The sequence below is a fragment of the Onychostruthus taczanowskii genome, unplaced genomic scaffold (assembly GCF_017590055.1).
Source record: "Onychostruthus taczanowskii isolate IOZ18803 unplaced genomic scaffold, ASM1759005v1 scaffold83, whole genome shotgun sequence".
Taxonomy (NCBI): domain Eukaryota; kingdom Metazoa; phylum Chordata; class Aves; order Passeriformes; family Passeridae; genus Onychostruthus; species Onychostruthus taczanowskii.
The window spans coordinates 2,200,982-2,273,070 of NW_024506221.1; the positions used below are offsets into that span (position 1 = coordinate 2,200,982).

The 72,089-nt window shown below is 38.8% G+C and overlaps 1 protein-coding gene across 1 annotated transcript; it reads left to right on the forward strand.

Moving 5' to 3' along the window:
* Window positions 1-1,464: 1,464 nt before the first annotated feature.
* Window positions 1,465-24,019, forward strand: EMB (embigin). Its single transcript, XM_041424619.1, has 10 exons — window positions 1,465-1,689; window positions 6,511-6,591; window positions 9,622-9,696; window positions 11,823-11,982; window positions 13,146-13,234; window positions 17,042-17,166; window positions 18,094-18,370; window positions 19,045-19,078; window positions 20,727-20,794; window positions 23,344-24,019. Exons 1-9 carry the CDS (start codon window positions 1,605-1,607, stop codon window positions 20,761-20,763), a joined length of 963 nt encoding a protein of 320 aa, XP_041280553.1. The 5' UTR covers window positions 1,465-1,604; the 3' UTR covers window positions 20,764-20,794; window positions 23,344-24,019.
* The last annotated feature ends 48,070 nt before the right edge of the window (window positions 24,020-72,089 follow it).

The following is a 72,089-nucleotide window of genomic DNA, read 5'->3' on the forward strand; positions in this document are numbered from 1 at the left end:
GTCTTCCCTTCACCTATTCCAGAGAGAGTTAACTAGAACTATAAACCAGTCTTTTCATATCTTTAGGCAGTTGACTCTCCTCTCTCCTCTGCCTCTCCCTCTCTTTTCCTCCCCTTCTCTCTCCTCTCCTTTCCCTCTGCCTCCCCCAGTACAAAGAGATACGTCTCTTCAGTCCTAACTGGTTGAGATAAAACAGCTTTTGAGTGCCAGCCAGTTTTTTTCCTATTAAAAGCTGAAGATCATCTACCATTCCTAAACAGCTTTATCTGAACTGGATTCTCTCTCTGAATCCCATAATTCTGTGCATTTTAGCAGGCTGGCAGATTAATAAGCATGGGGCAGGGGGAGGAGGTTTCAGTCTTTCCTCATAGCACATCGCATTGTGAGTTCTCCTCACAGCAAAGAGCCTAATGAAACAGTCCTATTCCCAGTCTTTTGTAATTAGTAGCATTTACTTGCGGTTTCTATGAAAGAAAATTTTATTCTGAAGGCCACCGTACTAATATTGGAAAATATGGATGGAAGCATGAACATGCCTAGTGCTGGAAAACCAACACACAGAGAATTTACATAAACTCTTACAGCTATACCACCATGGTGAGTTAAGATGATGGAAAGGCTTTTTTGCAGTGACCTTTTTGTATTGATACAAACCTCTTACACAACTCAACCACTGCATTAGCTGAAGCTGACAGGAAGGAAGGAAGTTGTTTCAGAGAATGCCACCTTGCTGGAGTTCATTTCGCACTATTCAGAATTCAGTTATTTACAAAGCAAGAAACAGAAATGCATATAATGTACATATATAAATATATATACACACATATGAGTGGGCTTACTAGGTAAGCACACACGTATACAGAAAGAAAGTGTAAACAATTTCACTCAGCCATAATCAAAAACTTGAGGAGCTTTTGCTAGAAATTGTGCTCCCTAGTCACTGCTGTACAAGCAGCGGGAGACTTAGGGATGCAAAAGAGTCGCAGCTCCCATACAGTATAACCCAGCTGTCCTGGAGGCAGTGACCCTCGAAGCTGGGCTCTCCAGAAGATAACCAGCCGAAGGGCAGGGCCAGGCAGGCTCTGCCCGAGGCCATCTTCCCCGGGCAAGCCCTGCCGGACCCGTTTGCCACCGCCCGTCGCTCCTGCCCAGGTGGTCCCGCAGCCACCGCCCCTCTGGGCCAAAAACAAGTCCCGACCCTGTGCCTCACCTGTCCCGCCAGCCTCCCACCGCCCCGGGGGTCTCCTGGGCGGCCCGGGCGTCAGGGCCTCGGTCCAATTACCCACCGGTGCGCGCCCCCGCCCTTCCTCCGCCACTTAAAGCCCGGCGGGCCCGCTGCTGACCACATCCTCGCGCACAGGGGAGCGGCTGCGGCGCCAGCGCCTTCCCGGTGGTTTTTTTTTTTTTTTGGGTTTTTTTTTTTTTCGTCCCAGTGAATGTGGAGTAGCTGTGCTTTGCATGTGACCTCCATCGTTGCTGGAGTAGCCAGCTCGCCCGTAAAGCCGCTCTAACCCGCTTGAGGCTTCCTCAGGTGGTGTAGTCCGCGGGGTGCGGATCCGGGCCGAGCCAGGGGAGCACGGCGGAGTGAGCGCGGTGGGGGCACCATGCCCGCCACCTCCGGCCGCTGCCTGGTGCGCCTGCTGCTGCTGCTGCTGCTCTGTACCAGCCTCTCAGGCGGGAGCCTTGCAGGTAAATGGAAACTCTCCCCGGGCCGGGCTCCCTCCGCTGTCCGTGCCGGGAGGGCCGGAGCGAGGTGGACCAGAGCCCTGCCTGGGAGCAAAGGTCCTCCTTGCTCTGCAGCTTCCCCCCGGCTCTCGGGGGACGTAGCGCTGCCCCGGCACGGTGGCTGCCTTTCGACCTTGCCTGTGGGAGCAGCTGAGGCGTTTTCTCTTAGCGGCCCCTACCCTTCCTGGCGCCTCTGTCTCCCTCAGGAGATCGAGGTTCTCGTGGCACAGCGGGGATCCGCTCTCGCTCTCCCCCAGCAGCGACGTGGTGGACGGCCGCAGATAGGCAGAGCCACGTCGGCGATCAGCCGTCCCGTAGCCTCTGCACCTTCTCCCTTAGTAACGAAGGGTTTGTTACCTCAGAAGTGCAGGATTGGGAAGGTGTGGTGTTGTGTCTTGTTTCTGTCCTGTTCTTACTGTCTAAAACATTTAAATGAGAAAAACCCACAAAACAACCAGCCCACCCGCTCCCCGTCCAGATCGATAGATTACATTATTAAGGTATCAATGTGCCTAATGAATTATGAGGGGTGCTCCTTGGGATTTGTGTTTGCGTTTTTAAATGTAGCATTTAAAATCCATTAAGAAAGAGTGATGTGAGCTTTCTGGGCCCTGTTCCTCCTCTAGAGGCTTTCAGCAGTTCAGGAGCAGGCCAGTTCTTTCTCAGGAAATTTGATCTTATTTCTAAAACTAGTGGGGTTCTGGGTTTTTTTGCTTTTTTTTTAGGCATTGCAGATTAGTAGAAAATGGTTATAGCAGGAATTACCAGATTACTGGTGTTTGTTGTGCAGGGTGAGATTCTTGGTCTTGGCAGGGCCAAGAGTTTTGTCCCGTCTATGTGAGCATATACCTACTTGTAGGTGGACATCAATACTGTGACTTGAATTCATTGTGGTTTAGCTGCATTTTCAGTGTGTGAAATACAAGCAGTTATGTTTTCTTCTGCCCTCTGGTGCACTTCCTAGTACTGAGAAGACCAGTAGTGCTCCCTAGGTGATGGTACCTTCTGTAAAGCTTCTAGTAGTTTCACATAATGTGAAAGGAAACATACTTTGCGCTTCTCAAGTCTTGTTTGAAATGCATATTTAAGTGTGTACGCAGACAAAAATCTATTTTGTAGTTCTTAAGTCTTCTTTAAAATACTTGTGTATTTATGTACACACAGAACTTGAAATCCTTTCTAGCAGTTTACTTAATTGAGGAGTTTTTTGAGTGCAAATAGCCTGATGTTTGTAGGAATGTGTGAGTCAGCATGTGGCTAATTGCCATAAGATAGTAATTTTTGATAGCTGTTAATGGCAAAACCCATACCTGATGGTGGCCGAAGCAGTTTTAAGTTTATATAAAGCCATTGGTGAAATGATAGCCTCTCACAGGAAGAACGAATCAAACAGCAAAACCTTCTTTGTGTTTCCAAAAACTGTGCAAGTCTACCATCTTCTTAAAGTGGAAGGGTATTGTGGTTTACAGCGGATGTCAGAAATAAGCCACTAGCTTTAGTACTTTTCATCTGTATAGAGTAAAGGTGTTGTTTTCCAGACTTCTATTAAATGTTTTTTGCAGCTGTGTGAACTAGATAGGGAGGCATCATACTGTGACTTTGTGATGATTTAAATGAAAAAATGGTGGTTTACAGCTTTCGTGGATTATTAACTGTGTGTGAAGCTGGTTGAGCACAGGAACGCTCTACACAGCTGCAGCAAAAGGAAGTTCATGTCACCTGAAGGGAGAAAAACTTCAAAATGTTTTCCAGTGGAGTCCAGAAACTGTGTTTGTTTTGGAGATGTGAGGGTGCTTCATCCAAAAGAAATGCTTGCAGTAAAAGTAAGCAGAGGGAGCACTTGCACACAGGAACTGAATTGCAGAAAGGTGAATTGCATGATCTGCAGGCTGGTCAGGCAGATGCCACAAAAGCCCTATTAGATTTTTATTTTGAGATAATATCTCAAAGAAGATCTTTGTTGTTCTTATCTTAGTCATGTAACTGTTCAGTTAGTTGTTTTGGAAAAATCTAAACTGTTGCTTTTATTTTGCAATGAGTTAAGGGTAACTTCTAACCAAGTGTCAGAACACTGTTGTTTGGAGTTTGCTGCTTTGTTTAGGTTACCTTTGTGGTTGTCTGAATTTAGTTGCAGCAAGTACTGCCACATTGATTTAGGACAAACAGTCCCATTACATCTGATCTCTCACTTTCTGCTCCTGAAGAATTCAAGGAGCTATGAGTATAGAACACACCTCATTCCTTACAGACTGCTTTCAAGTTGGGTTTTTCTGGTTTGACCTGAGGGAGCAGCTTTTATCAGGGTATTTGGGAGTCCTTCATGTTGATTCTCTGATGTCTCTGGGACATGAGGAGGTTCTGTGCCTGGTTTTGGATGCTACTTGAATGCATGTGAACTTAAAAAGTATGTAATTTATATTAAGTTAAACAGTAAAATAAAGATGTTAAACTAAACCAAATTGTATTTCAGCCATTTCTTACTCAGCTGCTTTTCTGGCTGAAAGAGAGTGAGTAGATGAAGCCTGAAATTACCCTGGTAATAGTCAGCATGGTATATCCATAGTTCCTTGCCCCAAAATACTGACTGCCATGTGAAGCAGAAGTAATGTAGAAAACTAAATGCTTTATATCATATTCTTGCCTATTCCTTTTCTGCATGAAAATCAAGGAACTGAGACCTGTACAAGTGCCCATGCTATTGATTAAATGTAGTGCAGACCTACTCTAGGCTAAGGCATGCAGCCGTGACTCAGTTGTTCAAGAAGTTACTCCATGCGACTTCCTTACATCATTGCCTGGCTGGATGACACTGATGGTGCAGTGCTGGCCCATCTTGATCTCCAGTGCTATTCAGCAAGTACATATGAGAGGAACAGAGTGGTGCAATGTTATCTCTGTTTTGTGTAGTTTGACATGTGGACAGGTAAGGTGAAAGATATATAAGCAGGAGTGACAAAAGTAAGACTGCTTGACTTCTTTCACTTGATACATGAATTAAAGAAGAAAGCCAAGATGAGAACCCTGTTAGTATGCAAACCACATTGCAGGTTATCTGCCTTCATTGCAGCGAGATAACAGAGCTGCTGTGCAGCTTTGCACTGGCACCTTCTAAATTTATCGTCTTTGGGGATTTTAATTAATGTGCAGGTGATCCATGACATACTTAGAATGCCTCAAGATGCTGCAGATACAAAAATTCATGGACATCTTTCTTCAGTTGTGCTATGAATATCAGAAAAATAATAGCTCTCCCTGCTCAGTACTTCTGTGAGGCAGAGAATAAGACTCAGTCTTTTTACTGTTTGGTTCATAAGCCAGCACATTCTCAGAGCAGATCTTTTAAGTTCTTTTTTAAACTGAAGGGCTGGGAGGGAACAGGTAGCTATGGTACCAGTGGACTGATAAAAGAATGGGCTGCTCTTAAGAACCACTATTCTTAATTCTTTTAGTATCTTCTGACTACTGTGTTTTACTCTTGGTCCAAACTGGTTGAAGTATGATGGGCAGATTGAGAGTAGGTGGTGTAAGCCAGGCATGGCTGTGATGGAATAACTGTGTGCTGGAGGTGCCAGTGGAGAATCTATACGTTGTCTATGCCTATTGGTGCTGAAACAGGGTAAAAGTGTTAGTTGTAGGAAATGGCACAGTGCTGACTTCACCTTCTGCAGAAGGCATGTGATTCTCAAGTCTGAATGCACCTAAAATGTGATGGAGCTTTTCATTGTTCTCTTAAGAGTTCAACTGGATCCATATGGGTCCCTTCCAATTCAGGTTATTCTGTGATTCTTGTGATCTGTGCATGTTTGTTGCTTTCTTGGATGTACAGAAGAGTTCATGGTCCCAATTCCACCTCCCTGCCAACACTTTAATTACAAATGCAAAATACATGTCATTTCCTTGTGTGGCTGAATCACTTCCTCTGAGTGCTATGGCACTAGAATATGTCTTGGAATACCTTTGTATTGTGCAGATAGGTAGTACAAAATAAACACAAGCTCTGTCACTCAAAGGTGGAAATAAAGGAACGAGGACATGCTTCCATTCTTCTAAAACATCTAGATATCTTGATTTTCTTAAAAGAATGACACAGCTACTAACCAGGTCCTTTGCCTAGTCCATTGTTGGTTTTTTTTCCAGTCAAGAACACAAATCAGACTAGAGTCTTAAATGGTTCTTGTAAAAACTGTATCATAGGAGGAGGATCAGATTTGCAGTGGTACTGAGGAAAATTGGAAATAATTGTTAGTATTAGATGCTGAAGTTACTGTTTGATGCAGATGTATTTTCTCTTGTTTACTGTGGTGCTAGTGGAGCCAAAGGCGGTATGTTCATTGCTTGTTCATCACGCTAGATTTGTAAAGTTGTAATGAAGTTTGTACTCTATTGGAAAATCTGCTAATCTGTATTAAAAGTAATTGACCGATGTCAGTGGCATAAGTGGTGTTTTAAGCCAGTGGACAAAAAGGATGTGAGTACAGTTTAAAAAGTTGCTGGAACATTCTGAGGAGTGGCTTTGCCTGCCTGTAAGCTAACTGCAAGAAAATAACACTACACAGAAATTAGAGATCAAATAAATATTGCCTCAATTCTTTAATCTTCTCTTGCCTAAAGTGAGCTAAACAACTAACAAAAACCAATTATTGTGCATTTTTTAGTGTGTATGCTCAGAACTTGGGGAGAAAGGCTGAGGTGAGGACATTCTGCTGGGATTATTTTCATGAAGTAGCTTTTTCTAACTCAAAGTTTATTTAAACTTTCTCTGGTGTTTTGTTTGGTTTCTTTTAGATTCAGCTATGACAACGCAAGATTCCAATCAGACTTGGGTGAATTCTGTGACGAAGATGCAAGCTGGACATGAATCATCTGGTAAATCTTTTAGTTCAGTACACTTAAAACTATATAGTCCTTTTTCTTATTGATAATTCGTTTATTGTATAGAGTCAACATTTTCACACTTAAGTCTCTTGAAATAAGATAGTGACTTTTTGGAAGAAACAGAAGTAGATACAGCACCTAGGTCTTTTAAAGCCACTGCAAGAGCTTGAGTGTTGTAAGTATCTCCAGAACTGGAAAAAGCTATGCAGGTGCCAGTTTCATGATCTGTTGCCCTTAGGCATATACGCCTTAAAAGCAGGCAGTGACCCTGGAGGTTGGTCAGTGCCCAGCTAGTTCCCCTGCAGGGACATTGTGTTCTAGCTTTAAGCCATGATAATTTTTAATATGGGAGCTCCTTATGGCTGTGTGTTAGTGAAAGGTATAAAAAATGCCCTTGCATCGCTTCTGCTAGCACATTCTGCTAGCTTCATCTTTCTTAATTATGGCTGTGTCAGAACGGTCTGTTGTACCTTATACCTTAATTGCATTTTTAACAGGGAGCTGAGAATAAGTTCCAGGCAGGACAGGAAACCAATGCATGTTGGTTCTACTTCTCCTTTTTCCATAAAGATCAGAAAATCAGAATTTCAGCACTGTCCCAAAGCTCATGTTGATTAGTGCAAGTCAAACATGAGCTAAGTTATATTTCTATGTGAACTCAATTTCTGGCAAGTTATTTCACCTACAGGTTGGGGTTTTTAATGAGATAATGGTATTTATCTGGTGTTCATCTTTGGAGCCTTTTCGCACAATGTGAGAACTAGGAGTGCAGTAGCTAATAGATTGAATAACTCTACGTACATAAACACACATGGACATACAGGAAATATAGAAAATGTTTCATACAGTATGACCTCATCTGAATATTTTCCTTTGATATGTAAATTGAGCAAGAAAGTCAAAATGTGAAAATTCTGTTCGTTGCAAGACACTTTAAAGGCTGTCTAGTTTCTTATGGCTGGATCTACCATATGAACTAGCACTGGTGCCTTCTGAATGTCTCGTTGCAAGGGATTTCGGTGAAAAAGCAGGTGATGTGTGTACTGGACTGACATAAACTCAGCTGATCTGTGACAACCCTGGCATGCTGACTGAGTGTTTGTGTACACAGGCAGCCTAAGATCTGCCAGAACTTTTCACCATTGATATTATTTCCTGGGTAAACACTTGGACTAGTTTACTTCTCCACGGGGCAGAGACCAAGGCTTGTTGTGTTCTTGTCTAGAGCCAACAGGACTATTGTCTAGTGCTAAAGACAGCTTTGATTTCTCTGCTTAAAAGGCCATTTTGTACTATCAGTTAAGATTGACAACAATCTACTGTCAACAACAGGAAATGAAATAGCCTGAAGTTCTGTGCTTCCATACCAAACACCTTAATATACAGGTTTATTTTTCCTTAAACTGATTGAAGCTTGAGGGAAAGTATGAAAATGCAGATGTAATGAGCCAGGAGATGCTGTGAGCTTGAGAGGATGTTTTCTGAAACTGGCCAACAACTTGTAAAAGGCAGTGTACCTCTGCTTATACCTTTAGATGCAAACCACTAGCAGGGGCCTCCTTCAGCACAGCCACATCCTCTCAGCTGTAGCTCAGAGGCATTCATTTAAGATCTTTACCTGAGAGTTCAGTACTTTATGCAAGGGAAGAAAAGGAGTAGTTCTGATGAGATGTTGGCTTTCCGAGATGCTATTTCTACTTCACAGTGGTCAATTTGGTTACCCAGTGCATCTGTCAGTGGGAAGGTTAAAGGTGTAGCCCAGTTCCTCTATCTTCTCAATTGTGATTGGGAATCTTTACAATCCATAAACAGCAGATATAATCAAGCCCCTTTCTGTCTACGAAAACCAGAATAATTCTCTTACAATGCTGTGTGACTAGGCAGAATCAGTCTCTAACTACTGTTCGTATATTTTTGCAATGCATTATGAAATATTTGACAATGAAATTACTTTCCAAGCATGTGAAAGCATGTATAGTGTAAACATTTAGTGTATCTTTTGGGGTAGTGGTGAAATCTACCTCTTCCCTTTCATAACCTTATTTAAAAGAAGATTACTGTAGCTGGGCTACATCTGTAAGAGCTGCAGCTTATTAATTTGCTTTCTTTTTCCGTTCTTGAAACGCATGAGAACAAGTGATGGGAACAGACTGTGCTTAGAGTTGCTTTATCAAGCTTTGTAGAACTTTATAAAAGATCTCATACTCTCTGAAGGGTATGTGATCCACAGCCTCACCAAAAAGGAAGTTTGGTGACCATACACCTTGTAAATGTAAGTTTTCCTAACAAAAGGAGAAGAATATTTTTAGGTCAGCCATATGATGGTTAATGTTAGTATCCATTCTTTGTGGAAGGGCATTGCCTGCTCTGTATCAGAAGTTTTGAGAATCAGTGACGGTTTTTGACCATTTTGTAGTTGACCACATGGTGTTCTTGCCTCTGAATTCATTAAAGCAATGCTTAGATTAGATTGTTTACCTCTGAGTTCCTGGCTGTGTTGTTAGACTGTAGTAGCTTTGAGAATGGCAGCATTCTGTTGTTCTGGGTTTTTTTTGTTGGGTGAGTTTTGTTGGTTGGTTGGCTCGGGTTTTTAAATTTTTTCTTAAAGTTTTTTCTTACAGTTTTTCTAAAGCTTATTACTTTTTAAAGAACTATTTAAACATAGATGTAGTCCTGTATGTAAGCTATAGGTGATGTTTTCAGTCAAGCTGTAAAACCACGATGATGTTTTAGATACTGACCGTCGCAATTGCAGCATCACGATAAAGCTAGAAGCTGTTACCTAACAGTGTAATTTGTTATAACAGCAACCCCACAACACTGCTGCTTTAAGGTTACAGCTGCTAACACAGGTTTATAAAAGGATTGCCACTTGTCAGCACTTGGCAAGGTCCGTTTTCTCCTTTCAAGATTGTTGTAACTAATAATTGCCAAACCATATTGTGTGATTTTGTAATTATTTATATATTATTTATATAGGACAACCTAACTTTGTTTTCACCCAAACCTTGTTACATCCAGGTGCTGCCACACAAGAGCTCAAGCCTGGAAGCAAGCAGAGCACTGATGTCACAGAGTATGAGATAGTCCTACCTGGTGAGTATGTTACTTTTTGTCTTCCAGTTATTTTCTATTGAATGTGAGTACACACAAACTTTCATATGAGTTGTAGAAGCATCTAGAATGGCAAGTTCTTGATAAAGTAAGATGTTCACAGTGAGCATGAGATGAGCACAGTGAAAGGTAAGTACATTTTTGTTATTGTTAACTTCTCGGTTCTGGTAATAACTATTTCGCAGTGGAGAATTAGATTCCTATTTTTATTTTTATTAAAACTAAAAGAAAAACTAATTCATAATTCTTCCTCCAAATAAATTGAAACAATAGTTTTTTTGCACTAGTGAATCCACTTGGAGAGACCACATAAACTAGAGTACTTGCTGAACAGCAGGTGTTAGCTTAGCAACATTGCAGGAGTTGAAGTGTGGAGAACAGCAAAAATAAACCTGTTCCTAAAGTACCTATGAAACTCCCAGTTGCCAAACAATAGTCTAGAATTAATTCCTTGGATAGCTGAAGAAACTGATCTAAATGAACTATCTCTGGAAGATTTACAAAATACTGGTGTGATATTTTCAGGATGTAATTTTGCAGTATTTATGCTGCATTTTCTTTGAGCAGGAAACTTAAAGTACTGTCTGTTTCCTGTTCAGGTATCTGCACTCTTAGTACAGGGATGCCCCAGACATCAGTCTTGCTATTGGTTAATCTTCAACATCATCTGTTTTTGTTTCATTCATTAACATTTTAAAATCATTTCATAAGGGACAGGTACTGTTTTCAGCTTCTGTAATTAGTCTGACTGTGAAACTTCTGCTGCTGTGGAACCAATTCTAGTTATAAAATTACTTTGATCATAAACTACCCCAACAAGCTGAGTTACGCTTGGCTCATTTATTCAGCCTAATTGCCCTAATAAATGATTTTCAGCGACTAATGTTGCTCTGCAGTGGAAGACTGGGGTGTTGCACTTCTAAGTTTGTCTCCAGTTTGACAGATTAGAATTATTGTGGCTGGGACTCACAGTTCTGGATATGCTGTTCTTCAGATTGTACATGTCTCTGCCAGACCCAGTAAAGTTCACTTACTCTGGATCTTGTGCTATCAGTCCAGTGAGGCTTTGCTGCTGCATAGGTATGACTTACATTATGAAGTCATTGAGCTGTACCTTAAAGCTTCATTTTCTCTTGGAAGGAATGTGAGCTGTGCAATACACCTATAGTTTTTTGACCACCAAATACTACAGGGTGCATCTAGAATTGAATTGAGGCATGCATAAATTTTCTTAGAGTATTTAGATGACTAACCACACTGCTATCCAGAAGGCATGAATGAAAAGGCCAGTTATGAAACAAAATGTCAGTACTAATGGGTAAAACATCCAAAGTGTTTTCTAATAGAAGGCTGTTTCTATGGATCAGAATAGATATTTGCTGTTGATATCCACTTTTTGGATGTTCTTATTTTATGCTCATGAACCTATACTCATAAAAAGCAAAAAACTGACAGGTTTTTCTACTATACTGTAATATTTTCCCACTGTGATTCTACTGACTTGCCAGGAAGGCAAAGGTGGCCCTAAATGGGTTTGAAGAGGATTTGGTGTCAGTTTGGGTAACTGTAGGTATGAAAGGCCTGATACAGCTATGTTAAGGTTGCAGATTTTATCAACAGCTTACCTAGCAATAGGATATGCCTGTGATCTCACAGTATCCTAAAAATCTGCAATTGGCTAAGATCCGAATAGTTACAGATACTTATGTCTTAACTTTTCTTGACATTAATAAAATTTTCTATGTACATATTAAGTACTTAATATTTTTGGTTTGGATTAAATCACGTAAAAACTTAAGTCTGTCTCCTAAGTCTGTTTTGCTCTCAGTGATATGAGTATTTATGCTTCTATATTAGAGCCCTCTAGGAAATTTATCTACAAATTGGGAGCGTGTTATTTTTATAAAGGGGATATGTATTTTAACTCAGTTATTACTTAAGAAAATTGCTGTGAAACTCTGATTTTGCAGGGGCTTTTTTGGCCTGGAGAGTATAAAGAGCACCTGAGTCCACTTGTAATCCTGTATATGTAAATGCAGTCTCTGAAGTTCCTTCACTCAGAATAAGAAAACAGGTTTTTTCATTAAATGTTTTTAAACTTCTTATAGGTGTGTCTGAAAAAAATATCTCTTTGGCTAATCCAGCTAAAGTTGAACTTACATGCAGATTAGATGAGAAGTCAAATTTGAAAAATCCTCAAGTGACTTGGAAAAGAGGAAGTGAAACAATCAGTCACACCAGTAAAACTCAGAACAGCTGGACCATCCAGTAAGTAACATTCTTTACATTGTGATTTGCAGATTCTGATGAGTTACAATGTTATATACAGTTCCCTATACTAGTAATGTGTATACTGGAAAAGGGAGAAATGCAGAGATTAACATACTGAAGCTGTCAGAAAGGAGAAAGACTGCAGGTACCTCAAGCCTAAGAGGATGAGCTCGTGTTTTTCTTTAGTGCACATAAAACAAGGGGTTTTTTTAAAAAAAAAGAATATAGAATAACAAAACAGTTCCTTAAAGTCTGTTCAGTAAGTGAAATAGTAATCAGTCTGAGATTAGAATATTTTAGCAATTTCTCTTTTCACTCCCTCATTTTCCACATCCTCCTTTCCACCTCATTGCTGCTTTGCAAGAGTCTGGAAGGCATCAATGGTCATTTTCTTTCCTTCATAGGTAATAAACAGTATAAGTGAGATTTTCAGTAAAGATATTTTGAAAGTTTTCTTAAGTCATTCAGACCTCTGCAGAAACTCAAAAAGTGTTGTAAAAACCTTTCTGTAATCAATACAATTTTTGTTGTTCTTTAGAATTAGGCCAATTACACTGATTGGTCTCCATTTCATTTCTGTATAGCTTTAAGAGCAGCACTACTTAGATAAAATTTCTATTGTAGAAAATATGATAAGACTATAACTGTCACTTTCTTGATAATCCATATACACAGACACTTAAATCTTTTTCAAAGTGACAGTAAAATGTACAGTGTGCCAGTGGAGAAGATGCTGGACTTCATTAGATGAAAGCTCTTTAAAACTATTTATTTATTTAATTTAGTGTTGAAAAGATTACTTAAGTCATTTGTTCTTCCTAAAACCCTACATAGGATATGCTTCTTATTTCACATGGTGAACCCATGTCTAACTCAGTAATCTGTAGATAATGCTGCTTAAAGGTGTCCTGTCAGCATGCAGGGTAAAAATGTTGTTTATGATCCAAAGTGTGCTTGTGCTCTTCTGATTTCTTAAAAACATTATGCCATTTCTCCATTGCACTAAACCTGAATTGTAGTGTTTCAGTGGTGGTATCTTCTCTGCTCCATTACTAATTCTTACTGTTTTCTTTAGAATGTTAATTAGCAGTCACTTGTAGTGGTACAAAAACAAAATAGGAAAAAACCCCCACATCTGTGATTTTTTTTTTTCTTTTAAGACTGACCATCTCAGGGAGCAGCGAGCTGGGAAGTTACATTTGTATTCTGAAGGCTGAAAAAGAAGTCAGTGCTACGTTTCACTTGCATGGTAATTTAATTGATTTGTATTTATTTAAAATTTTTGTTTCAGCTGACCACTGCAAAGCTGTATTAATATTCTTTCTGGAGAGTATGGAAATTGCAATGTAATTTGATAAGTAATGGCTAATACAGTCAGGCTAAGTGAGAATAATTATAGCAGTAATTTCTGTAGCATGGATTGTAGAATTTTAAAAGACAAAAAGCCTTTAAAAAAATTCTAATAACCAAAACAGCATACAAGTCTGGTTTTTACCCTTGTTGACTAACTCATTTCCCCTTCCCTCTCCAGATATAAATACAGTTCACTTTCTGGGGAATGAGATTAAAGGATGGTGTCTCAGATAAATTTCCTCAAAAAGCAGAGCCAATAATTTGCAATTTGAGTCTGAGGTTAGATGTTAAAAGTGAAGTAGAGATTGGCAAAATGGAGGCAGGATTTTTAAAATTTTTTGTATTTCTGAAACACTACATTTTTGCTTTAGTGATTCTTATATCTGTAACACTATAAGAATAGTACTTAGATGAGCAATTAGTGTACTTCATTGAGCAGTATGAGTGGCCTTTCTTCTGTTTTGTTCTCTTCTCCAATAATGTTACCCTGGAAGTAGTAGGTGAAATTCACATGCATGGAAGATATGTGGAAATGATAATACAAGCTGCTGAGCTGATGAATATCTCTAGTGGGAGTTACTTCTTTCTCTATTCCTACTGTCCAAATTTTGCAAAGAGCAAGGCAAGCATCTTAAAGGCAGATATGGAGCCATTTTCCCTATATACAGGCTCTGAGAAAACCTAACTATTCAAATCATTACCTAAACTTAGCTAAGTTAAGCAGTGGGGCACCCTAATTCTTAAGCTGGAAGCTGCCTTTTTTCAGTGGGATATCCAGTAATAGCACTTGAGGAAACTCAAATGGGTTCAAATATCAACCACTGATACCGGCTTTCAGACCTTCAGCCAGGAGAGACTAGATTGCAGTGTTGAATAAAGACAAAGCTGTAGTTTATTCAGGCCTTTTAATCTCAAAAAAATAATTATGTATTTTTCTTGTCAGCACGTGCATAAGGTTTAGTCAAATAGCTGTCCAAGTTGGTGTAGATGGAAAAATGTCCAAGGAGAATTTTTTACAGAATTTTTTTTTGTAAGTATGCCATAACTATTACAGTAAGGGCAGCAATGACTCAATAGGAAAGTCATCTTTTCCAGAACAGTGCATAGGACTGGTTGATTTATTATAAGAAGATCAGAGAATTGCTGCCTGATAGTTGAATGCTGCCACTTCTGATGCCATAAAAAGTACTGGCTTTGATGCTTTTTAAGTTTAAGGCAAGAGTGAAGAAAATGGGAAAGAGAAGTTCTTGAATCTTCCAGTCAGTAATGCAGGGAGAACAATTTTCAAACTGAAGGATGAGTAATGTGTAATGTATAGACTCACTGGCTTAAGTCATCACTGCTGTAACTAACTGCAGTATCTTTTCCACAAGGCAGTTTGGGATTATTGCATGTGTTACCTCTCCTCTTCTTCCCCCCTGATTCCTGGCCTGGCATAACCCCTCAGATTTTGAGGAGTTATGTTTTTATGCAGGTTTGCAGAAAACAATGAGATATTTACAGGAAGTTCAAGTTAATACGCACAGAGGACATTAATGGGTGTTATAAAATATTGTGAAGTGCTGCTAGCTTCTAAAAGGGTAGTATAGATTAATTTCTTTGCCCCTTGTTTGGGATCCTTAAGCAGCGGTTGTGGTATGGGCACCATGAAATAGCTCTGATTTTTAACACTGTGTAGAAATCTGACTGATATGCAGTCTACATGCTGGTGCTGACACCTGTATGTTTGTTTCTTCAAAATTTGGCTTTCTGTGTGCAGCAGAATTTTGTCACCAAATTTGGTGTGATTCACTTGCAAAAATACCTGTCAAGCCTTGCATGTATTCAGGGATTAAGTGTTACAGAGCCGGATCCCAGAACTTGAAATGGATATTCATATCCTTAATCATGGCTAATGTGGTCACATATATTGCTGGCATGCTTATAGCTGACCTTTGTTACTCACCAGTGTGGCTGAATCTCTTTGACTGCCACATAAGCTTGTTGTGCTGGGTATACAGGGTTTTTTTATCCTAACCTGCTTGTGTCTCTTCTACTCTAAACTGCAAGGGAGATTGCAGCAGTAATTAGTGAGGTCATCCTCTTTAATGGCAGCAGAGAAAATACACTGCCAGTAGTCTTTAAAATTTTAGCACTTAATGATTAAAATACACACATTGAGAGAAGTTCACTAGTAAAGAGTCTTGATGTATGGTGTGGCAAATTCTGATACTGAAAACAAATTGGTTTCATAGGTATTTCTGTATTGGAAACATAAGTTTGAATACATGAGAAGCAGACTTCTTTGGGGAAAAAATAATTCGTGCTCACCAGTCAAGAACGGGTGAGGACAAGAAGAATCTTAGCTTGTATCAATTGTTCGTCGTGACTGCTGAAAGCAAATACTTGGCCTGTTTAGTCTAGTGTGATCAATATCTGTAGTATGTACTGGATCTGTACTTAAAAAGCAGAGCAAAAGAAACTTGAAGTAAAATTTCAAATGAGTGGATCTGAGGAAGACATTGGTAAACATCCTAATAAACAGGGAAAGGAAGCAAGAAATACATACTTCAGCACAATGCATTTGCTAAGCTCTAACAGTATTTGTAGGACAGTCTCAATATATTCAATAGCCTTTCTGGGCACATGCTTTTGGAAGTTTGTGGGGCACAAGCAGAGACAATTGCTAGGACAAGTAACTCTAAAGTTACACTGTCTTATTTCTTGTTGACTGTATTCTGTCCTCAGCAAGACTGGACTAAAAGTCCTTTTTATTGGCGTGCACCCAAAAGTCATTGCTTCAGCTCAGAAAATGTAGCAATGATATTTTATTAAAAATCCTTTCCTAGGATTTTTTCGTCCCGAGAGCTGAGGGCCTCAGGAAAGAAATGTAAACAATAACTATCTGCTGCTGTGGAATGCAACAGGTGCATTTTCTATTGGTTCATGTGGATTGTTTTCAATTGATGACCAGTCACAGCCACCTGTGTCAAGGCTGTGAGCAGTCACAGGATTTTGTTATACTTTCTATTCTATTCCTGTTCTTTGCAGCCTTCTGATTTTCTTTTCTCTCTGTTCTTTTAGTATAGTTTTTATGTAATATTTTAATATGATATGTAAGATAATAAATCAACCTTCTGAGAAAATGCAGTCAAGCCTCGTGTCTCCACACATGGGGTGTTGGCCTCAAAAAGAAAATGTTTAACTACAAATCTCTATCAATCTGCAGTTTTTTCTTAGTTACAGAAACATTCTCTGTGTACAACTTGTCAGATACCATTATGTAGTCACATTGTGACTGAAATAGACTTCTAGCAGTTTCTGCAGATAGAGTGAAATTGCAGGAAAATTATATGTTTGTTTCTAGTGTACTAGAACTGAAGCATGTAGCTTGCAGCTGCCAAGGAAGGAAAAGAGGAAATGGGCAAGAGTAGAAATCAGTCTGATTTTTTTTTAAATTTTTTCACTTGACGTTTGGTATTAATTGGCAACTTTCAAGATCACATAGCAACTGAAAACAGGATTCCACTTGTCTTCTGCACAGATGGTATATCTGAAATAGCTGCCCAAAACAACTTCTCATGTCACAAATGATAGAATCATGAGAGCTTTAAGTAGAAAAAGTAAATGGAGTGCTATAAATGAGTACCTAAATACATTCTTTGTAACACTAATGAAAACCTGTATCTCTCACTTGATGATTTTTTTTTCTCCTTTTTCTTAGTACCAGCCATTGAAGGAAGAGAAAAACCCATAATTGCTTATATAGGTGATACAGCTGTAATGGTTTGTAAAACTGAGTATGATCCCAAGGCTTGGATGTGGTACATGACCAATGGAACTGAGCTGGTAAGATCTCCCTCTGTTGGGCAGGCAAAACAGTGTGACAGAAAAAAAAGTACAGATACTTCATACTTCACTGCAAGCTCTACAAATTCTATTTCCATTACCTTTAGCAGACATCTTTATGGAAATGGAAAAAAAATCTGTAATATTTACAAGTATGTATTGTTACAGGGATGTAGTTTTTTGATCTGGTTTATATGTTTTTTTCAAAAAGATCCTGCCATACTCCCAAGTAAGGTGAGTCTTGAGAGACTTGTTTTTACTGTATTTATTCTGGTTATACTACTCAAATCTTGATATTGTATACAAAAATAATCTTACAATGGGACATGCTTTCAAGTGTAAAATGTTGTAGGACCCTTTACTTACTCCAGGTACAAGTAATTCTTGTAGGTCATAGCCTTGTGACCTATCTAGAAAGCACAGCTTCCTATCTTTCAGCCCTTTTCTGAGGCCAACACTGTCAACTGAGAGAAGGTAAAGAGATCTGTCTCCTTTATATGGCTGGAGACTAGCACTGGCCTTTTTAAGAGTTACCAGTATATTTCCAGGTGAAGGAGACCTCCCACTTCCTTGAAAGTGCATGTTTTGTGCTGTGGTGAAACCCATGCATTAGATCTGGCAGCCAAGGATGCCTTTGTCATTGGAGAGTCAATAGAGCCCAAGGTGCCTTTTATCTCTTCTTAAATAAGCTAAAACAGGTCAGACAGTTTGCCCACTGAAACTTTGTATTTTCTTCCATTGAGTTTAGAAAGAATTAGGATGTCCAGCTAAAATATACCCTTCTCTTTAATGTGGGGTAATCGTGCTTCATGAATACCTTTTGTTCGTAACTCGCTGTACGTATCTATACAGAACTGAAAGTTGATGATACTGTTGGATTAAACACATCCTCATTACATTATTAAGATTTGCAATGTATTTTTTTAGGTTCCCATTGATAAGATTTTGCCTATGGACAAGTTTGAAATTAATAGACAATCTGCCAGTGTAAACCGTTTGGAGATACACAAGCTCACCATGGAAGATAGTGGTGAATATTGGTGTGAAGCCGCTTTTGAATTAGCGGGCAGTAAAGCAAGGTTTGAAGTTAGAGTTCTGTCCATTGCAGAACCTCTCAAACCCTTTATAGCAGTTGTGGCTGAAGTCGCTATTCTTGTAACTACTATTGCCCTCTATGAGATGTATTCGAAAAGGAAGGCAAAAGGTAAGCTTTGGTGGGGGGTTTTTTGGTTGGTCAGTTTGGGTGTTTAAAATTAATTTCTAGCTTTCTGTTGAAATTAGAGCCAAAGGTAGAAAAGTAAGACCTATAGTGCAGCATATATTAAGTTTGAGCCATTTTCACATCTGTATTTCTGAAAATTCTTTAATCTAAAACACTGCAATGAAAAGAGCTTTCACTAAGCAATACTTATAACAGTTTTGATAGAGTCTTGGGATTTTTTTTTCCCTTACAATACAGACAATTTTGAGGCTATAATTTTTGGGGGAGTGATTAGGAATGGAAGCAATTCTTAGTAGCCTTGATAGGAGAAGTTTCTTTAAAACATTTAGTAAGAAGGAGAAATGTGTGTGTCTAATAGATACATAAATGCATGTTATGTATATTTTGAAATACAGACACTTGTAAACCTGTAAATATAAAAGATGATTTGTATTAAAATCAGACTAATAAAACCTTATGAAAATAAGATTTTTCACCACTTTGGAGGTAACTCCCTTGAACAGATAAACAAGGTAATTTGAAATACATATTTAAGAAAACTAACAAAATAAAATAACGTTTTGTTCTGATTAAGCAATTACTAAATGTACTAAACAAGAAATTTTCTATTGTTTATTAAATGGATACTGCTATATAGTACTTCTTTTTTTCTGCAGGAGGTGAAAAAGAGTTTGACCAAATTGAGCAACTGTAAGCAAAAAAGTTCCTGTACTCTAGTTCATTATTTGTTCTTATGTGTATTTGTGTTGTACAAAATTATACCTTGTTGTTGATCGCATTGGTAAGGGGGATGGTGGTCAGTGTGAAAGAACAGTTTATTTTTTTTCCTTAAGAATTCCTGATTCCAGAGTGAGCAGAGCTCTATTTTCTGCCTGGAACTTGATTTTGAAATGATGATTGGGGGTTTTCTTTAGTCATTTTTTGTTTGTTTAGTGTTGGTTTTGGATTTTTGTTGTTTCTTTTTGTGAGAGCACCATGTGTCCTCATTATAAGCTCATTCCAGAAGACTGTAACTGCATAGAAATAATTTCCAGGTGAAAGTGTATCAGAAGTGGCTCTGATTTTTTTTTTTTCTTTTTCCAAAGTGTATTGGTCCATATTAACATAGATTTATCTACTTGGCATGTAGTCAAAGCCCTAACTCTCATATCTAAGCCTGTAGTTGCTGGGGTGTTGGGAGCTGGCATTTTTGGCTGTTTCGGCAGCTAACTCCAGCCTCTCAGGAGACTTCACACTGTGGTGGTAGCTTGGTCTTCCTGGGCTGCACTGCTGTAACCAAAGGAGCAGATGTAGGCACTTCTGTTGCTGTTCTGCTGTTCCAGGCTCTGTGCTCCCATGCTGGCTCCCCTGTCCTTGGGATCATACATTTCTTCAGGCTTGCTTGCTTAAGTATGCTATACTTGTCTTTCTGCCTGCCCTCTGAAGCCTGGTTCCCTTATCTAACCTGTTTACCTCTTAAGAGGAAAGTTGCCTAACAGGTCATTTTAGATGTGTCAAGTCTACTCTAGTTTTTGTTGTCTTGATCCCTTTTCTCCTGCTGTGTTTGTTTCACCTTTTCTTCTGACTCTTCTTTCTCTTTCCCTCTTTGATTTCTTTTCGGGTTTGTTTTTCTGCAGTGATACTTGTTTTCCTGTGTAGTATTCACTTTCTCATTCCTTTTTCAGTGCTGAAAATATATTTTGGTGCTTTTCCACTTGTCTGAAGGGATTTAAAGCTCTAATTAAATTACGGTATAAAGTGGGAGTATGTATTGGGAATATAGTATTCTATTATACTGTTGTATGTTTGGGGGTATGTCTTGAGTTGAAAATTGAAAAGTTGTCCTTATTGCACAGCCTGCTTCTCATAAACATGCTGAAAATACTAGTATGGTAACACAGAATAGCTCATTAAAATAACGTTTTTGTGAATGTGGGATGTGGTTCTGTACAGCTGCTTAATCTTTACTGTGTAATTCTTACATAAACACATGAGGAAAATTTATCTATGTACTTCCCTGACTCAAGAACTGAAAGTTACTTCAACTATTGGCTGTTTAGAAGATCGATTTGTGTACCAGAGAGTGGCTCCAAAGGAACATGTCTGGTCTGTTATGTCAGGGGATGACTAATACAACTGTATTTGGTTGATGAGGCTGTAATTAAATGTCACATCCAGCAGTGTATTTAGGTGGGAGCCTAGTGAATCACAAACTTTTTTTTAGCAAGAGAACTTTTAATTTAAGTCTTTCTTGTGATGCACAGCATAATAGCTAGTTGCAGTTATTCCAGAAGGAGACTGGGAATGATTGTGCTGTCTTACTGTTCAGTTTTGGAATTTACCTTTTTTTTTCTTGTAGTAAATCAGAAGACAACGTAACTAAGGGACAAAATTAGTTCTGTGCAGAGAAGGAGGGTTCCTTTAAAGGTAAGAGATGAAAGAGACTAGAGTTGACCTTTCTCTTGAGCAGCCTAATACTAGGACAAAAAAAGTCTGCTTTACCATCCCAATCTTTTTTTTTTTTTTAATGCAGGAGCAGCATAGCAATTAAGTAATTGTTTAGGTAAAGTAAGATACAGTTGAACAAGAAATCAAGTCCAAATCATTTTAACTCAACTGTGTTGTCATTGTCATTGTGATTTACTAGTTCTGTTTAACCCATGCAGTCTTTAAAATGGGGTCCAGGTTAATCTGCTTAACCTGATCATGAATGCCAGGGTAGGTGCTGAAATGCATAAGAGGTACTGCTGTGTTCAAAATCCCACTCTTTCCAGCTGTATTTTGGGTGTCAAGTGAGTTTATGAAGAAAGGATCCTCCGTAATAGCACATGGGGAATATAGAAGTTCTGGAGAGATGTAGAGGAGTCTGGGAAAGAAGACTGGGCTCAATGATAGTGATTGAAAGGACTAGTTGTAGAATAAGGAACCAGAGTGTGAGTACCCTTGTTGCTGGTGGCAGGCACAGTCCTGGGAGGGGATCGGCTGTGAGCATGGCAGTAAATAAAACAGGGACAGGTATGACTGGAGTGCTCAAAAATCAGTTTAGTGAAGGAAAAATAAAAGGCGTGCTAACAATAAATGCACAACAAAAACATAACTGTACGCACTGCAGAGAGCTACTCCAGAGGGCCATAGAACGAGGCAAGCCACAGAGGGCAGGGAACCAATGAATAAAGAGAAACAGAAACCATACCTTACATGGAACACAAGACTAACCAATCAGAAGGCAAGGTTCATAACATAGCCTAATATGGAACAACTTAATTGCATAACTGCTCCCATCAGTCCTTTCTTGTCACCATAACTTCAGGGGAATTCCTGGGGTCTATGATATACGCTTCCAGGGCAGGGCCCTGGTAGGCTCACAGGCCTCCCCCAGTTTGTAGTCTTGTGAAAGCTATATAATGAATTTCCTGATTTTCTGCCTTCTTCACAGTCTGATTATAGGCTGTTTCTACTTGCACCACCTGGAAATGCTTGTCAGAGTAGTCTTTTAGCTGAGGACCAGTCCTACACACACTTGCTTCTCTTCTGCATCTGGCACCTCAACCTCTGATCTGTAGATGAGAGGTGTGAATGACTTTGCATTCATGTTGCTGTTGGTTCGTTCTCACCACGAGCCATCTATCTGACTAAAGATTGTTGCCATACCAAAGAACAGAAGGAAACAAGTCAGGTAGAGCTGCATAAAGAGAGTAACAACTCAAAATGATCCAGAACAAATACTTTCCAAGATTATGTGGTCTTTGTTCCTCTTAGGTTTAACCCCACCTGGCACATCAGCCCCATGTGGCCACTTGCTTTTACTTTCTGGTGGTATGGGGGAGGGAATCAGATGAGTAAAAATGGGTGAGCTTAGGGAATGAGATGCAGATAGCTTGACAGAAGAAAGCAAAAGCTGAATACAGAAACAAAGGAAAATTCATTCACTCTCATGGGCAGGAGGATGTTCAGCTGTCTCCAGGAAAGAAGGGCTTCAGCATGTTTGAACATGTGTAATAGCTGCTTGAGTTAATCAGGAAAACAAATGCTGTGACTCTGAATGTGTGTCCCCTTCCCCATTTCTCCTCCTTCCCCCAGCTTTGCCTGCTGAGCTTGATGCCCTATGGGGTGGAGAATGCTGTGATCAGCTGGGGCAGGTGTCTGGCTGTGTCACTTCCCAACTCCTTGTATTTCCCCAGCCTCCTTGCTGGCAAGGGAGAGGACAAGGCCTTGTGACAGTGTAAACACTTAAGAGCAATACCTAAAACATTACTGTGCTGTCAGCGCTGTTTCCAGCACAGATCCAAACCTAGCCCTATACCATGTGGTATGAAAAAAATTATTCCAGTCAAAACCAGCACGCAAGGGTTTCTCTTATGTTGACTTTGAGGTTCCATTCTTACAAAGTTCTTTTGACACATAGCACTGAGTCAATAAATAAAGATTCTTCTTTGAGAATCACCTGCTTTGTGTTCATACACAGTGTCAAAAGTTTTAATGTCTTAACCTGATAAAGTCCAGTTGCTCTCCATAGCTCCCTGAAAATAGGTTGTAGTAAGGTGGAGATCGTCTCTTTGTTCAAGTAACAAGTGGTGGTACAGAAGGAAATATCAAGTTGTATCAGGGAAGGTTTAGTTTGGATATTAGGAAAGATTTATTCACTGATGGGGTGGTCAGGCACTGCAACAGGTTGCTCAGGGAAATGATGGAATCCTCAACCCTGGGCATGCTCAGAAGGTGTATGGATGTGGTACTTAGGGTTACGGTTTTCTGCTAAGTATGGTGGTGCTAAGTTAATGGTTGGATTTGGTGGTCTTAGAGGTCTTTTCTAACCTAAAGGATTTTATGATTTGATTTGCAAATTGGATCATTAAAAATTTGATATATTGATTAGAATGAGGTTTATTTTTAAATAAATATGGGAAAATACTAAGCAGTGAAATAACAGAATTTGTGTTATAATGAAATGTGTTTATTCTTTTTTATTGCAGGAGATTTAAGCCAACAGAAGTGAAAATTATCACAAAGCTTCAGAAGATGTATGCAGCTACTTAAACTTCACTGTGTTTTGAAGTAAAATTCTCTACATTTGAGAAATAAGATGCTTTTAAAATAGCTCTGAAACTACTCCTTTTACACCGATGAAATATGATATATTGTATTTAGAAGTTTATCTATAACATTTTAGTGATAGCAGGGTTTTTCTTATGTGATTAGGCTTGCTGTTGGTTTATGATTATATGTTTGATTTTTACCTCCCAAATTGGAACTAGCATTGTATTCACTGAAAAAATGGTCAATATAAAGTAGGCATATTATCTGAGTGTTATAAAACTGGATATATACAATGAAAAAAGTATTTACACCAGAGAAAATGCCTTTTACTCGCTGTTGAAGCAAATGTGATGCAGCTGTTTTTACCAAAGAAGTGGTGAAAGGGGAATCTTTATCAGGGCTTCAGTGAAACATTGAGAGAGTTGTGATTTGCTCTTGAGTAGTAAAATGTCTTCATTCCAACTTGTCTTAGCTTCATTCTCAGTTCTGCTATATTGTAGTTCTTAGTAGGCTAAACATTTAGATGCCGTACAGCTCAGATATTTCAGAGTTCATGACGTATTGGGGATACAGTACCTTCTCAGACTAAAACTGCAATAATTCCTTATGCTTGAAAAAATTGCTGCGCTCTCTGCGGCTGCAAAACAAGTTTGGTTATTATAATTGATATGGAGTGCTGAATTTTCAGGTATACCCCTATATATGTTTCTGATCATACATACTGTCTAGTTGGTACTGCTGCTTTTTTCAGCAAGCTGTTTCTTAAACTCCTTGCAAAGCACAGAGTGGGTCGAGCAGCTAAAATTTTCAGGATAATACGATGAAGCAGCATGAATACTACTACTACTCTTACACAAAAAAATTAACACTGCTGTTAATGATTTACAGTATTGTTTTAGAAGAGTGAGTTGTCATAATACTGTTCAGTTACCATTATGCATTCAGCAATTGAAAATGTTTAGCTAATAAGAAAACGGTTGTATCAGTTGCCTTTGCTTGAAATAATTAAAGCTTCCATTTTGAGAGGAAGTAAAGTCTTCAGAAAATGATCTTTTCTCCATAAAAATGTAAGGAAAAAGGCAGCATTTGCAGACTCCATGAGAAAGTGAAAGAAGAAAAAAAATACACTGAACATCTTTGTACTGGTCATTTTTCTTTGAACATAAAGGTAGAAAAAAATGGATAAGACAATTTGAATTCCCTTTCTTGATTTTTTTTTCCTATTTTATTGTCATTATGGGTTTGAAAAATATCAGAAATCCTAGCTTTGGCTGTTTTGTTGGAAATAGGAGATAAAACCCAGTCTGACAAGCTTTTTTGTTTTTCATAATTCATTTTCCAGTTTGAAGAATTACAAGTTAAGATCCAAATAAGACACAATGAGAAGTATTAAAGCAATGGGTGATTGACTGTAAGGAGTGGACACTGATAAAGATTCCCCTTTGCTTAGATACTGTGTTTATTGTATTTTGTCTCGGAGTTTCTATGCACTATTAAAACCAGAATGCATCTACAGTTTTTTATATTAATTTCTCATTGATATAATTGATGTTTTTATTGTATCAAGTAAATGTGGACAGTTTTAAAATTATTACTTCTGTAAACATAATTTGTAAATTATTTGGCACATTTTAGAGTTTGTAGTAATTTGTTTACTGTAGGTAGTTAAATAGTAAAAAAGGTAGTCTTACTTAGAGATCAAGAATTACATTCTGAATAAAGCAGCATTCATATATTTTGCAATGGAAATGAGGCCAGATGCTATCTGGAAAAAAACCTGCCAGTTAATCAGAAATATTAACAATCTTTCTGCCTTCCTATAGCATTCCTACCTGATCTTGCCGTTGGACTGTAAAGTCTTGGCTAACATAGGCAAGTTATACAGATGGATAGTTTTTGTGGCTTAGCAGGGAAAACCTGGATTAAGTGTGGATTTTAGAAGCAGCACATCTTAGATCTTTAAGGACTATATAAGCTTGGTCAGACTGGCTAAAGCCATAGTTTTGCATTGACGTGCCTGTAGCATGTTCTGCTTACTTTTTCTGAGGGGTTTGGTGTTTATTTTTAGGTTGATTAGTAGTTTTTCGTGATTATAAGAGGTTTTATTCTATGCATATTCTCCTAGGTTTAAAGCCCTTTTGGGCTGCCCTGTGGAGGGTAAGAACAAATAATATTAAATGGTAAATACTAAGTAATTGGCATAATTAATGGTCAACTTCAAAGGCATAAACTCCGCTTTTCTTGCTCTAAGTACCACAAGCAGCTCTGGAAATCTTGAAGTTTATCTTTTGAGAAGTATGTGTTGTTTATGTTCAAAACATTCCCACTGTAGTTGCTTTATGATCTTAGCATTGAATAGAACAAAACTTTGTAACTTTAAAAAACCTTAAAACTCTAGCCAGTGATTTATTATTTTTCATTTCATTCAAGCCAGGAGATACCAAATGATTCCAAATAAGATCCAAAAACAATTGTGAAATTTCTTTCAAACACCAGTTGGAGCTAAGTGTAATGATCCACAAAATTATAGTTTTAATAACAAAACATTAACAACAGACTTAACATTGGTAGACCGGATCTTAACTATAACTGTTTGGCAAATTTTGTCTTCCCAGATTAAAACCTTTTCTTGCAAGAGGGGATATTTTACTGGATTTTAGACCAGCAAAAACCTTACCAGTTTCATAGCGGAAAAGGTTGAAATATGCAAAAGAATCCTGGAGGGCTGTTTCCTGAAACTTCAAGCTGCAGATTCTTCCTGCCCTTAGGTCCAAAGTAGACACAAGCAGCTGTGAGACCAAATTCCTAGTGAAGATGGGGGTTCAAACAGAACTGCATTAATGTTTCTTTAGCATGGAGACCTAAGCATTACCCTGCAGTTGTTCAGCAAAATTGGTAGCTGTGGGTCCTTCAACTCATGTAATCCTGGGGAAGAGAGTGACAACTCATCTGTACTGATGTTGCTGCTAGAATCAGCATCCATGTGCCTCTAACTCTTTTTTTTTCATCCAGAAAATGTGAGGTTTATATTCTGCCTTTAAATTGTGCCTCAGAACCTTTGAACAGTTGACTGCTGAGCAATGAGAATTGAAAGGAAACTGATTGGTACCTTAAGGGCAGCGGAGGTTTTTGAGTTGTGTGACACCCTAAGTGTTGAGCTACCCAGCATGTGTTGTCTGAAACAGCAAGGTGCAGATAGTGAGGGAGCAACGAGATGAGAATGTTTTAGGGACATGGGAAGGAGCTGCATTTCAGTGTTCTGTAGGGATCCTGAGGGACAGACAGCAGAAGCAGGGGTGACTTAAAATTAGTCATGTACAGGGAAGACTGAATGCAAGAGAAAACATGCTTTTTTTTTTTTTTTTTGTAGGACAAAACATGTTTTCAGTTGTACCCCTCAGACTGTGTAGGAAGTTTTGTACAGCTGAAAACGGTCTGCCATTGCTGAACACTTGGACAGATGAAAGCACAAAGCTAAATGAGATGTCTCATAAGAGAACTAGAAGTTCCTTTCTTAGAAAATACTTCTCTGCTAGTTTAACAGTTTTGTAGTCTTGTTAACTTCATTATGCTAGAATGTGCATACATAATTCTTTGTGAAAAAATAATCCACCAAGTTCCAAACTTTACAGGTTCTAACGGAAGATCTTGATTTGTCAGAATTTGCTGTTGGCAATTGAGTTAATTTGTGTAGGTGTATAATGTTTGTTCTGTCATACCCAAAATTACTTCCTTCCAGAAACTTTGTCTGCTTTGGTTTTGCATTCAGCTTTATATTTAATCAGAGATTTTGGGTTTTTTTATTTCTTACAATATTTCTATCAACTGACTTGCTGAATTATTTTCAGATTGACATCAAAAGTTAACAGTGCCTTGAAGGAAGACTTTGTTTACCATAGTTAATTTTGTTTTTCTCTTTCACAATATGTTTGTTAAAAGTTTTCCTCTGAAACTTGACAGCAAAATCTGTTTGTCTAGTAAAAGACTACTAAGCCTAGTGCTTTTTTCACGCTTGCCTTAATTTGCATTCTGATTTTATACTCTGTGCTCACACAACTGTTCCATTTTATTACTTTAGCAAATGGAGCTACCTTCTGTTTGTTTGATGTATATCACATAATGAGGATGGTAGTTATGAATAGTGTGAATTGATATGTGTACTTAGAAATAATTTCAATAAATTTGACCATAAAGTGATTGTGATCTTATGCCTGGTGTCATAGAGAAACAAAATCAAGCTCCCTCTTTTTAAAATTTTTTTAAAAAATTATTTATTTCTCCATATCCTCAGATCTTTAGACCCAGACGGCTCATTTGCTTGATTACCCAACTGTCTTCACTTAGATCTGTAACCTTCTAGGTGGAAATTCCCAAAGATACAATCCAAGTAATTCCTTTTTAAATGCACACTCTGCATCTGGCCTAGATTCATCCTTTGTAACTTGGACATGCAAATTGCATCTAGTGTTGCGTCTAGTGTTTCACTGTTAATGGGAGGTGGTGCTAAAGGGTATCTTCCAGTAGAAAATAGCAGCCTGAGTAGAATCCAGATTAAGCAGGGTGACTATCACCCTGTATCAATCCTATTTTTTTAATAAAGTACAAGACATCAAAACATATTTACATGGTGTTTGTCTTCCCATGAAGATAAATCTCTGCACTTGTAACTTGAATTAAGCACTGTTTTTTTCCTTCCAGTTATCAGTTGAAGGAAGACCTAAGGGCATTTCATAGGTTGCTACCTTCTATGATCTCCAAGGCATAATATTTTGCTAGTACATACACTATTTGTGCTGTGTTAAGTAATACATCCTTGCTTATTGCTGTCTTTGCCAGAAGAGCTCAAATGAGATAAATTAAATAAACTGCACAGCGGGAAGTGTATTTTTGGTCCCTCTTTTGGTAGCTGTTTTGAATGTGAACTTGTTCCCTCCCAGCAGAGGATGCTCACCAGGCAGGCAGACCTTTGGAAGAGGATGGAGTACCATTACCTGTAATTCTGCCACTTGCAGTTTGCTGTACAGAAGGACAAGGCTGTACAAAAACAGGAAAGATTAAAGCTAACCCCTATGAATAAATGGTATATCCTAAGCAGAGGTAGGATGTGCCAAGAGCACTTCGTGGACAAGTTATTGCAATAGAGTAAAAGTGAATCTATGTGTTCGTAATACCAATACTTCTAGGTGTTCTTTTTTAAAAATCTACTATTTAAAAGGCACCATGTAGAAAATGGAGAATAATAGCAGAGGGAGATGAAGTTTGGAGTTCTTCTAAAAGAGGGGAATAAGGGAATTTGTATCCTTTGCTGTTAAGGGTCATGAGTCTTTAAATGCATGAATACTTCAAAAAACCATAAAGGAAAACATGTAGAACAGTATTGTTTAAAAATGCCAAACAACTTGACAGCTCAAATGCATACAATGGATTGGAAAGAAAACACCTCCCCAGTGCAAGTAAAATAGCAATAGCCTTTCCATATTGCAGAACAACTGCTGTTTACTAACTTTAATTCTGTTTCTGTGGATAAAGAGCTGGTAGTCATGTCTGACATTTTTAAATACATTAACCTCTACATTATTTACAGTTCCCTCGAAGACTATCAGACAAAATAAGGTTACCCTTTGAAACTTGGGAATTAGGATCATTTTTTATAGTGATGTATTTCTCTTTGTGAGCTGATCTCAATTTGCCACATAGTTCAGCCATTGTATGCAATTGTTTTATCAGAACTTGTGGGTTCAGGTGCAGTGGTTCTGCTCAGAGAGTTCACACAAATCTCCGCATGCACTAATTTCTGTGGCTCAGGAATGACGGAAAGAGGCGGTAAGAAAGAAATACAAATCCCGGAAGATAAAACCACGCATTCAGAAAAGCTGAGTGTGTGAATTGGCACAAACAAATACTCAAGGACAACCATTAAACCGCTGACAAAAAGCAGAGAGCAGATTTATTTCATTACCCTGGTAACAAGACCAGGCAGCAGAGACACACAGGGATACGGGCCCCATCAGGCTCGTCTTATCCTAGCAGACAGTGGGGGTGCCCTGCTGCCTTCCCCTATATAACACAAGGCTTTCCACATGTCTGAGGGTCTCCACATGATTTCTGCTTCTCAAAGGATGAGCAACAGCAGGCATAGGAAATGGGAGTTTTCTCACACTGGAAATTCCAGCATTCCCAGCTGCAGGGTCACTTTGAGCAAAGCTATTCCTTCTTCCTCACCAAATCTTCTGGGTTTAACCCTTTGACTCATACCTTGAGTGTATAAAAAAGTCCTTACTGGGCTTTTTGCATCTATGTATATATAGACAGTACCTAGACAGTGCAATGCAAAAGCACAGCCTGCTTTTGGAGAAGTAAATAAAAGCATTTCTGTCAGATTAGTTAACTTGGGAGAATGAGCTACAGGATCAGTTTGTTCCATCAGGCTCGACAGATGGATCTGCACATGTCTGTGTGCTCTGAGATGTCATCATGAGGAAGTAAGATACGATACTTAAAAGCTGTTCAGGTGATTTTCACTTCTACCATGCCTCAGATTTTGACAGTGCAGACATATGAACTAGTGAATATTCTGAATATTGTTTCCTGTAACCCTTCAGAGTTCCCTACCTTTGGAAGCATTTTACATTGTTTCTAGTTTTCTGGCACTGCTAGTAAGAAAAATGTGCGAAGAAGAGAAGAGCAGGCTTTGAAAACAGGTAGTGAATGAGTTCCTGTTTTTGCTTTGATTGCATGCACAGCCTTTGCTTCCCCTATCAGAGTGTCACTGTCCTGATGCTAGAGTGATTTTGCCTGCCTTCCATTTCCTCCATATCTCACAGGGAAGCAGAGGGAGTGAGAAACTCTGTGGGCTTCTGGCTGTTGGCCAGGGTCAAACCACCCCACAGCCAGCTACCCAACAACGGGAAAAGCGTAGACTTTGGGGCATGTACCCCAAATACAGCTCTTCCAACGTAAAAAATTTAATTGAGGAAAAGAAAATCAATAGCCTTTCAATTGTCTCTTCTGAAATACTTATTACTTCTCCTCATATGAAAAAGCCCAAAGTATAAGTCAGTATGGGTGAAGAACCATACTTACACTAGTAAAAACATTGGTGCCTCATTAAGGTTTATAAATGGTTGTTGATACATCAGTAAAAGCTAAAATCAGCAGACATGAGTATAGGTTGTACATTAAGGAAGAGTCAGTATAGGAATAGTGTCACCACATAAATGTATAGGCGTTATTCCAAGGAAACCATAAACTTATGGAAACAGTGAAATGGTGTATTCAACTTCCAAAAAATTTTTACAAGGTCCCACACTAGCAGTGTCTGAAAATACGTGGGGAAAATGCAACAGACCTATTATAAAACAACAGTTGATTTAACAAGAAACAGAAATATTTGAATAAAGTGCAGGGATCAACACCAAGATCCATGATGTTCAACATAGTGATAAGAGCAAGAAGGGTTTTTAGTGAGCTGATAGACCACTGATAGTTATGAATCTGAAAATGAGTTCTCAGAGTTGTAGAAGAAAAACATTTTAAGCAAGATTAGGTGGCAGATAACAAGTTGATAAAAACAAAACAATAGCTAGTTTATGTACAGATTGTTAGGTTGTAGTTTTCCCATGAGATGTCATTAAACTGAGAACTAACTGGTGCAGCATATTATGAATATCAAAGCTTAGACAAGCTTAAAAAGTAATTATGTAAATTCACAAACGAAAAGTCTGCCAATATTAAGTACTGATTAGAGCCTTTGTCTCAAGGACAGTCTAATCCAAGGATGGGTGAAATCATGCAGATATCCCTGAAGCATATCACTGTATGTCTGTGTGCCTGCCATACTCTCATACCCTTTCATATGCTAAGGGCAGCAGAAACGTGCTGAATTTTAACTTGTTCCCTTACTTCAGGGATAATGCTGCAATAATTAATAAAAAACTGCATAATACAGATTTTTTTTTTCAAGATTTTTTCACACCACTTAGGACTAAAAGACTATTTAGATTGAGAAAAGCTAAGATACAGTTTGTCCATTTAAAATTTTTTCCCAGTGAAAAATACCATCTGGAAAACATTTATATATTCTAATGAGGCACCACTAGATTTACTAGTGTAAGTATGGTTCTTCACCCATACTGACTTATACTTTGGGCTTTTTCATATGAGGAGAAGTAATAAGTATTTCAGAAGAGACAATTGAAAGGCTATTGATTTTCTTTTCCTCAATTAAATTTTTTACGTTGGAAGAGCTGTATTTGGGGTACATGCCCCAAAGTCTACGCTTTTCCCGTTGTTGGGTAGCTGGCTGTGGGGTGGTTTGACCTTGGCCAACAGCCAGAAGCCCACAGAGCTGCTCATTCCCTCTGCTTCCCTGTGAGATATGGAGGAAATGGAAGGCAGGCAAAATCACTCTAGCATCAGGACAGTGACACTCTGATAGGGGAAGCCTGCCTTTGGTAGGCAGATGTCCAAATTCTTCCTAGAACCAGGGCCTCAGCATGTGTAACAGCTGCTTGAGAGGGCAAATATCATGTCCTCTGTCATATCTCATTTTCTTTCTCTGAGTCTTCCGGAGAGAAGAGTGCTGTCTGGGGTGGAAAATTCCTTTGGTCAGTTAGAGAGTTGTCCTGATTAGGTGGCACTCTAATGCCTGCCCACCCTGGGTTTACTCTCTGGGGAGTCAGAGCACGAAAGATAAACCCTTGACACTGCAAGTTTTGTTCAGCTGTGCCCAAAACACTACTGTGTTATCAACACTGTTCTGCCACTCAGCCACAGTTTTGGAGCTAGCACTGTATGGGCTGCAGTGAAGGATGTTGACTCATCCCATCCAGGCCCTGTACAACAACATTTTGCCGGGCTGAATCTCCTTTCCAACACTGGCCTGGAAAAAAGTTTGGGTTTTTTTTGTTTTTTTTGCTACAGTTGTTGTTGTTGTTGTTGTTGTTGTGGTTTTTTGTTTGGTTTTTTTTGGTTTTTTTTTTCCTGTGCAACTCTCATAAATTTACCAAGCTTCTTGCCCACTGAGTTAATTGACTGTAAATTTCTAGCAGGGGTCAAAAAGGCAAAAGGCCTAAGTAATGAGAACAACTATTTAAGTAATACAATTCCTCCCCTTTTGCTGAAAACATTGAATGTAAAATATATAATTATTTAAAGCCTATATCCTTCAATAGTTGGCAATAGGTAAGGTAAATATACTTCTTTTGGGAGTTTATAGTTTTTCAAATAATCCTTATTTGCCACTGGTAATTTTCAAGATTTGGGGTGTTTCTGGAAGTACTTTTCATGCAAGATGAAGCAGCAATATAGTCAGATTCAAAATTGTCAGATGCTAGATTATTTGCTTTTCATCTCTCTTCCACATATCTTAGCAGAAGATGAAACCTAATCTTTTACTTTAAGGTCAAACTGGGAGATTGATCCTTGGTCCATCATATAGTGTAAAATTCCATGGTTACCTCTCTATTAATCAAAAAAGAGCTAATCTGCACAAAAAGAGCTAAATAATTATCTATATAAGTAGGAGGAAATAAAGCAAAATAAACTTACCATAATTTTGTGCTTCATAAATGGAAATTCAAGATTATAATTTCATTTAATAAAATTATTCATAAAATCAAATTACGTCACATGGCACAGTGCTTTGAAGGTGTACCTTGTAACTAGGCATATATTTATGCCCTATCTGATTAGAGTTAGATCAGAGTAAAGGCACCTAAAGGCATTGGTGCAACGTGTTTGGTCATTGCTGACTAGTACCTGGGCATCAAAAAACCGATTCAGGCTTGAATCTGGTGGTGTAATTCTGTTGACTCATTTGTCAATCCAATGACTTCACAGACCAATGTAGCCTATATTTAAATTTTTTACCCAGAAAATTTTTTTTTGATGTTGTTCTTATGGAGAAATGGAAGAACTGTTTCTGCAATAGAAAAAGTTCACAAAAATTCCTTTCCCCTGCTCACCAGCAGCCTCAGTAACAGGCGACTCCCAACCTCTGAAAAGAAAACTCTTGCAAAAAATGCTGAAAGCTACATGGTAAACTCTGTGCCCCAAAATGAAGAGACCAAGTGAGGCAGCTGGAAACTTATTTTAACAGTAGGAAGCCAGTCAAGAAACATTATATGACACTCGATGTGAATTTGTCAGGAAATTATTTATTTAAACTACTGGTCAATTAAACAAAAAGTACCAATGAAAGAAATTCTATGTCCTATTTATCAAAACTTGATAACTGAAGTAAACATACTGCTTCCTTCTCAGTGCTATAGCTCTAATGACAATGAAGCAATAGTTAGTTGATAGCACATGCTGTCATTCAATTTCTTATTGAAACCATCCAGTATCACTTAGTTATAAAGAGTTACTGATGATCATCAGTATGAATGGAAGGGATCACAGAAACATTATTAGAAGGCAAATATGCAGCCTACAATGAGACATGGTGCAGTGGTTCTACTGAGTGATCGCAGACAGAGATTGTTGCTGAAAAGAATGCAACATAAAAGATTTCTGCAAGCAGACAGTATTAACCTAGCATTTGAAAAAAAATCCTAAGTGTAAGTGAGATTTCCATACAGTGGTTTGGTGAATAATTGGAGATCCCCAAAGGGAAAGATCTATAAGGTATACCTGGTTAAAATTATGGGCAATGGCAAAGCATCAACATATTCAATCAGAACACGACCATGGTCTCTTACTTGGTTGTCAATATACTGCTAACATTGATTGCTTTCTTTTGGGGAACATTTTTAATTATTGACCTACCCAACTACACAAATTAAGAGAAAATGAGGTTCTAGTCTATTTAATTTCATTTCATCCCTTGACTTACTGCAAGTCAAGTTGAAGCTATTTGGCTGAGTTATTAAGTTCCAGGTCATGTTTAAAAGAATGGTATTTTTCCATTACAGTAGTTCATAAGCTCGCTCAGTTGGCCTAAAGGTACAGAATTGACACAGTTGTGTCAACCAACCAAAACCCTATCTTGCTCTATTCCCCCTGCTCTCGCCACCAATTCTATTCATCAATGGCCATGATGATAGGCAGCATTTCAATCAAGGGTAGACTTTCTAAAGATTTCTAACAAATTCAGTACATAGAAAGAATAATATAAGGTTTTTATTAACTAGCTAATTCTGGAATGCTTCAGATACTCAGCAGCCTTACCTGTCCTCCCATTTTCAGACTGTAAAAGAAATTACATGTTGATGTTTGGCACCTGTGTCACAGTCTGTGGATCCCCACATCGCTTGAGAAGTTCAGTGTGTGTCACATGGAACAATTCCGTGCGTGCCTGCCACATAGCGTTAGGACAAGGTAATGAGGATATCATTACCACACATCTCCAGAGATCTTAGCATTCTTCTTTCCCTTAAATAATGAATATTCATTAGCTTTAAAATGAATATTCATAAGGGATTAAAAAAAAATTATTGGCGTTGATTTATTTAGTTCAGCCCAATACGAAAACATCGCTGGCCAAATACCAGCAGTAGAATATTATGATTGCCAGCATTAGGTGGTAGAATGGCATCTGTAGAAAGCAATCAGCTATCAATATTTTAAAAGGAAACAGAGGCTGCAGGAGAGACAATCATTGGTCTCCCTCCACGCCTGCACTACCCGAGCTACAGGAGTGTTTGGGGCGTTTTGCAAATACTCCTTTGGCCGGAAGGTGTCACTTTGTCACCGCTGTTTGCAGGTTTGGGACGAACTGCTGTCGGTGCGCCGAGCCCCGCAGTGCCCAGAGCCCGCGACTCGAGAGCGGCGGCCGCGCAGGGATGTCCCGAACACAGGGATACCCTGAGGACAGGGATGTCCCGAGCACAGGGATGCCCTGGGCAGAGGAATACCCTGAACACAGGGATACCCTGAGGACAGGGATGTCCCGAGCACAGGGATGCCCTGGGCAGAGGAATACCCTGAACACAGGGATACCCTGAGGACAGGGATGTCCCGAGCACAGGGATGGCCCGAGCACAGGGATGTCCCGAACACAGGGAGGTCCCGAGCACTGGGATACCCCGAACACAGGGATGTCCCGAGCACTGGGATACCCCGAGCACAGGGATGTCCCGAGCACAGGGATGTCCCGAACACAGGGATGCCCTGGGCAGAGGGATACCCTGAACACAGATATGCCTTGAGCAGAGGGATGTCCTGAACACAGGGATACCCTGAACACAGGGTTGCCCTGATCTCAGGGATATCCCCAGCACAGGGATGTCCTGAGCACAGGGATGCCCTGAACATAGGGATACCCTGAACACAGGGATGTCCCGAGCACAGGGATGTCCTGAGCACTGTGGCTGCAGCCACCAACCTGAGGCACTCAGCTGGGCCTCCTGACAGCAAAGACAAAATGGCACTCATACTGCAAGTGTGCCCATCATTCTCATTCCTGATGCTTTTAAGGAATGTTACTGTTTTCTATCCCAGAATTAGGTAATATCCCTGAATTTCTGTACCCATTGTATTAGTTTTCTTCCTGCCAGCATTTGGCAACATGTACTTCATAAGAGATAGGACTGCCTTCTGTTCAAAGAATTAAGTTACTTAAGTTTCTAAACTATTTTGTTTTGTTTTAAATTACAAGAGCCAGTACTGCTTCTGACAACTAACAGATGATAGGGGAGCATGAGAGCAAAGGCAGCAATGTTACTGAGATGGGCAGGGAAGAACAGCAGTGGATTCTCAGACCTGATGTTTTCTTTCCTAATGTTGGGCACCTCAGTCAGCCTCCCAGCTTAGACATCTGTTTATTCTAGTCCATCTGGATTTCATGAAGACACAGAGAGAGATGTGTCCAGTAGCAACTCAGATTTAATGTAGCCATAAAGCTGCCTTCTGTCTATAAAGCAACCCAGGCTAAAGGACTCCCCCTAGTTCAGCATCACCGTAAAATGCTGGAAGATAGCACCAGGATGAATCTGGGCCACCTCTTCTTCACTGGTTTTTTCAACAAGGAAGGACAAGGATGCAATGTTTGAAACACTGATTTATATCAAATGTAAAAGGTATAGATCTCTTTTTCCCTGGCAAGGCTCTACTTGTTTCCACAACTGTTTTCCAGCATCACAGATTTTATTCAAAAGAAACACTCTGTGAGTAGCAGATCTATGCAAACATCCTTGCAAATGTTCTGTGGAGTAGCAGTTTTTAGATAATCACCTTCTGCACAGCCTTCACACACTCTCCCTGTCAGATCCTATTAGAATCACTGTGAATAACACTGCTGTGTTATTCCTACATTATAACTCACTGTTGTCAACCATGCTAGCTCACAACGTGCTGTGCCAGTACAAAAGACATGACCTTCCAGAATGGAGTTAATGAAGCATTAGGCAAGCACAGTAGTTCTATAAAAGCAGAAATATGTAACATATATAATATATTCAGAAAATCACTCCTTGGTATATTTTCACTTATGATACATCACAACAAAATGGCTCCCTATATTTCATTTTAGGAACAACAATAAAGTTAATTTAGTATGTTTGATCTTTTCCACTGTGATAGAAAGAGTGGCAGATTATTTCTCTAACTCATACCTATAATAAAAAGATATCAGGAACCTCTTATAATTCACTATTTATCTTAAATAATGCTTTATGGAAATCTTAAAAAGTGTGTAAAAAAAAATAAAAGGAAGGCATTACTGTTATACATCATACTAAATACCAGATTCTCATTACTTTTCTTGAGACAGTGAGGTCATCTATTTTACAAGGTACAATAGGTTAAATTAAAAAATCCCATCAGCATACTCAAAATGTATTTAGAGCCCAGAGCATCCCACTAGGGAGGCTGTAAACCGAGAAAGCCAGAAGTTTCTGTTAAGCTCTCAGGAAGGTCTTCCTTTCTGGGAAAGACAACAGCTCCAAGGGGCTGCCAAAAAAAACCCCAAAAACAACAAAATGTGGCTGCTTTGCAGCTGTCTGAGTTCACTGGAAAATGGGCTGTTACTGTGTGTTCAGTGCCTCTCTTAATTTGCTGGCAACATCATTATACCAATGTATATCATATGAACTATATACAGTTTCTAGTTTGTTGGCTAAGAATGTGGTATTTGAAATATCATTATGTCAATCTATATTGTGTGAACAGAATATATTTTCTATTAAGCATGTATATTTGAAATAATTCTTGATTATTTTAGCTTTATTTGGGCTTTTTTTTTTAGGCTTCAACATATCTAGTTCTAAAATATTTATGGATTTTTTTCTAAAGTTTGCTTTATGTGCTTTCTTCTTAGTCTCTTGAGGAATACACAATTCCCTTCCTATCTAAAGATCTTTAACACCATGTCTGAATTTCTGGAAGACATGAAAACATAACATGTCTATTTTTTTGAATACAGTTTTTGATTTGGTTTTGGATGAGTATCCTGGATAAAGGTAAAAATACACTCTTTTCTAGCAAAGAATTGAAAGTCTCTGCCAGTGTCCTTTCCTCTCCTCCCTCCTATTACAAACTCTTGTAGCAATCTCAGTAGAACCAAAAAAAACCAAAAAAACGTAGTACTTTTAATGATTTAGATAATTTCGATGTCTATCACTTTAGGTACAGAAAATATTTCTTTGTAGCTAATATTGATGAACAGTGGAAAATTAAGAAAGCAAGCTGAAATGCATAGGAAATATGTATTTTTAAATAAAGAAATGCATATTATAAAGTGAATATTGTAGGACCATACTCTGTTCTTAGATATGAAATATATTAATATTTTGTTTCCATTAATTCCACTAAAACCCAGGTTTGCTCTGCCAGGTCATATCTTGCTAAATATATTGTTCATAGAATAAGCTCTCCGACCTCCTGTTGGTCTCCCAAATATAATCAGATATTACTGCCTTTTATCGTATGTCTGCATGAGGATTTTGTTTTCCACTGGTGATTAGGCCAGGCGGAGGTTAATGAGGAACAGTGTGCACAGAATGTGACCTTGCAAAGCTGTTTTATCCCCCAGCAGCTCAGAGAAAACAGTCCTTTCTAGTTTGCAGTAAATCATTAATTTTAGTTGACAGACCTGAAGGCAGCGTAGACATTAGCGTGCAGCCTGCAAGCCACCTCTCTCTGCTGACCTAACCAATGAAATCACTCTAATTTCTACTGTCTTCTCCAATTTACCAGCAGTTCAGAAAAACTCCTTCTCATCCCCAGAGACCAATTTTCAAAATGACCCTAATTTTACAGGAGTATCAAATATTGCAGCAGTATGTTTGTAACTGACTCACAGATGTCCAGCCTAATATACAAGAGGGATAATTAATATTTTATATGATTCATTAGCAATTAAAGAGGGAAATATCAAACTGGTAATAATTTATTGAAGAGAAGCTGAAGTTATTCACAGACTTGAGGTTTGGGGGCGTTTTGTTTTTTTGGGTTTTGTTTTTTTTTGGTACTGTTGTTTGTCCATCAAGAAATAGAAATTAAGCAATGAATAAAGGACTTTCACCATCATTCTGTCATTTGCACCACTCTCACTTATAAGTCCTGATGTCTCATATTCTCTTCCTCAGTGTCCCACCAGGTATCATATTATCTGTACAAAAGCTTTAATAAAATTTCAGCATTAATATGCATGAGACTCACTTCAGGTAGCACTGACAGCTGCAAGGAGTAGGGTACATTGATTACACCATAGGATTGATAACTTCCTCAATCCAAATGAATCTGAAAAGGATGAGCTGTGACAGGAAGTTGAAATATCAGGACAAGGACATTATTTTATGACTGCAGAATCAAAGAAGTATGTTCAGCTGAGAGAGATACCTTTAATAAAAAAAAGTTCAGTTAGAATACTTCTAAATGTACAGATCAAGTTGTCTGTGTTTTCACTGTTAGTACTCTTCCATTTCACCATTATATTTTCTAGTCCATAAAAAATGGAGTTTTGTCTTTACGGGAAACATCGTATTATTTCAGTGTAGTTAGGGCAGTAAGAACAGATATGTCTTATTACAAGTTAGGAGGAAGAATTAGACTGCGGATAGTGTCAGTCCCAAAGGCAGAGGCTCCTTTTCCTTATTTGCTTCTGCCCAAATTAAACAGATTAACTTAGTTTAAATGGATGTCTGAGTTCATCTCATTGACAGCTCTGGTAGTTATGAATTTTGAATATGATAGCAGCAAGTTTCCAGGTTTATCACTCTTCAGTATTTCCTAGTAGAAATCTTAACACTTAAACCCTATGGAAGTATAGGTGGTTGCTAACACACCACAATGAACTTTTCTGTAAGTTTCTCTGAGGCATGTAACAAAAAAGGAGACATTGCAGCATCCAGTGCTGTGAGTGCTAAACCCTGCCTGCACGTCTGTGAAGGCAGCAGAAGCTGTGACACCAGGAAGTGCTCTTGCAGAGGGACGCTGAGACACAATGTGCTGCTGTGAGGAGATGCCATTCCTGGTCATTTGTTTATGATGTCTCTGTCCCCGACTGCTGGGTAGAAAGCTCGTGCAAGTACAGGGAGAAGGGAAAGAGGAGCTCTGGCTTCAGTGATGATATATAGAGCTGTCTGCTTCTCTGTGCAGGAGGACGAAAATAAAGATGATAGAAACAAGTGAAATGAGTCTGCCTATACTCTAGTTCTACAATGAGTAATGATCTTAACCTTTACCTTGATAGAAAATATTTATTATATGCTTTTAAAGCTAGTCTGTAATGCACTTTTTTTTTTTTTCCTAGGGAGCTCAGTACATAAAGTTATCCCTTATTATTCTCAGGGTAAATTAATTTTTGAAGTGGCTGAAAATCTGCAGTTCAAACTTGCTTCAGGGTTCAAGGACTACGGCTGCAATAATCATAACATAGGCTGCCATACAGGTAATTTTGTCCTGAGAAGGGTTAACTCAACCAGTTTGCAAATGAGAAAAACATGGAAGGGAGCCTGAGATGCTGGGCTACTGCAGTTAGGCAGGGGATGATGCTCTGGCTGTGATGACCTAGCTGATGACCTACAATTGGGATTGTAGCACCTCCCTGTTTCTCATGTGACACTTCCTGATCCCCCAGGTGTCCTGTGAGCTCTCAGGAAGATTTTTTTCAGAGAGTTCATACAGCAGTCTTTTTTTTTTTTTTTTTTTTTCAGTGTTAGTTTTCTGAAGTGTCTGAACTGATTCACAAGGGTGCTGGTCTCTAAGGTGAGGTGCATGCACAGGAAAGTCCTAGTTTTCAGATTTTTTGTCTTGTCCATAAAAGAGATTTTAGAAAACCACCTCAAAATTTATCTTAATCTCACCCTGTTTAATGTCTGGTTTTATGCATGCATTATAGTGTGCATAATAGTACAACAGTAAATAGGTACAGCTTATTAAAAATATATAGGGAGTGTGCTGAAAATCTTTCTAGTGATGGAGTGTGCGATCAAAAATTTTGAAGACTGCTGCATTAGAGAATCAGCTGATGAAAAATCTGAGTAATGAGGGTACAACCCATGTGGAGGGTTGGCACCCTTCTTAACAGTAGCAGGTAAAATCAGTCCTCAGTTGTGATAGTCATCCACCACTTCCTCTTCTCATTAGTGAGGTTAGCAGAATTAAAAACAAATAAACATAAAAAACCAACCAAACAAACAAACAAAACACCCAAAAAACAAAGCAAAACAAACAAACAACAACAACAACAAAAAATTTAAAAAAAAAAAAAAAAAAAAAAAAAAAAAAAAAAAAAAAAAAAAAAAACCCAACCATCCAAACAAAAAACCCCCCACTCACCTTTATTTCTAAATCATTATTTATTTCTAAAATAATGATATTTGTTTCATTTCAAGCTTTCAGGCATCAGATCATCTGGACCTATGTGTACCTACACATTATCATTCTCTCCTCTCTGGCCTGAATCTACCACACTTAGAGTGCCTATAGTTACAGGATCAGAGATCTAATTTTAAATTAGGAAACAGTGCTTACAGATGTTATTCTCTTGAGTTATGTTTAACAATTGGACTGAAGGAATCACCATACAAATTTCAAAAGACATAATAATGTAAAAATCTGCTTGTTGGCTTCACAGCATTTTACAAATGTAATTTTCTACCTGAAAAATTCAGCTGGAATTGTAAATGCTAGGCAAATAATTGTGTAGAATGCTAAAGCTGAAAAAAGGACAAATGCCTACAAAAATACATAGCAAAACCTAAGAAATAGTATTATTAGGTGGGTAGAAAGAAAAGGGATTTTTCTGTATATTGAGAAACAGCATTTGTGTCTGGATCTGTATATATTCTAGTTCTTTCTAGATAGGTTAAAATGTTACCATTTACTTCAAAAGCATGGGAGAAATAATACTAATGGCAAGCTGTATTTGCCAGATGAGACATTCCACTGTGGAAAATTCTCATTATAAGAAAAAGCAACATTTGCTGCAGGAATTCCAAAGGGCAGGGTTTTTTTCAAAGACATTACTGTCAGCATCTATGCTTCACAAGCAAGTGACATGGCAGAGAGAGGAGCACATGTTGCTAAAGGGATTTTTCAGTAAAGAGACCTCAAATTAACTGTGCTGGCAGCTCCTGCATCAGCTGGAGAAATATGCCCACTTTAGGGATCAACAGTCCAAAAAATTCTGCAAACTTTAGAAGGCAATCATCATGCAGGACGTCCCTGATAAAAGCGTGTGTTCTTCATTTTTGCAGTATCTTACAGAAAGTAAAGACAGAGAAACTAAAATGACAAAGCAAACCCACACGAGTGCAGATCCCACAGATCGGTGGTCCATCTAACACATCATACACACACTAACACCTGGCTGCAGTGCATGCCTAAGTAGAGAAATTAGAACAGAATGAGCATACTTTAGATTTTTCAAATGCCCTTGTAACCTTCAAAAACATGCAGGTCTAGGGCTTACTGACTGAATGCAATGCCTCTGTGCTAATAACTTGCAGAGGATTTTCTTCCCATCGTTTGGTCATAAACTTTTTGAATCCATGCAAATTTTCTCTCTCCATAGCAGCCCATGGCAGCAAAGTCCCATGGTTTAATTGCACATCCTGCAAAAGACCTCCACCTTTGGTTTTTTCTCAGCCTTTGCACAACAACTTTATCCGATGCTTTCCAGCATGTACATTAGAAAATATGTACTCATTTTCATACAATTCACCCTCTCTCCTGATTTCACAACCCCACCATATGCTCTCCATAGGCTGGAGAATTTCAGGCTACTTAGCTGCTTCCAGCTAAGTAACCCATTCTGGATTTCTACCAGTAAGAAAGTATTTTCAGGAGAGATATTTACACTTCAGCCCACAAGTGGCTGGTAGTAAGATTTGCTGGCAACCTATACGTGAAAGTTGAATTATGAGTGGCTCAAAGAAGGCAAATACAGAACAACTGTTTGTAGTTTCTTCCAGGGTCACTTGAGGGAATTTCAGTTGAGCTTTCAAATTTCTTGATTCAGGATACTGCAGATGTAAAAAGCTTATGCAGGATCTGTAAGAAGTGAACAAATACTTGTCCAAGAAAAATACATGAAGATGGTATGTCTGAAACAGATGGACCTTTAGTTACAAACATTGGGAGTACACCCTAGCGAATTGCTACACAATCTTCATTCCTTTCTCCTTCACTCCCCTCTGCATTTGCCAGGATTTATTGCTTTGTCAAAAGATGAAGAAGTTGCTGAGACAGAAAGATAAAATTGTATGTTCTGTGGTTGTCTGTCTCATTCTCTCAAACAGTTATTTCTTTCAAGAAAGAAAAACATTTCAATAACCTGTGTTTCAGAATTATGGGCTCTTTGGGCCCTCAAATAATTCTGAGCAACTTATATGAGTTTAGTAAATAGTAATTAATTATGACTGATTTTTTCTTGCTTTCCTTAATTAAAGCATGGTAAACCAAGACAGGCATGGAGCAAAAGCACTGACTAACTTATCAAGGTCAGGGCCTAATGCATCATAATTTTCTTGCTTGTTTTTGAGAACGGTAGGCAAAAACATCAATAAAGTTGAAACAATAATAAAACAAATAAGCTGAAAATTATGTTCTATTTACAGTGTACATTGTGTCTAATAAAGTTTATCTCAATAGGAGGGAGATCATTCCTCCCTAGAAAGATTTATGTCAGAGTTTTGTTTTTATACATCGCTACTGAATCATTGGGTGACCAGATAGGTTTTACAGATTGAAAAGTAGTGGAGAAGTTATATAATAAGGATTGTAAACATAACCCTTCAGTCCTCTTTTAAATTTCTTTTTTCAATTTTAATTCTTTTCACCATGGAGGTTAGACTTATGTACTTTGAGGGGCAGACAGTATTTTGATTATTTTGATGTTATTTGCAAAAAAAAAAAAAAAAACCAAAACCAAAAAAGGGTAAATCTCAATTTTTTCTTTCCTTACAGTTCTGCAACTAGGACAGCAAATTGTCTAGACATTTACATTTTTTCTGTCTTTCTTTTAGAATTATTGTGTGACTCAAGCTCAAAAGCAGAAGCAAACTACTTCAAATGAAAGACCTGTTTAAAGGATGATGATTTATACAAACTGAGTCATATTTTTTGTCTTGTTTTTGAGGAATATATAGAGTATACTACAAACACGTCTGGTAGTGCTGCAGAACTGAGTATTTTAATAAGACTATCCTATTATGTTCTCTTTTGTTGGGAACTATAAGATGATGAGGTAAGAAATCAGAGAAAGATTACTGATGATTAAATGTCCTTGCAAAGACATGTATAGTCTTATCATGAAAAAAATGCAAAGAGAAGGCCACTTCAGAAAGAATTTTAGCTAAATGACAAATAAATGTGTCATATCTAATTAAGAATTCTTCTCCCATAGTTTCTCAGGGGTCAGCAATAGATAAATAATCTAGGTGTGACCACTGCCATTATTTATTTAGTTAAAGAAAAAAAATTGACATACAATGCAATTTATATTGAAAGGGCCTGTCTGATAAGAGAAAATATAATTACAATAGAATTAATTTTCAATTTATCCCATTAATAGACTGAAATAAAATTACCACGATTTACACTGAACAGATTAATGGTCAAACATAAACAGGCTGAAGCTTCTGCTAAAAGCAGCAACACTGAAATAGACTATGAAGGCTGAGGGATTTCTCTGGAAAGACAGCATAACTAGAAATATTTCTGAAATACAGAAAAACTGTGTGAACTTCAGAAATGCAGTAACATAAAATGTTATAATATTAAGTGTGAAGATGAGACATAGGGACTAAAATATGTAAGAAAGAGGAGGAAAGATATCAGGTGACAAAAAAGCTGTAGAAAAGCCAGAGATCAGCTCTGAATAATCCAGGTTAGATTCACTCAAGAGAAATAAGGAGGTATGGTCTTATTAAAACAAAACAAAACAAAACAAAACAAACAAAAAAACCCAAACAACACAAAAACGCTTTACATAATCTCATGAATGTTCTGAAATACTCACCTTAAATATTAACAAAGCTTTGGTCACAAATTCACATAGTTTCTAATTATACTCATCTTTATCTCACAATCATGTTTTCTAAGGATACAGATATTTTAAAATCATTTTGAAGGAAAAGAAAAAACTTAGAAAACAATCAAAACTATGCTAAAAGTGTTACGTATTGGAACAAGCAATTGGTACTGCCGGAAAAGTCTGTAAGTGAAGTATTTTTGCAGATATAATTGTGTTAAACAATAAAATGATCAAGTTAAGGTCATGTATTTAATAAGTTTTATATTTATATTTATATTTATTATATTGATATTATATTTATTATATTTTAATTTATATTTATTTATATTTAACATATTTCATATGTTTTATATTTATCTGTTTCATCCCTAAATTCCTTTTCATAATTGAATAAGCTATTTGGTTACAACAAAGAACAATATAAATTTAATATGTAAAAATATAATTAAATATATATATTTTAATCTATCTACACTGTTCTGTATCACTGGAATAAGATTTTAGTAATCTGCTTGGCTATCTTGCTGGGAACAAGTTTGTCCTCTAAACCATTTCACAAAAATATCAATAGATTATGTAATTCTGACGTAAAGATTCCTTAATATATCAAAGCAATTGCCAAAGCACAGAGAATAATTTTTAACTTTCGCATGTACAGGTTATCAAAACACACAAACACAGACACATAAAAATCACCAGCAAATCTCTAATGCAGTCAGAAAATCTATGCTGATTTACTCATAAAAATGTAGAAGACACATGCCAAATATAAAAATTTATTGCCTCTATATAGAGGGCAAAAACCTCAATCATGCACTGCACACTGGGCATTTTCCAAGCTTCCTGATGGAAAGATGCCAAGGACAAATTGCTTGGTATGTTAATCTGTCTGCTAACCAATAATACACATGATCGATTCCCTAATAGCAAGATCAGCTTTTTTCCCCAAAACAAGTGCTTGTATAACAATTTCTTCTGCAAAACTACTGTGTTCTGCTACTTGTTACATTTTAGAAACATTATTACATCTTTCCAGCCTTGACTGAACAGGTTTTTTTTCTTTCTAATTAAAAGGTCTTTGTTTTCTCTCCCTACATTCCTGTGTGATAGGGACCTAATGGCTGGAAAATTACTTTTCGGGAGAGTACCTGGGAATCCTGGTGGGCACAAAGTTGAACAGAAGCCACAAATATTCAGGCAATTTTTGAAAGTTTGCATGAGACCAAGCAAAGGCACTTCAGCTTACTGAATTGTAACAGAACACACATCAGGAAGATGAAAGTCTTGAGGTACTAACGGGCAGCTGCCATTAAAATCAAACTTTTATAAGCTTTCCAAAGAGCAAGGATCCCACCAGGAGCCTATCTACTTCAGTCATATAGTAGCACTTCCTTACTCAGTGACCAAAGTGCCTCATTGGAAACGGTGAAGTGTCATGTCCAGAGAGTTAAGTCAAGGGATATACAGATTAAGGAACATCACCCTTCTAGCCACTAGAGAATATCTTCTTTTCTGTGTTTCTGTGGAGTTTTGTTAGTGTGGAGTTTATGGTTCTTCAAGGGATGGAAAGCATGCTTCCTTCATTGCTGTTTTTATGTTTCACCCTGTCTCTCCTCTGAGAATAACCCCCAATTTTGTTGTCTAAGTTACTGAAAGTAAGCTAGGTAAGATTCTAATTTGATCTGTCCAAAAATCATTAGTTGTATGCACATTATTTATTAAAAGTTTGCCTGCTCCAAATTAAAACAGAAAGTAAAATTTTCCTGAGAAAAATCAGCTCATATATTTGGTCAGTGCCCAAAACCTGATCTTATCTACTTCTAGTCCTTGTGGTACCTTACATCCTAAAATAAAGTGAAAGTCTTCGGACATCTATGATAAAAGCATAAAATCTGATTTCTTGGGCAGAAAAAGAAAGATATTTTGGTAAGGGATATTGCTGCTGCCTCCTAATACAATGAATCCCCATATGGACACCTGGGGGCAGTAAGTCTTCACTGGCCGTCTTTCTAACTTATGCTTCTTATTTTCTCAAAGCAAGAAAAATAATAATAATAATAATAATAATAATAATAATAATAATAACAACATTCAAAAAATAAACTAGTAAGTTTCCAATAGTCATTTTCCAAACAGGAAAATGATTTTGCAGCAATCCCAGACACATCTACAGGTTGGAAGGAGAGGTGATTGAGAGCTACCCTGCAGAGAAAGATTTGGCAGTGATGTTTGATGAAAAACTCCATGTGAACTTGCAAGGTGCACTTGCAGCCCAGAAAGCTTAGGCTACATCAAAAGGAGCATGGCTAGCAGGTAAAAGGAGGTGACCCTTTAACTCAAAACCACGACTCTTTGTCCTATTTAAACAGGCCCTGATAAGATATGTGTCCTCATCTTTCTTATCAGCCCCTTTAAGTGTTGAAAGGCCACAGTGACTTTTCCCTGGAGCCTTCTCCTTTCCAGACTGAAAACCCCAAGTTTCTCAGCCTTTCCTCAGAGGAGAGGGGTTCCAGCCCTCTGGTAATTTCTGGCCTCCTCTGGACCCACTCTAAAGCTCCACATCTTGTGTTCTTATGTTGGAGAGCCCAGAGCTGGATGCATTAATCTACGTGATATCTCATGAGAGCAGAGGAAAGGGGCAGAATTAACTCCCTCACCCTTTTGGCCACACTGCTTCTGATGCAGCCAGAACAGACAATGACAGATGAAACCTAGAAGAAAAAAAACGAAAGACTAAAGACAATTCATCATTGGAGATAGCTGAAACACATCTGAACAAGGCCCTTAGTAAGCCAGACACTAACATGAGAAAGTACATCTGCTGTAAACCAGGGCTGGATTAAATGACTGTAAGTGATCCCTCAGTTATCTGATCATTATAATGTGAACATGATATCATAGCACAGACACACATAGAAAAATGTTAAGATCTGAAGATTATTCTGGTCAAAGCTTTAGTAAAAGACATTGATGAGAAGATTGCCAGGTCTTGAAATAGCTCCTCAAACACTTCAACAATATAAGCTTATTCTGTGTAAAGCACTGACCACTGTCAGTCTGGATAACAGTTCTGCAAGTGGTGCCAGAACCCTGGAGACAGTGAGTGGCAGAGGAGCCACTGCGAAACTGCCAGCAGAAAGGGCTAGCAGTATCCAACACTGGAGGATTAGGACCACAGCCTCCAGGAGGGACATGATGATCCCCCTCAATTCCACACAACTTAAGGCAGATGTAGAAAATGTGTGCTCTGATCTGGGGTCTCCAGTTCAGGAAAGACAGTGCCAGGATGAAGGGAGCCCAGCAGAGGCCCACCAGGGTGCTGAGGGAACTAGACCACCTGCTCTGCAAGGAGAGACAAAGGACTGGAGCCTGTTCTGCCTGGAGAGGAAGGGCTTTGTTGGAATTTCAGATTAGCCATCTCCTGCCTGTAACCTTGCATGTTGGGAAGGCAAGGCCAAACTCTCAGCATGAGAGGCAGTGGGCAAATGTTGAAACAACACAGCTTCAGGTTGGACATAAAGGAAAACTATTTTTTTCCTGTGGAGACAGCCCAGAGAGGTTCACGCTGCCTAGAGGCTGTGCAATCTGCCTCCTTGGAAATTTTCAGCACCAGACTTGAAAAATCCCTGAACTACATGTAATCCAATAAATGTACGATTACTCCTCTCTTCCAACACGGTTTTCTGTCCTATCCAGACTGCCCCATCCCATCCCTCTCACCTTCAGTTCTTTCCCAAATAATTTTTGTGGATGAGTGTCACTCATTTTCACAACATCCCTCCATCACATTTGTGCAACTCCAAATACTCTTGCTTCACATCCTGCAAAGTCTCTCCTAGATCTGGAGACAGTGACTCCTGTCAACCTACAGCAGCCCTGCACAGAATTTTTGTGGCTGACTCATCCTGGTTCTGAAGAAAAGGATGCTGAGATCCTGGTGGACACGAAGTTGAGCACAAGCCAGCAATGTGCTCTTGCTTCAAACAAGGGTAGCAGTATCCTGGAATGGATTGGGAGCACTGTTGCCAGCAGACTGAAGGAGATGATGTTTCCCCTTTCCTTGGCATTGGTGAAGGCACCATGTCTAATTTTGGGAAATTCAGTGCAAGAGAAAAATGTACGTTTTGGAGATGGAGTCTGAAGGAGGGCCACTGAGATGGTAAAAGGAATGGAAAATCTCTCACAATAGAAAAGGTGAAGAGAGCTCAGACTGCTCAGCCTAGAAGTTTTAGGAGAACTCCATGGAACTGAAGGGAGGGTGCAAAGACCAGGGTACAGATCCAGACTCTTTCCCTTGCTGTGTGCACAAACTGTTTGTTGGTGGACACAAACTGAAACACAGGAGGTTTCTCCTAAACATAAGGAAATATTTTTTTCTCTGTGGGCATGAAGGGGCATGGAAACAGGTTGCTCAGGAATGTTGTGGCATCTTCATCCTTGAAAGTCCTCAAAAGCTGTCCAAACAAGCTGTCTTGGAAGACTCTGAGATGAACTTCTGGTTATGCCAAGGTACTCTTGTGAGCATTCCTAAACCAGCAAGATCCTGGAATTAGTGCCAAGAGAGGTGGCCCAGCCCCTCTGTTATATGCATAATACACCCTATCTCTGCAGGATTGCCAGCAGGAACTAGAATCAAGGCCTTGGGGAGGACAAGTCAGAACAAGATAACATCATAAATCCATCAAACAAGAGAGAAGCAGAGGAGAATGACACCACAAATTGCCCAAACAAGGGGATAACAACAAAAAATGGTTGAGAAGTCCAAAGAAGAACTTTGCTTGAACTTTTGTGCTAACCTTTATTTATCAGCCTAGTAAAATACATGCCCATAGGCTGCAGTGGCCTCTTACTTACTGTTGATGCGTTACTGTTTGAAGTGTATGAAAGTGAGTAGCCGGCAGGCTGAGGGTGTGCTGGCCCTGTGGATTCCCCACAGGTTGATAACAGACTGGAACATTTCCCTTGTAAAGAAAGGCTGAGTTTTTGCATCTGCTCAGCCTCCAGAAGAGATGGCTGAGAGGGAACCTCATCAATGCCTATATGTATCTGAAAAGATTGTATCAAAACGATGGATCCAGGCACTGCTTGGTGGTGCCAAGCAATGGGACAAGAGGCAACAGGCAGAAGCTGGAACACAGGAAGTCCCAGCTGTACACAACAAAGAACTTCTTTACTGTGTGGATGAGCACACACTGGAACAGGTTGCCCACAGCAGTAAAAGAGTATCCCTCATTGGAGCTATTCAAAAGCTGCCTGGATCCAATCCTGAATTACATGCTCTAGGTGATCCTGCTTGAGCAGGGAGACTAGCCTTAATGACTTCCAACCTTATCTTGTCCATTCTGTGTAGCAAAGCTTCAGAGCCCAGAAATTGGGCTGTATGCTGGAATGAAGACTGCCATGGAATCATAACAGCTTTGTGCCATGGGCTGGAGCTGTGAAGGAAACACAGGTGCAGCATCTGTAATTTTGTGTTCAAAACAAAATTTTGAAGGTATATTCAGTGGCATATTCAGAGGAAGCAGTTGTAGTAGTCATGTCATCACCAGAACTTGCACACAGCTGTAGAGGTACTGAGTTGCCCTAAGCATAAATACTCATAGCAGTTTCAGAAAAATCAACCCACAAACTATCCAAACATGTCTTCCTTACAAACCATCATCATGAGATATAAACTGTCCAGCCCATTTGATCTCAGCTGTTTTGTGATTGTGTGATTCCATATTTGAGAAAACACAGATCTCCTCTGACCTTATTCAGAGATGCCTCTCAGAACCAGACATACTCTCTCCCTCCTTGCCCACAATTGTTCAATCTTTAGTATATTGCTTGCAGCTTTAGTTAGGGCCATGACTACTTGAAGTACTGTTAGACAGCAGAGATCAGTACACACATAAGTCTGTCACAGAGTCCCTTTTGTGGGCTGGAGTAATGAAATCCTTACATATGTGGACAGTGTAATGACTGCTGAACATGTCATCTGATTGATTCTCAGACTTTTGAGAGTGTTTCGGACACTGAAAAATCAGGGCACTGAGGGACAGAGAACAGTTTCTGACAGCTGGTTTAGAGAGATGATGGCTGATGGATGGAATTCATTAATGGTGCTCAGCACTATGGTACACCTACTTAACTTCTGACTTCCTTCCACATTCACCTGCAAGATAAATAGTAAGGAAGGGAGAACTCTGTGGAGCTGTGCATCTAAAACCTGCATTATGGGGAATACCGGAATGGGGGAAGGTGAAGGTCACAGCCAGGGCAGAAATCAGGAGACAGAGATGAGCTGGAAGGCAGCACAGAGCTGAAGAAGCTCCTGATGAGAGCAGTAAGAGGAACACAAGAATCCCAGGTCTGGGATCCCTAGCTTGTGTTTATGCACTGAATCAGATGTGTTTGAAGTCTCCATCAAAATACTTGGTTTTTAAATAATTAAAACAATATGGTGTAGGAACTGCATGCAGATATTAAATGTGAATTTATTACCTATCTTTGTTTCATTTTACAAATATCCCTTGGGAGATGCAGAAATATGTGCATGCTTGATACAATTGATTTGTATGGATTCAAAAAGCCTCCATTTCTCTGGGGAATAGTGTACATACACTATGTGACATGTTTTTCACCACTAAAGGAACTAACACTCATCAAGCAATAGGTTTTCATGGCAATTTATTCTGATTTGTGGAAGTGAATCAGCAAAAGGTATTGTGGGTGCTTTCAAAGGAGAAACTGCTTCTTCCACGAATTAATTATCATCGAGCAGATGGTTCCGAAGAGGCTGTGCCGACCTTTGCACTGGAAGCTCGGCATTTTTAATTCGCTCTGCCCGCGGTGCGCTCCCGTCCCGCTCTCTCGGAGCTGCGGCCGGACCCTCCTGCCCGGAGTGCGGCCGCCGCGGCTCGCGGGCTGCCGGGCAACCCCACGCTGGGCTGCCCGGGAGCACCCGCACCCCTCGGGGCTGCCGACACCAACACGGCCGCGGCTCGGGCGGGCCGAGCGGCGCAGCTCCCCGCGCCTCCCCGGCGGGGCTGCTGCGCCGCCTTGAGCTGGCCCTGCGAGCGGGGTGGCGGCGGGCAGGGCCGCCCCAGGGCAGGGCCCGCCGCGGGGCAGGGCAGGGCAGGGCAGGGCAGGGCCTGCAGCGGGACGCGAACCCGCCGCGGGGCAGGGCAGGGCAGGGCAGGGCCCGCAGCGGGACGCGAGCCTGCGGGCCCGCAGCGTGCTCCTTGCGGAACTGCCTCCTGGCGGGACACACACTCGGCCACCATCAGCTCAGGCACCTGCTCTCTGCACACTTCTCAGCGTATGGCTGCCGCTGGTGTTCGAATAGACCTTCTCCACGAGGTCTAATCATCCTGCCCAGCCCTGTCTTGCTAGGATTTTATCTCCTACCGTGAGAGGCATCATCCACATGTATTCGGTTTCAGGTTCGTGGGAGGCCCTGGGAATATTTTTCCTGTATTTTAGCTGTATCCCTGGGGGAATAAGGGATGGTGCATGTGGTGGCTTGCTGAACGTCTCCTGGGCTGTTAGCGACAGTCGCTGTCTCAGTCAGGCCCCATCATGGCCCCCTCCTCCACCATGGAGTGTAATTATTTCATATTTTGTAAGTCATTGGATGTATGTGCTAAGTTAGACACCCTCTTCTCTCCTCCTCAAGGAGGAAATGAACCATCGCCAGCTATTTTCTTAGTATTTTTTCCCTGTCCAATGATTTCACCAAGGTGGCCTGCAGTCCCTAGATATCAGATCAGCAGCAAGCCAGTGGGAAAGGCTGTCTCATTTCCAAGTAATTCCCATAAAGCCTCAGCCATGTCTGGTGATGACTCAGTCGTTCCACTTTCTGCCTGTTCTGCCTGCTCATGAGCTTTTTCTGCTGTGTGGTGACTAAGGCAGTCCTCAATACCACAGAGACTGAAGGTTTTCCTTTTCCCCAGCCTTCACTCAGTAGCTAAGATGGGAATTCAGGCACTGACTGTGAATCATGGCAGTTGCTGTGGGCCAGAGTCATGACAAGGCGAGAAGGCCAGGCACCGTGAATCTCTGATCTCTACAGGAAGGGGGTGCAAAACCTATCACTGTAGGGAACCTCCTGGGGAGGCCCAAGGAAAAAAACCTGCAAGTAAATACTCTTGCTCCCTGGGATGATATGGGTCTTCTCAGAGAAGTGGTTGTGCTAAGGTACCTGGTGCCCTCAACTGTTTTTAGCACAAAAAATGGTGCTAAATCCTGTCCCTGATGCCAATCCAAAATGTTGGGTCTGGAGATGACAGTCCAGGGCTGCATTCTCTGAGACAGCTGACCTTCAGGATACCTTTGGGTGAAGTTATGGCAGAAACATGCCAAACAGTCACTTAGAAAATTTTATTTATGACAACAATGATTTCAACTTTTAAACCTTATGATAGGTTGAACAGCCTCTGGCAGCAACGATTTACATTTTTGAACAGCCTGTGGCAGCAGAGGTTTAAACTTTTCTGAGCAGCGCATGGCAACAATGATTTTGGAAGAGCCTGTAGCGGCAGTAGTTCAAAATTTGAACTTCATGTGAATCAGGCTGAACAGCCCGTGGCAGGAGTGGTTTAAACTCTAAGGAGAAGAAGAAGGAAAGATAGGAAAACAGAGATAAGACCCAGGTCGCCACCCGGGGTTTCAGCATCATCTCTGACATGGTTCATGTCGATGATAGGTGTATGGATGGTGAGTGCACACAGGACCCCTCTCAGTTGTGCTAGAATAGTCCTTACCCATGCACATTTTGTTATTCTGGAACATTTCAAAAGGAGGCTGGAGAGTCTCTTGGTTTCAGTTCCCTTCTCCTGGTCAGATACACAAGTGCAATCCTGTTTCAAACTTGCTTTTGAGATAGTTACTCAAGATAAGGAATTTTGTCCCAGAAAAGTGCTATTCTGCCTCTTGCAAGATCATCTTTTCTAATTGCACTTTCCCCTTACTGGCATAGTAACATTCCTGTTCTCCCCTGACAAGTGTCTGGGACTACAATAACCCTTTCAGGTTTTAAGTCTCTCAGACAAGGCAAGGTGATGAGGCATGTGACAATAGTGGAAGTCATGGGAAGCAGGGACTTATTCCCCTTGGAGCCGTTGTGACCAGCAAAGGGCAGCAGCTGAGAGGCAGCCCCTGTGGAAGGTCACCACGGAACACCTGTGACTGCCTATGGCCTCGCAGCTCTTTAGCAGCCCCCACCACTGTCCTGGCACATTGTTCCTCAGGTCTTCTGTGGGCACACTTTAGCAAGAACCTGGTCTTGGGCTTTAGCAAGAACCTGGTCTTGGGCTTGAGCCTTGCCTTTGGGGAGATCATCATCTCTGGGTGCTGAGTTAAGGCCACCCCTTCCTGCCGTGGGTCCTATTCAGCAGCTGTCCCAGGGCTACAAGCCTTATTGAAGGCAGACAGCAAATTTCTGTCTTCACAGAGCACCTCCTCCTTCAGGAAGGGTCCTGCTAGGTAAAGTCATGGTGGTTGTCTGGAAGCTGGTGAATGAGGCTGGGGGACTGGGAATGGTTCTCAGCATGTCTGGGGGAGCCAAAGGGGCAGATGAGGGGAGCAACCCTGCGTGCCTGCCCCACAGGACTGCTGCTGCTGTGGCTTCTTGTCAGCTCTCAAGAAGGAAGGAGTTTTTGGGAGACCTGGAACTGTCCCACTCTTGCTTTGGTTCTTCCTACTTTTTACTGTGGGAGAAAGGACCAACACAGCCTGCTTGGCCTCGTGCTTCCATCACTTCTGCCTTGGCTGTGTCCAGTGGTGGCCCATGATGAGAGCTGCATGCCCCCTCTGCAGGCTGCCTTTTGATCGTATCTGGCAGGTGCTGCCATCAGATGGCACAGAAGTCGAGGACAGAGCTTGCTCTTTCACCTGCCACCAGAGAAATGAGGCCAGGGAGAAGTCCCAGACCAGATCCCCTCAGCAGCACTAGGTCCTGTCCAGGTATGTCATGAGGGACAGCATCCCAGCTCGGGGGAGGAGGCCTGGGAGGAGCAACCAAGCATTGAGTGGTGTCAGAAGTGCAAACCCCTCAAGCACTCTGCCCAGCAGGCATCTGTGCCTGGGATTTCCTGGCACAACCCCCCAAGCACAGGGGAACCTGTGGTCAGCCCTGGGGGCAGAGCACATCTCCACACTGTATGTTGGCACTGCCTCCACTGCACATCCAGGCCTCCTTTCTGAGAGCCTTATAAATACACTGTAGCTCTTCACAGGGTGTTTTTTCATGTTCCTCAAAGTAAGTGGTCAAGGAGAGCAGGCATTTCTGCTTTCATCCTCACCTTCCTATATACCAGGGCCATGTAATCCAGGCCCTTTTAACAGCAGCTGGGCAGATGGTCTTGAAATCCTGCTTATCTAGAGACCATAAGATGGTTCAGCCTTCACCCTGCTCGGTCATCCTGCTGATTCCTTTAACTCAAACAGCACCTGCCATCCTCCATGCACACCACTCTGAGCCTTTCTGTGACACTTCTCTACAGCAGCAGGCCCCATTCCTCAAACCCCTAGTTTGAGGGGGGCCTCATCACTGGCTCCTAAAATCCATTCCATGAGTCCCTTTTGATTGAACCCTTTACCATGTCAAAGAAAGATAGCTTCAGTGTTTTTCAATTGTCCTGGATGCTGTTCAAGCAAAACACATTTTTTTCCCAGGCCTAATGCACGGAATAGTTGGGTTTGATTATCAGCTCTCATGAGTCTGTGTTTTGCCCCAGGAGGGACCAGGATGTTACCATCTCTGTAACAAATTACTCTGAAAAGGTTCATTCAGATATCTGTCCAGCATTGCTACCACTATGAAGAAGAGAGTGGTAGTAATGGTTTTCATTCCTCTTACACAGAACTAATGTTGGGCTTTTATCACAGAGTCGGTCAGTTTAGGGGCCTCCTAAAGGTTGGAGGGAAATGGTTCTTTTTCAGATGGTAATAGAACAGAAGAAGTAAAACAAGAACATTTGTCAAGTCCTGTGAGCCTGCAGTTGGTGCAGACCCTGTGAGCTATGGAGCAGACTGCAAATAGCCAGACCTTATGAGAGGAAGTTGTCCACAACCAGAGAGAAAAGAGCAGAACTTGGAAAAAAAGAAAGCCACCGAGTTTTTAAAACCTTGACAGAAATCAAGTATTTGCCCTGCAAGGACAGAATGGTCAGTGGGGAAGTTATTTATAATCTCTTTTGATTTCTTTTCTCATTTACTCCCTTTGAATTTTCTTTATGCCATCTCTATAACAAAAGCTAATGAATTTAATTTATGATCTAATAAAGACTGTCTGCTTTTCTATGCCTGTTCATTTTCTTTGGGGAGGTCATTAGAAGAACACAGAGGGAGATCTAGCTCATAGCACTGTTGACTGTGAGAGATTGGACACAATGTGCAAATATATTTAGGCCAGTTTTCTCAGATGTTGCTATCTCAGCTCAAGCACCTGGTAATTTGTAGATAAACTATGGATTTTTCTGGCATCTCCAAATTAGGATTTAAAGTTGCTTTAGTGAGAATTTTCTGAATTTTTTATAAAAGGCCAGTCTGTCCTTTTTTTTTTTTTTTTTTAATTCTCCATTAAAAAGAAAAGTGACTTTTCCATAACATTGAAGACTCCCTTGACTGCAGAATCTACAAGAATTTCTCCGATTTTCTGAGATTTAAATTTCTTCTGCAAAAAGAAAATCACTGAGGCACTGGACTGAGATTCAGCAGTTCAGAGAATTGTCTGCTGATTTCCATAGATACCTTGTGACATGGTCACAGGCAATTAACTTATGGTAACCTTTGATTTCGTCTGGAAATTAATGACACTTCTCAATTGTTTTGGCAGATTAGGAAGAAAAATCTATTAGTTTATTGTAAGGCAATCAGATAATACTCAAAGAACACCTTAGAAAGCACTGAAAGAAAAGATATTGCTTCTACAAGGCAGTTTGAAAGGTGCAAAATTATTATGTCCTGATGCTACATGTCAGACAACACTATGGACCAGTTGCCTCCTTCAGTGCGCAGGACTGTTCTTTGTGGCACCATAACATAGTGTTGCTTCATGAATAAGAACTGCCAGAAATATAATATTTCACATTACCTATACACACACAGACCAAGGAGCTGATCTACTTCCTTTTATATTGTTAAATTTTTATGAACTTAACCCCTGGAGGGTTTTGAGAGAGAAAGCATCTAAAAAACTTCCAATGTGATATGTAGCAACAGCATATAGATCTAGTTGTATGTCTCTCATGTTTCCAGGAAATTTGAATTCCTTTCTCAGTGTCTTCTGTCCTGGGATCCTGGGTCATTCTCCTTTGCCACCCACCAAGGGCTTTAAACTGACAGCAGCACCATGTTTCCAAACGGAAGCCATCTTTTTTTTTTTTCTTTCTTTCTTTTTTTTTTTTTTTTTTTTCCAGACCCAATCCTGGATTTCTTGGTATTATTCTCCTTTTGTCATCTAATAACAATGCAATTCCTGAAGAATTTATCTATTGCTTCTCTATTGAGAAGACTCATGTTTAGCTCATAAAGGTATAGATCAGCTATATGTGATTGCTGATCTGTACCTTTATGAGCTGAACATGGGTCTTCTGTTAGGACATAGTTTACTTTTTGCCCTCTACTTGCACATAGGTGTGTTGCTATCACTGTTTTTTATGTCACCTTCAATTCAGTTATATTAATATAAAACCTCCTAACTGTTTACTTATTGCATACTGTTCAATAAGACCTGTTTCTAATTTGGCAGCCCCGTCAGTCTGGGAGCAGTCTCTTCTAAAGGATCACCTTTGGAGTAAATGCATATTTTCACAAAACAGAATATGAACCTATTCAAGTCATCACCACCAAAGACGGTACCTTTTTTTTTAGGGAGAAAGAGAGCTTCATGGTCCCATCTGTGCTCTCTGCAGGTACTTTCATTTTTAGGAGCACTCTACCTCCTCTACCTAATGTCTCTCTAACTGTGGGAGCAGAAAAAAATCAATTTTCTCAGACAAGGTAGCATATAGAACCAGATTTTCACTGTCTGTACTGTTGTCCTGAAATCTTGTCAAGTTTGAAGGCAAAAAGACATATAGTACAAATGTAAGGCCACATCTCAGGTCAGAACCAGTTTATTATGAAACAGACAATAACCTGTCTCAGGAAGTGGGATTAGAAAGTCTGAGATTATTCTTATACTATTTCTCATAGTGACAGAAAACATACAAAGATACCAAGAAAGCAAGAACAGAATTTTCTCCCCTGCTCTTTTCTTAGAGGGTCATTTATTGTTTTTCACTAAATTTCTTTGGCATGACAGTAGTGTCATGCCAAAGTCCAAGCTAGAACTTAAAGATAGATGTGCCTCCATTCTTTTTTAAGGCATCTTGAGAATACTGATGATGATTTAAACCTTAAAATAAAAGTTTTTACACTCAAGCCCAGATTTTATCCGAGCAGATGTTGCAAATAGAATATTCCAAAGAAGTAAAAAAAAAATTCACCCTTGAATGCACTGTAGATTAGTGGGATGTGTTGTTTCCTTCTGTCTTTTTCCCTAAATTATATTTTGGGGGGATAGAAGATGCTATGAACCAACTCTACGTAGCACCACTGCTTTTACCCTTTGACCCCTTTTTTCCTCTCTCTTTTTTTTTAGTTTTTTTTTTTTTTTGGTGGAGGGAGTGTCTTTGTTTTTAATTTCATACTTTTGGAAGGTCATTTCACAGAACTTTTAAACAAAATCTTATTCTCTATGGTCGATAGTTGGTCTTCCTTTATTACTACACTGATATAGGATAATTTCATCTTCTAGTTCCATTAATATACAGAATCCCTGATTTTTCAGATCCATGTTGCATTTAACAAGTTCACGCATACACAATTAAAGACCAAGGCATTTTTTCACTAAGCACGTTTAACAACCTATGTCAGACATTTCCTTAAGTGCCTCAAAAACAGTCTTAGCAATCTGTACATGTATTTTTACCCAGTGCTTACAGACAAAGCTTCTCTGGCACCTCCTGGAATAATCTGAACTATTTTCAGAGAGGTAATATAAAGAAAATTGGTTAGCCTGGCTGATAGACTAACCAAATGTTATTATCCCAGAACAGAAAGAGTCATGAAATTTTGAACTAAATGTTAAAGAAGTATCACAGATTTTGTGCTGTGTCCTCTTAGAAGACATAAAACATTGCAGTTTGCAGCGTCTCTCCAGTCTAATCCGCCAGCTTCAGAACTCCAATCTCCATCAGCTTTTGGGAAACAGCACTTCCCTGCGAATAATAAATCATTACCTTGCAATGCAGAACACAAAAAAGCTGGCTATCTGTTCACATCACCAGAGAGATAGCATTGGAGTACATTAATGAGCTTCACTTTTGTCAATATTAATCTGCAACTGTGTAAATAGATCTTGAAACCTTTGTTTTTGAAGTGACAGAAAATTTTGCCAGATTCACATTAAGTCTGCTGAAGTAATGATATAATTTAAAACACTGTTGAAATTCCTAGTATGGTTATTTATATAATCTGCTCATTCAAGTTAGAAAAAAATATCCTCCCATGTTTTCTGCGTTTATAAATATCTGTGAAAGAATGCATGGCAGATAGCAGAAGTGATGTCACCAGAATATAAGCATTCCTAAGAGGAAAAACAGTTCTAGAGAAAGCTGACAATAAGAATGGGGAACCTTTCATCCATAAATGTCAGGTCTAACATGGAAAAACTTAGGGCCTGAGGAACAGATTATCTGCACATGAATAAATGTAAGAAAGTGCTATTATTGCTTGCCACAGTATCTTGTTAAGGCTTCTGCTCTTCCCAAGATGAACAAGATAGGTGTTAATCTGAAAAGGAATAGATAAATAGGATGTTGGAATATAACAATTAAAATCAGTAATTAAATTTTATTCAGATCCATGGTTTCCTGATACAGTTTCCACTCAGACACACATTAGAAATATGCTAGATATCAATGCAGTTTTCTAGTGAAGAAAATTAGATTAAAATGAAAACATAAAAAATTTTTTAAAAAAGATTTTTATAAAGAAATCTGTTCTCTCCAAATTCAAAGTATTAGTTATGGACTTGAATGATCTGAAAGTTCTTTTCCAACCTGAGTGATTTTCACTTGGAAAAACATCTCCTCTTCACATGTCCTTTGTGAGACTATTTCTACTGCAGCATGATTATAGACCAGAAATTAATTATAGACCCAGAGCTGTAGGATTAAAAAAAAAAAAAAGGCAGAATAGAAGATTGCATATGTGCATTTGTGTAAAAGTTTTCATACTATTTCTTGAATATCTGAACCATAAAACCATAAGAAAGGTTAAGCTGCATATCACACAGGCAACACTTCTGAGCAAATGCAAATTTCTTTGGAAGGACAGGTAATCTTTCCACATTTCTACAGAATTATTCTCATTTGCACATCTATATATGCACAAAGCATGTATTATCTATTCTTTGTAGTCTGTGAAGAACAAAATATAGATTAATTAATTTACATTTCTTTGCTTCAAACAAGAGTAATTACATGAAACTGAGAATTGAAAAAGAAATGTTTTACATCTGTTTTTCAATACAATTAGTTGTAATTAGTAGCAAAGAAAAATATAATGGAATATTATTTCAAAGCAGCACAGAATTTTTGCTAATTCATTTCTTATTATTGGGGAAAAAAACCTAAAATCAGTTACCAGCCAGTGCTGCTGTGAAAAGTTATGTAAATCTCAAAACATTATTAAGAGCAGGTAGAAGGGGAAATATAAACAAAAACTGCAAAAGGGCTGGATTAAAGTTTTCAGGCTGAAATGCTTTGTAAACACATTACTATTTCCTTCAGAGCTTAAAAGTGGTAAAGTAAGTCAAGATCCCTTCAATGAATCCGAAATTTCTTGGTTTGATATGAAAATTCCTGTCTCCATTTGAATTGCAGGCCTCCTTTAAAAAAAGGGATTATTCTATGTAATACCAAAAGTGATCATGTAAACAAATTACATTTAAATATCTCAGATGTTTTAATACAATTTAAAAAAAAATCAGTTTTATGAGAAATTTTAAGAAATAAGAGATTTTCTGTAAAATTAGAACACAGTATGATGCCTTATCAACAAAATATCCAGTAACAGAGTGTTTAATACTTTCAGTTAGAGGTGACTTTTATTTCCACATCTCATCAAAAAATATTGGGTTTTCTTAGCCCTCAGTTTTCCAGTGGGCATGTTACCTCCTTGTAATGAACAAGTTATATTAATTTGGAACTGTTGTTATTTCGTTGCCTAAGAATCTCTAGAAAAATGCATTATAAGAAAATTAGGTCAAGCAATCTACAAGGGGGTTTATTTTCTGTCAGTTTTCTCTATTGTTAAAGCAACAACTTCAAAAGCTTATTTCTGGCATTTTTTTTTTTTTTTACATTGGATCAGAGTATTGGACCCATCAGCATTCTCTGCAGTCAATTTCAGAACAATATTTTAAATATTTTTGAGTAGTTCAGTAATTTCTCACATAATTAGGATAAGCTCATCATACATTCAGGAAAAATCACAGGGTACTTTTAAAAAGGTCATCGAGAGGGCTTAGTAAAGCCCCAAGCACATGCTACTGTACTGTCACAATTAGTTGCTGTCTCAATTTCTTTAAAAATGAAAGTTGATCTGCACAAACCCAGTGTCCAGAGCACTAATTTCTCTATAGGATTAAATCTGAATAATCCCTGTATATCAGAAACACATAGGCAAGTATACAGAGAGAGAGAGAAAGACCCTGTTATAAAAAGGTTTCTGTAAAAATAATGCAAGTGTTCAGATACATGGTCTTCTAGAGCCTTCTTAATGTAATTAATAATCTTTTTCTCTCTTTAACATTCTGAAGGTCAAGAATAGAGCAAGAGGCATATCATCCTCATTTTAAGGATTAATTTTCTATTTACTCTTGGAGATTCTAAAAATTTAAAATATTATGATGAAATCAGCAAAAATCATAAAGGCACCAATTATATTGAAGTGCTCTGCTATTTATATCATGCCAATTTCAAATACACGCCCATTTTAGCAATTTATAGTGGTCTGAAAATAAGTTTTTGTTGAATTACATTTATTTTGGTGTATCCATATTTATCTGTATTGGGGTTTCTTTTAATACATCCAGTTTTCATACCTACAGAATTTAATTATATATTTCAAGATATCAGGAAATCTGAATTAGATCAGCAACAAAATAATTCTGGCAAGAAGATCAGGATCCAGTGATAGTGGCAGGACATACTGATCAAAGCAGTCTGAAGAAAACAAAATGACTGAGACCAAAATGCTCCAACAGACTGATTTCCCCCAATAACACTGTATCCCTACCACCTCCTTAAAAGTGGCAGACATCAAAATTGATAGCAACATCAAAATTGACTGAAATGGGTAGGTTTCAGTCTTGCAAAACTTTGTTATCCACACACACAGTTTTATATAACCATTTAAGGAAAAATAACTAGAATGTTTTCATGGTCGGACTTTTCTGATACTAGTTAGGGGCAGTTTTCCTCCCTTTTCTCCACTGTCTTTAAGCAAAACATTAAGTAGGTAGGAATAGCAGTATCCATCAAAGTTTGACATGCCTGTGGATCCTACAGAGTTGATCCACAGGCATGTCAAACTGGGGCAAGAAGTCAGTCCTTAACTGTACATTGGGAGCTGTGGCAAGAAAAAAAGGCTATTTTCTGGCTGCCATCAGAGAGACTTGTGGCAAGTTATGTTCACTGAGTCAGTTCCAGAACTGTGCCTCCAGCATGTGGCTCTTGCTGAAAGAGAACGCTCAAAATTTAACTCTGCCAGAGTCAGGCAGGTGATGAACTGGGTCTTTTCTCTCATTCCACAGCCCTTGCAGGTTCAGAAATATCCAGATTTCCTCAGGTACAATCCATAGATCTTCTAACAGAAATAGGCTGACCCTTTAAAAGGAAGAAGAAAGAAAAGGAGGAAGGAAGGAAGGAAGGAAGGAAGGAAGGAAGGAAAAGAAAGAATATCAGCAAGAAATAAAGTATAAAGTATTAAATCATCTCCCTCACTGCAGGATTAGGTGCTAATGCTTGTATTGTGGGAAAGCTGTCCTACAGAGGTGTAGCCATGGTTTGTTAATGTGAACTCTTTCATCCCAGTATGTACAGACACTCAGAACTCAGTCTCCTCTTACACTTACTTCATGTCTGGCATAATTCCCAGGGCTTCAGTTTTCCTTTTAACAGCAACGAGTCCCAAATCATCAACTTTTCTGAGCACTGTTTATGTTCATCCTTTGACATCACATTCTAGATGAGATGTATATATATATATGTAATTTTTAAAAATCTACAGTAACTTCATTTACCAGTTTTAAGGTTAGATCCAGAGGACTTTCCTTTAACTTAACTTTAAAATTTAGCTAGTATTAAAATTTTCTGTGGTTAATTGTTATATTTAATAATTTTTTTTGCAGGGGGAGAGTTGAATATGATGAATTAAAAATGTACCACCAACATGATGGGAATTCTTGACCAAAAATCCCATACTGTGAATACAGTACGAATTATCCAATAGAATGTCTTGAAGTATTTTGATTTTGTGTAGATTTAGTCCTGGTCAGTTGCAGTCCGTTATAACCAATAGTATTAGTTGAGTTTAGCAATCCAAATAAGAATGTTTAATAACCGTTACTATCAGTACCAATGTGAATTCATCTGGAATAATTCTGGTGTGTATATAGATATCCTATCATGTTTTAACGTGCTTTTTTGGGGGGTATTCTTTCAATGTTTTCCATCACCTAGGAGTGTCACAGCTAGTGCAATGGGCTCTTTACTCATTAAAGTTGCTGTTTTGTTTTCCTATGAGAATTATTTTTGTGGAAATGTGTATCCAAGATTTTGTGACAACCTTTGAACATGCTGGCCAAGTTCAGCCATAGCAGATGGAAACAGTATTGAACTCGCAAAAATTGAGTGGAAAACAGTCTTTCAGTACTCCTACAGAGGGGAAAACTGATAGGTTACTCATCAAATGCCAGACAACCTAACTGGAAGAGCTTAGGACCCAGAGAGAAAAAGAAGCTTTGTTCAGCCCTTACACTGTAACGTGTTAGCCTTTAATCCCTGAGGAACAGGGCTTTCCTGAGACCTGTATTCACTCTTTTACTCCTTTTCTGTTCTGTGGAGACCATAAGAATGTTTTATTTACTGATTTGGAAGGCAGGGTAAAAAAAAACCAGACATCTACTTGAAGCATGTCATAGTTGTGTACTTATGTAGATTAACTCAAAGTAAAGATTTACCCACCTTGCTGTATCTGTCAAGGTGTTAGAGATTTCAATTTAACATTATCAACATTATCTCTAGTATTTATTCAAAGAAACTACCTCAGCAGTGTTGTACAAGACATCCATGTATGTGCAGTGTTCAAGCCTAAAAGGATTTGTCACAACTACATCTTACAATAATTTGCAGTTTTTTGGTTTTTTTCTCAAATTGCCTCATTTGTTTTGTAATGACAAAAAAATGGAAATATCAAATACTTTGTACTTAAACCTTATCCTCTCTGGCAAAACAGACTCACATTGTGAACAAGGTGAACAAGGTTTGCTCTTCAGTTAACAAGCCATTAATATTTTACAATCTTCTTGGGATATCTCTAATGTCACACTACTGATAACATTCAACAAGAAATCTAAAACTGCACTATTTACAAACAGTTTCTGTAATCCTTGCTCTCCATTGGGGGCATTATTGCATTTTAGCTGAGAGGATAGTTTTTCTTACACACCAGTACATGGCAGGCTTAAAAAATGTAAAAATTCAAAACTAGATTGGTTCTACCTGACAAATCCTCCATGGAGGACGAGTTCATAAATTGATAGAACAGTTGGGGTTGGAAGAGACCTTAGAGACCATCTCAGTCAATGCTGTGAGCCTCTTCCTGCCCCTTAATTCTCAATACTTTTTCCATTTCTTTTTTGGTTTTCCATTATTTAATTATGGAGTAATTATATAAATATTAAACTCTCAAGCTTCTTTTAAATAAAATTCTGCAAATTCAATTACAATGATGCTGTTGTTTAAAAAGTCTTGTCACCTTCTTTAAGAAAAATGGAACATACACTTGTTGAACATACTGAAGTATTACCAAGGATCATGCACATAGTAAATATTAAGAGATTGCCTAAAAATTTGGACAGTAGCAACGTACAGATGTTAAAAGAACTGTCTCTAAGTGACAGAAAGTTGGTGATAGAGCTTTAAATACAAATCGGTTTTTGAATCAACTCAGTAGATAAACCAAGACATTCAAAAGGTAGGAAAAGGAAAAATAAAGTGCTGAAACGAAACTCCACCCTCAGATTACCTAATATAATCCTATACCTGTAGGAATGTGAAATGAAATAACTAAGGAAACAAGCTTATGGATGTTGTCACTGTGTTTGAATTTCTTTAAGAAACATATCATTTCTGTATGTTTCACATTCCCCATTAATTGTTTGAAATTCTGTTCACCTTTCAAAGGGGAAATAAAAATTACAAATGTCAATCTTTATTAGGTATTTGAAATTTTTTATTGTTTTGTACTTTGCCTAAGCTTAAGGCTCAGAATCTAAAAGAGGCAAATATTACAACCAGTCCTTCATATCTATCACAAGAGTTATGCCAAACCAGAGACCAGGATGATTCATCTCTGTTGGTTTCTTGCTGGGTTTTTGGGGATTTTTTTGGGGTATTCTTTTGTTGTTGTTATTGTGGTTGTTGTTGTGGTTTTTTAGTTTGGTTAATTTTGTTTTTTGTTGTTGTTTTTGTTTGGTTTTGGGTGCTTTTGTTTATTTTGTTTGTTTGGGGTTTTTGTGGGTGTTTTTGTTGGTTGTTTTTTGTGTGGTTTTTTGTTGTTGTTGTTGTTGGGTTTTGTGTTTTGTTGTTGTTGTTTGGTTGGTTTTTGGTTGTTGTTGTTTTTCCCAGTAATACCATGCACAAGCAAAGACAACCTATACAGTCATATAGAGATGGAATTGATCCATAAGAGATCTTTACATTTATGATGAGAAGAGGACAATAAAGAGAATTTAAAATCCTCATCCTACCAAATATGTCATCACATTGTTATTGACAACAGTATCAGTGACCTGAGAAGTCTCAGGAACAGAGAAGTGGAAGAGTATCCTCTGGCAAAGTCCACTTCTTTATGCCAGGAGGTACACGGCAAACAACAGGTGATATCAGATGTCCAGGATCACTTCTGTTTACTTTAAATATGAGCCCTAACAACCTCAGCTTGGTTTCAAATTAACCTCAGACAGGTCCTTGAGCTGCTGGGCTGTAAATTCAGCAATTGCAAAGCTGAAACTACTCACCACAATAAATATTGATACTGTTATTCACACCATTAGTACAGTATTGTCATTATATAATAGCATGAATCCAAAATGAAGATACCTAAATAATCTCATGAACAGAATCAAGTATAATGAAAAGCAAGACATACAGAGCTCATTAATAAGGGTCTTATTCTCCTCTAATTCATGTATCCTTTTTATAAGGGTCTGGTTTCATTAGAAATAATACTATTTAAAACCTTTATTTTTTTTTCTTGAAAAAAATCAAACTAGAATGAACAAAACAAATGAAGATGCAATCTGAGCGACTCACTAGTAGACTGTGCCTTGAGCAGGGGAATTTAACTGGCTGGCCTCCAGACATGGCTTCCAGCCTCAGCTGTTCTGTGATCCTACAACACCATTGCAAACAAATATGTTTGCTTACATTCAATTGTTCATTGTTAAAAAACTCTAAGCTTTCTACCTTTAAGAAGATCAATTAAATATTGAACATTAAGAAGACAGTTGATACTCATTTGAACAGTTGAAATCTTGCAGGTATGGCAGACAAAGGGGCTACTCAGAGGCAGAAGAGTTTAAAAGTCTCAAACTCCCTTTCCACCTGTAGTTCCAGTTAAAAATTTCAGACCAAGTGATCTTCCTAGGTTTTCCTACTGTCTCACCAAGACCAGCAGAAAATTGCATTTTTCCCATTTGTATCAAGCATTGTAGCTATAAGGACTTGGAAATAAGATTTTATTTCATACTTTTTGCTACTTGAATGGCACTAGGAGGGAGGCGTTTTAGGACAAAAATGTGTCTTTGCATATGCAAAAATGAAAGCATTGAAAGCTTTTATTGTTAAAATTAGAATAAGGGATAAGGTTCAAGATCAAAGACCATAATTTACGCTGAACAGAGTGAACTTCTTTCTTTATGAGCATCAGTCCTTTCTCCCCCAAAAAGCAATAGAGCCTGTTGTTTTGGGCAGCATATTTCTTTACAAGAAGAAGGTCAAAGTCCACATCACATATGGAAATGCTTCAGGACCTAGAGGCAGGCGTTTCCCCACCTCTGTATGTAGATGCTCATGGAATCTTTAGGATCTTCAGAGTCCACATGGTTTTGCTAACTGCTCTCTCCATCTCAGAAAGAATTTGTGTAGTCTGGAAAGAATAGAAATTTGCAAGTTTGCCTCCATGCATTTTGTAATAAAAATCAATGGTATTTTGTGATCTGAGATGTAGTGGAATCCAAGACTCCCCTGAAGAAAATTATATACATGTAACTGGATTCAGCAAGCTCAGTTGGACCCTACAAGCTCATTTTGTTCTGAACTCAGTATATTTGTGTAGTATGAAATTCATCTAAAATCCAAAACCTTCCCTTTGATTTTCTTTTATTATTATTACTATTATTATTATTATTATTATTATTATTATTATTATTATTCCTAGAAGAAAAATGAGTTAATGATGGATTTATTTAAAAGGCAGAACTTGAAAAGGCTACATCCAGCCCTAGGCTTTTTCTTATGTATCCCAGAAAAATAGGTGATTCTTTCATGCAAATTTAAGTAGTCAGTGAATAAAGCTGATAATGAGTACAACAATGCTGATGTGATACTCATTACTATGAACACAATCATTACAAATATCAGAACTGAAGTGGTCACAGCTGATATCCTTCCACTGCCTGGTCAAAGTTGTTGGTTATCTTCTGCAGAACAGACCAGCGTTCAGGAAGACATGTGAGACCAAGGATGGACAGGATGGAATAACAGATTGCAGCTCTGGATTTAATTTGCATGTTGATTTACAGTGATTGCATAAAGAGAGGGGCTAGCTGCTTATGGGACACAAAAACAGGCAATTAGAGTTACTTCATGTACAACTGCCCAATATGAATGTATAACTGCAGTATTAAGAAGTTACACACATGGTTGACTTTGAGTTCTTTTCTAGTGTCTCTCAAGTTGAAGTATCTTTTCACTTTCCTTATGTCTCTCTTCCTTTTATCTGCTGTTAGACAGAAAGGGAAAAAGCAGGCATTGTAAAGAAGTGTAACAAATGTTGATTCTTCTTATTCCAAGTATTTAACTTCTGGATGCTTACGTGGTTTTACCAAATTCGTCTTGCCGTGAACTTGTTCCATGAACTTAAAGGGTCATCATAATTGCAGCTGCAGAGAGCTGATGGAAGAAATTTGTTTGTGGTCGTCAGCTACACCTAATTCTCAATAGTTCTCTTCCTACACTCACCTCAGAGACTCTTGACAGAGGAGTACTGATGTTTCACCTGTGATACACATGACTATGTGATAATTGCATAAGATAACCCCAAAGACTCACTTTTCTGGAATACTTGACAGGACATAGTATTACAAAGTATCATTGTGCATTCTTGGTAACTACCCATAAATGCTGCATGCTAACAATGTTATCAGGGTTTTTTACAGTCTGGTTTACTTCGGAAAGAACTTGAGAAAATGACCCAAACATGCCTCCTCAAAATCAGAGAGCAAGAATTACATCAGCCCTTCACTTAAGCTAAATAATTGTTTTTGGTCCAGTGGGGCAAGACAGCTGTATTCCCTCGGCAGCAGTGCTGCAAGACACCCACAGGCAGCTGCCAGATCTCTACTGAGACACGTGAACTTCAGAAACAGCTCAATTATATTAATGCTACCAACACCTCAGGTTAGAGAATCCCTGCTATGGCTCTGTTGTATCTTCTTCCCTGAAAGCTTTGTTCTTATGATTTTAGGAACAATGCCCTGATTTCGAGAAGGCTGTCAGAGCTGCGCTCCCCAGCCCAGAAGCGAGATAGGAAGAAAACAAACATTTGAATTTATTTGGAATTAATTGGCTAGAACAGCTGATGTAGCAATTGCTGTAGCACAAAACCACTGAACACCAGAACACATTGTCACATAACCTGGACAAGGCAAGACTATTATGTTTCAGGTGAGAATGGGTACATTGAAATGAAGGCTAGGGAATGATCTTGCCTTTCATGCGCTCTTTACCTTAGACACAGGGGCTTTGCAGCAAGACAGGCAATTGAAACTCATTCAGCGAATCTGAGAACAAGAGCAAAGGAAGTTTGACAATTTCTCTCAGAATTTTGGTACTCTCTAGGAATACAGCATACACCTGAAGACAACCGCACTTTAATATTTTTACAAAATTCCTTGCATGCTGTCCCATGAGAGGCTGATGAAATAAATTTTTATGTTCTGTATGCGTGCTCTGCAGAGTATTTTCAGATCTTTGAAAAGACAAGCTTTTTAAATGACATAGAGACTAATCATCACTCAGCAGTCTGCAAGTTGTACAAGAACCCTACACATACTCATACAGTTCGGCTTAATGTTTTCAGAAGTATTTATGGAACATAACAGTAAAATATATTTAATACTTGTTTGTACCTGTTTGCAATTTTTTGTATGAAAGAACAGCTTAAGCCTTCATAATCAGGCTGCTCTGGCACATTCTAAGCTTTGCAAATTAGTAATTTAGCTCAAGTGAATTACAGCATTAAGCTCTAATTAATTACATTAAGCTGTAAATAATTACATTAATATGTAATTCACATATTAAGCCAGTCTGAAACTGGTACAACTGGAAGCTCCAGGCAAGATTGGTGGTCTCAGTCCTGGCAAGAAATTCACATGTTTAATGAGGCTTCACATCTTGATGGGGTATGAGCACTCGTTGCGGGGTGGGAATGCCACACAACCTGCAGATTGCAAGTCAGTACCTTGCAAGGTAACATTCTGGGTATCTGTTGCATCTCCAACTCACTTTTCTGAGAAGTCTTAGAATGGTTTGTGTTGGAAGGGACCTGTAAAGGTCTTCCAGTCCAATATTCCTGCAACCAGCAGGGACATCTTCAACTACATCAGGCTACATACACCTTCAACTAGGCTGACCTTGAATGTTACCAAGAATGGGACATCCACCAGCTCTCTGGGTACTGAGTATTCTGTATTCATTACTCTTTGCTTCTTTCAGCAATCTAAAGACCTCTGGTAATGTCGTGCTTAATATATGTGCCTGGGCTCAAAACACCCTGTGGCAAAAGGCCTCATTTAATTTTCCATGTTATTTAAGGCCATCAGAGGGTGTAGGCTCTGCAGGTTCCCGAAGAAAACAGCTCTTCTTTGTCCTCTGCATTTTCAGACACAGCAAGAACATTCTGCTCTAAGAGAAGCATTTATAAAAACTGGCTGTTTCCATCACTTCATTGTGGTACTTTTGTTTGTCTGCTTGGGAGTGTGAGTAGGTGTTTACTCATGAGGCTGAAGAGAAAGAGAGCAGTACAGAACTGGTGCTCACTGTCCCAGTCAGATGTCTGAGGAGGTGGAGAGGAAGGATTATGCTCACTCTTTCTCAAGTATCTAGGTTGGGCTATATAAATCAACTACACTCGACCTTTGCACAGCCATGAGGATTGTGTTACTCTTGTTCTTAGGTTGAAAAATGGAGACTGAAATGTTTAAGTATTGCTTTATGAACTAAAGCTGTGAATAGCACCACCTTAAAAGCAGTACGCATTTATGCAAAACCAGAGTGAATATTTTGTCCTGTATCTCACAAGTCCTGAAAAGACAGGAGAGTTATGGTAGAGTTTTAGGTTCTCTCATCATAGGTAATGTCCTGGAAATGAATTCTACATATTTTTCCTGATTATTTATTTTCCTTTTTTTTTTTTTTTTTTTTTGACAAGCAATAGACATGTACTGCTCCCACATTTTCCTTGTAAGTGAATAGTTTGTTGCATTGAAGAAGAAAAACTGTGACGGGAAAAAAAGGCTGATGGCATATTAAATCACTGTTATAAGAGAATACAGTTCTGCAAGAGCCTATGAAATGTAATATTGATGTAGACAACAAATGCTAGAAATATTTTCTGAGATGCAGATGACACACAAAAGGAAAAAAAAATGAGTATGAACGTTCCTCCCACAGAAAGTAGCAGAATATAAAAGATTCTAACCAGACAGAAGTTCTGAGCCTGTCAAGTTTTGTTTTAGTTATGTTTTAGAAATGGGACACAGATCCTCAGTTATTTTTTTCCCCTCTTTTGAACAGCAAAGATCATGATAATTACTGCTCAAAAATCTAGGTGGTGAGGCTCAATTTTTTAAATTATCTGTGATTTATTTCAAAAACTTTGAACCTGGTGCAGCAGTTATTATATAACTCACAGGAATTTAAGTTTATATATGTTTTTATATAGGTATATATCACTAATGCACATATTAACAAGCCCTATTTCAGATATATATCAGAGCTTTCAGGTATTAAAAATGAAAGTGATTGCTTGATTAAACACTGACAACTCAACAATGCTTACAACTGTAGTTGTAAGGACTCACAACTGTAATGGCCTGTTTGACAATGTAAGAGGAGAATTAGTTGCACATGTAAGTACCAATAAAATTAAAGCAGAGTAGTTAAGCATTGAAGGAATTCCATATGAATACAATAAAGAAAATATTTAACATGGGAAAATACTGAAGGATCTGCCAAATTTCTACTTGATGCCTTATGCAGCATTTAAACATTAAAACATTGGGTTTGCTTGCAAAGATAATTCCCATTTACAAAGAAATTACAGTGTTACCGTGTGCTATGGGTTTCTTTCTGAAGAATATATAATAAAGCATCAAGCAAAGAGTAATCATACTGCTGGGGAAATGAAAGTGAAAAGCAAATTTTACAGTACACAGTCTGACTGCATTCTCTGTGATGCTGTCAGAGAAAGGACACTGCTATCCATAATGTGTCCATCTTCCATATACAAAAACCACAAGAGTCCAAGGATAATGTATAATGGGTTCAAAAGTAGTGAAATAAATGTAATAGACATGCATTCCATTTCAAATGAGGAATGTATTATTCCATCTCTACTGTAAGCAAGTGTCAAGAGAATAAAAAACAAGATTCATGGTGC

Bases quoted from the DNA above. Each gene is read 5' to 3' on its own strand.
- EMB (XM_041424619.1), top strand. From the start codon at position 1,605: ATGCCCGCCACCTCCGGCCGCTGCCTGGTGCGCCTGCTGCTGCTGCTG. The intron at 6,592-9,621 runs GTAAATCTTTTA...TGTTACATCCAG, and splicing joins AGCTGGACATGAATCATCTG to GTGCTGCCACACAAGAGCTC. The intron at 11,983-13,145 runs GTAAGTAACATT...TTTTCTTTTAAG, and splicing joins CAGAACAGCTGGACCATCCA to ACTGACCATCTCAGGGAGCA.